The 55709-nt window shown below is 39.7% G+C and overlaps 4 protein-coding genes across 7 annotated transcripts; 2 read left to right on the forward strand and 2 right to left on the reverse strand.

Annotated features, from left to right (window-relative positions):
- Positions 1-4984: 4984 nt before the first annotated feature.
- On the reverse strand, positions 4985-17404 carry LOC145421760 (acyl-coenzyme A thioesterase 1-like). The gene is made up of 4 exons (XM_080292481.1): positions 17232-17404; positions 8001-8462; positions 7005-7189; positions 4985-6651 (listed from the first exon to the last, which is right to left on the reverse strand). The coding sequence occupies exons 2-4, from the start codon at positions 8455-8457 to the stop codon at positions 6043-6045; spliced, it is 1251 nt and encodes a 416-aa protein (XP_080148607.1). The 5' UTR covers positions 8458-8462; positions 17232-17404; the 3' UTR covers positions 4985-6042.
- A 4407-nt stretch (positions 17405-21811) lies between these two features.
- Positions 21812-27308, reverse strand: LOC145421758 (uncharacterized). 3 transcript variants are annotated; one of them, XR_013903127.1, is made up of 13 exons: positions 26894-27256; positions 26424-26584; positions 25500-25525; positions 25328-25360; positions 25142-25231; positions 24659-24730; positions 24462-24550; positions 24247-24349; positions 23912-24014; positions 23780-23832; positions 23593-23671; positions 22506-22699; positions 21812-22397 (listed from the first exon to the last, which is right to left on the reverse strand). XR_013903127.1 is itself a non-coding variant. In XM_080292476.1 (12 exons), the coding sequence occupies exons 1-12, from the start codon at positions 26923-26925 to the stop codon at positions 22836-22838; spliced, it is 1377 nt and encodes a 458-aa protein (XP_080148602.1). In that variant the 5' UTR covers positions 26926-27279; the 3' UTR covers positions 22706-22835. The 3 variants fall into 3 exon arrangements, 2 of the variants coding, with proteins under 2 accessions (XP_080148602.1, XP_080148603.1); XM_080292476.1 differs by lacking the exons at positions 21812-22397; positions 22506-22699 and adding an exon at positions 22706-23371 and having other exon boundaries at positions 26894-27279; XM_080292477.1 differs by lacking the exons at positions 21812-22397; positions 22506-22699; positions 24247-24349; positions 24462-24550 and adding an exon at positions 22706-23371 and having other exon boundaries at positions 26894-27308.
- Positions 27309-27904: 596 nt separating this feature from the next.
- Positions 27905-44024, forward strand: LOC145421762 (acyl-coenzyme A thioesterase 2, mitochondrial-like). Its single transcript, XM_080292483.1, has 4 exons — positions 27905-28057; positions 38750-39205; positions 39577-39764; positions 41410-44024. Exons 2-4 carry the CDS (start codon positions 38755-38757, stop codon positions 42016-42018), a joined length of 1248 nt encoding a protein of 415 aa, XP_080148609.1. The 5' UTR covers positions 27905-28057; positions 38750-38754; the 3' UTR covers positions 42019-44024.
- Positions 44025-47758: 3734 nt separating this feature from the next.
- LOC145421765 (ubiquitin carboxyl-terminal hydrolase 37-like) lies at positions 47759-52086 on the forward strand. 2 transcript variants are annotated; one of them, XM_080292506.1, is made up of 11 exons: positions 47759-48042; positions 48287-48343; positions 48444-48575; positions 48667-48790; positions 48876-49027; positions 49133-49232; positions 49373-49449; positions 49627-49735; positions 50346-50403; positions 50573-50730; positions 50817-52086. In XM_080292506.1, exons 3-11 carry the CDS (start codon positions 48472-48474, stop codon positions 50820-50822), a joined length of 888 nt encoding a protein of 295 aa, XP_080148632.1. In that variant the 5' UTR covers positions 47759-48042; positions 48287-48343; positions 48444-48471; the 3' UTR covers positions 50823-52086. The 2 variants fall into 2 exon arrangements, with proteins under 2 accessions (XP_080148632.1, XP_080148633.1); XM_080292507.1 differs by lacking the exons at positions 47759-48042; positions 48287-48343 and having other exon boundaries at positions 48380-48575.
- The last annotated feature ends 3623 nt before the right edge of the window (positions 52087-55709 follow it).

A 55709-nucleotide genomic window follows, 5' to 3' on the forward strand; every position in this document is an offset into this window, starting at 1 on the left:
GAAATCAGCTTCTGAAACCATCCAGAAGACAAAGTCTCCAACTGGTTTGTGGAAGTCCAGTTTCTCCAAATTAATCAGCGGGTGAAATGTCTCTTCATGGATGGTTTTGATTCTGTTGTTATTCACGAACAAAGCCCTCAAAGCAGCATATGAAAGAAAGTCCTCTTTCATTGTTGTCTCCAGCGTGTTAAAAGAGAGATCGAGCTCAGTGATGAGTTTTGAAGCGGCTGCAGGGACTTCTCGAAGGTTTTGGCTCGAACAGTCGAAGGATGTTGTTCACAGTGGTGACACTGTTGACTGGTGATTGACAAGCACTGAGATACTAGCATGACAAACACAAGAAACATCATGACTTATTCTCCTGAGTGCCTGCAAAACAAACACAAAATCAAACTCAAAGCTTTTCTCTCAGATGCTGGTGTGGCACAATCTAATGATAAAAAAGGTCATGCTAACAGCTTTTGGAGCACAGCTGCACAAAATAACAGCTTTTGGAGCACAAAATGCATTACAGGTAAACCCAGTACCCAAACATGTTAACAAGGATAAAGAAAAAATCTGAAACAAAAGCAGGTAGTGTGGTGATTTATGTTGTGAGGATGCTTTCACTCCCATCAAAGTCACCCAGTGTTGAGAACCCAAATGAGCCCAAAAACCTCAAGTGGCTGCAACCAACAGCGAACGTCAAGAAGTGGATACTTGCATGTTGAGCCAGAAACATGCAGAAAACCCAAAAGAGGCGAGATAGCACATCTTGGTCCCACTCAGGCAGTACGAACACCTGGAAAGAGGAGCCCACAGTTCAGACCCAAGGTCACTGGTAAGGACACCAGCCAGTTATAAGTCTAGTTTTAATTTTCATTTTAGTTAGTGTTATGGCCTTTCTAAGGGTGGCCAGACCATAATATAAGGGTGATCCACCCCTGTCTGACCCCAAGCAGCACATCACACAACCAGTACAATTTTGATGGTGATTTTTTTTCACAGTGATTGAATTCTAACAAAGGAAAGGAGCGAACTATAGCTTCGGGGTGGACCCCAAAACAACAAACAAAAGGGACCGTATCTAAAGGATGTACAAAACTTATTTATGAAAAGAATAAAACCAAATGACAATGTCTTATCTCCCTAACTAAGAAAAACATGAGAAAAGGGTAATCAAATAAAAAGGCAGTCCACCCCTACATGCTCCTGTATAAAGAAACAGGTAACTCAAAGCCTGCCGGTTGAGGTCCATGGCGGTGTCATCTTATATGTTGTCTCCAGGTCATTAGCCAATCTGTATGGGCCGTCCCATGGATGCACCAATCACGGAAAGGCACCTGCACACAGAGGTGTGGACTCGAGTCACATGACTTGGACTCGAGTCAGACTCGAGTCATTAATTTTATGACTTTAGACTTGACTTGAAAAAATGTTCTAAGACTTGTGACTTGACTTGGACTTTTACACCAATGACTTGGGACTTGAATTGGACTTGAACCGGTTTACTTGAAAAGACTTGATATTTTACCCCAAATATAAAATTTAACATGCATATTATATAGAGATTGAAAATGTGACGTCATTCACGGGTAGAACCGCAAAGGATTCTGGGAACTCGTGGCAAGCGGTAGTAGCGCACGCAGGCTTTCAATTAAAATCAGTTACACAGCGATAAAAAGAAACACAAAAATGGCAAGAAGCTGTTGTATCATTAACTGCAATAGCCGGTCGCATGACAGCCACGGGAAGCCGACGGGTAAAGAGATCGGTTGTTATCGGATTACGTCGTTGAAGAGAAATTGTTCGAGCCATGTTTCCGAAGTAACAAAGACGCGACTGGATTGCAGCCATTCAAAGACCAAATATAACGTCCCAGAACACTCCAGCTCACAGGTTAGTCTGCTCCAAGCATTTACACGAAGGTCAGTGTTTTTTAGTAGTTAATACGTCATTTTCATAACATAATTAGTGATATAGGTTACAAGCAAGTCTGGCGCTGAACAGAAATTGTCGCGCTATGCTCCTTTATTTATTGTGCATAAATAGTGAATTGTCCTGACACAATATTGCGTTTCGCTTCTGTTATTATGGTACATTGACAAAAACATATACTTTTATTCACAGGATAAAACAGGTTTGTATCACTAATTGCCCAGTACGATTACAGCATACAATATTATTGTCACTGCTACATTTCTGTGATGCTACCAGAAATTATTTCCACTACTAATTAATTACCGTTGAGCTCAAAGGTCCTATTAATAAACGGTTAAGGAATGTGTATTTATGACGACGATTTGTGAGACTGGTAAACTTACCTTTGTTCGTACGATGGTCTTTCGTTCTACACGGTGCATTTCAAGGTCCTGCACCCATCCGTCGGTAAACTGTACCTGGGCTTGTTGCAGTGACCTGAAGTTACTAAACTTCATGAGTGTATGCACTCACTCCAAGAACCGTATAATTATAAATATGCATATAAATATGCTACGATGAGATAGCTGACTTCATCTAACTAGCAAATGTTGTCCAGGCTACGTTGGTGATACAGTTTTTTTTAATATGTATGATATTTTTGTCATGCGATTTTAAAGCTGGTCCTACAACCGCATCCAAGAATAACATGCAGCTTATCTCAGAACTGTCGGTGAAAATTATTCTTGGAGCTAAGTTTAATTGAGCTGCATTTTAAAGAGGTGCAATTTCACAATTTGTGTATATTTTCTAAGTTCACTATTTTGTATGTGTTGAGAAAAACACAGATTTAAAATTACATGGTCTAATATTTACATTTAGCATATAACTGCAACATTATTTTTTCGTTGTTTTTTTTTTTAAAGACTCGAAAGGACTTGAAATTCAAAGTTTCAGACTTGTGACTTGACTCGGACTTTTACACCAGTGACTTGAGACTCGACTCTGACTTGCCTGACATTACTTGAGACTTGACTTGAGACTTGAGGATAAAGACTTGAGACTTACTTGAGACTTGCAAAACAATGACTTGGTCCCACCTCTGCCTGCACACTCAGATTTACATATGAGACAACATTACGACAACAGTCGTAACATTAACTAAAAATGTTTTTCACCATCTCGTTTTAACTTCTGGTTTAGCTTCAGCTAACTAAAACTAAATGGACCTTGGAAATAATCACATCTTAATAGAGTGAACCATAGACTGTATAAAAGATAGGACCATTGCAACTTTACTGCAGCACTTCACCCTTTCACATAGTCCCAGCTCTTCTCTGTCATGTTTTATGGTGCTGCAAATGTCTTCAGTTGGTGAAAGGTTGGGCTGCTGGTGTCTTGTTGTGCTTGCTATGCATCCCTGACTCGTTTCTTCTTTCTGCATCAAGTAAGGAATGTAGTGAAAGTTCCCAAGAGGTTAAAAGCACCACTGAAAAAATGCCATCAGACCTGAGTTGGGACACTTGGATTATGGAGCTTCTGGACCAAGAGAGTGGATGGGAGCATGTGTTTAACAAGTAAGAGTATAACGTCCCCCAAAATGTCCCTAACTAAGAAAAACATGAGAAAAGGGTAATCAAATAAAAAAGCAGTCCACCCCTACATGCTCCTGTATAAAGAAACAGGTAACACAAAGCCTGCAGGTTGAGGTCCATGGCGGTGTCATCTTATATGTTGTCTCCAGGTCAAGGAGACAACCTTAACCTTAACAACCTTTCGCGTGCCACAGCTGGTTGCCGACCCCTGGACTAGACTATTTAACAATATGTTACAGATTTATGTTACAAAGAAGAAACGCCACAGAGGAGGTTTGTGGATGTAGTGAAGGAGGACATGCAGAGGGTTGGTGTGACAGACGATGCAAACAATTGCCCATTCCCACAAAGCTATGGTAAAAGCTAGCGTGAGATTGGGCTGGGTTCATTGTACTGCTGTATATGACTAGGTATTTATTTGGGAAAGGAAAAAATGAACTGAAAACAGTTATTTTCTTATGAAATGAACAAAAATAAAACCCAATGTTGTAACAATTACTGCATGGTATATAAATTAAGATTTTCAAAATAAAACACCAGGCCTCCTAAGTCCTAACTCTGGTTTCACTCATAAAACCTTATACCTTTAAAGTGGAATGGCTTTCACCTTTGAAATGCCCCAGGGTACAACTAAAACAGTTATTGTCAACTTAAACCACATTTGTACTAGTGGGCCCCCACATAGACACACATTTACTTGTCCATATTAAACCTGAAGCATAGGCCCTTTCTCTTGTTTGTACTTGTGTTCTCGTGTACTCGTGATACGTCATCAGTCGGAGACCAAGTACTGTTCCAATTCAAAGTATGCATCAAGCCGAGAACGCGAAAAAGTCCCGGATGTGTTCTCGCTCCGCCTGTTTTATCGATAAATGAACGTTTTCTTTAAATTATTTGAATATATATGAGTGCCTGTGTATAAATACACAAACAATACACATATGCTTTCAATTGTGTAATTTAAGTGATCTAGGTAGCTCTGTTTTGGAAGTTCAGTTAACGCTAGAAATGTGTTTTGGAGTTTCTACGTCCTTTAGAATTTGTACGTGCTTTTTGGAGTTTGTACGGGCTTTATCTCTAGGGGCCACTGTATATATTTATATATAAACATACATAAATAAAACCACTTTTTTTTTTTTACATTAGTAATTCCTTTTGTGCATAATTTTATATTGTTGTTAATAATAAATTAATTAAAGCAACAAAACAACCTGAAGAGCCGAAAGAGCCGTCTCTTTTTAGTGAGCCGAGCTGAAAGAGCCGGTTCTCTAAAAAGAGCCGGAATTCCCATCACTAATTCTTAGGACTTAGCTTCTGTGTCAGGTCCCACAGGTTCACCTGAACCTTTACCACTTGTCCCGCCCCAAAGCAGAAAAGAGTGTTTTGGACTGGCTTGTTAGTCTAGCAACCAAAGACAATACAGAGTTGAGATGACTGACATTAGATTGGTAAACAAATAAGGTGAACCTATAAAACAGTCATAAATTCAATTATGTTTAATTCTTGAGTTTAATAAACAGATAATGTCTGTTAGCAGTTAATCTGTCATTACAGTTAAATGCTGAAGCAGGAATACATTTGTTTAACACTCACAAATGTAGGACTTAGTCATTTCTACTTTAATTTCTCCATTTTCTACCTATTAAAGGATGACAAAATCGCATTTGGAGTCTGCTGTAGTTGATAGTGGTGCAAATACTTTCACAACCACAAGTCAAAGGTTTTTACACTTAATTTGTCTTGTTTTTCAATACATCAGTATTTTAAAATACATTGTTATTTATCATAAAAAAGAGCAGCATTGATGAGTAATGTGCTAGTTTTCTGTGGTGCCATTTTCATCCTTGTACTACTGTGGTAGTGAAATATACTTTAGAAATGTGCTATAATAATGCAGTTCTTTAACTTGGAGTTGGTCTTGTATGGTTTAACCTTTTTTTCCTGTGTGTTCGCATTTGTATTGTAACATTTATTCTGTAGCGATATCTCCCAGGTGGCGTCTTTGGTCTCCTTCCTTGCTGTTTTCTGGTAGTGACCTCACCCAGATAGCTGTAGGATGGTCACTCACAAGCTGAACACAAATATTTCTTTTAATCTTTGCTGCCATTGTATTAAACTTGATTTATGAATTTATGTATTCAGTCAACACAAATTCCAAGCAGGTAAAAAGCTTTGGAGCTCAGCAGCAGTCAGAAGAGCTTGATGAGGTGAGGAAGAAGTTACTGCCTCTGTCAGTGCGCCCCAGGGTGGCTGTGGCTACAGTGTAGCTTGCCATCACCAGTGTGTGAATGTGTGTGTGAATGGGCGAATGACTGGATGTATAAAGCGCTTTGGGGTCCTTGGGGACTAGAAAAGCGCTATACAAATACAGGCCATTTACTGTTGTCCTGGAGTAACTGTAACCCACATAATTCCCTGAGGAATTATTAAAGTATTCTGATATTAAAATCAAACATGAAATGCATTCAAAGACAGAACAGAAAATATTCACAAGCAAATAAAATAATATATTCAATAGTTGTTTTTTGTTTTATCTTTCAAATCCTGTTTATAAATTGGCTTTAGCCTGTGCAGCATCACAACTCAGGTGAGTTCTAAAGAACTCCTCTATCTTCTTCCACAGGTGGATCTCTGCTGCTGCGTGGGCCCTGGGCTCCCCTCCCCACACCACTGAGAAGCTAAGCATCCCATGGAAAGCAGAGGAACAGAAGGGTCCATAGGGTGGCTCCAGCAAATGTCCAGCTCCAGGATAAAAAACAGTCTCAAAGTTCTCCTTCCCACGACGCTTCAGTCTCTCCACCATCTGGTCCATGTAGGCCTTGCTGTCCCAGTTGAGGTCATCCTCTGCAGCCACAAAGAGAAACTGGCTCTTGGCTCGTTCAATGGGGACGAGGCTTCCTTTGTTCTTCTCTTCCAGGGGATCTTCAGTAGCATACTTGATAAGGTTTGCTCCAGACTTGGTTGTAATCACCTTGCTGAAGTCAAACATTAAGGGTGAGAGGATCTGCTGTTTCTTGTAGTAGAGGGGAGTGCCCACACTGGCACTGGTGCCATTGATCCAAACTAAGGCCTCCACACCGGGCACGAATGCAGCAAGAGAGAGCGCGATATCTGTTCCCTTTGATCTTGATATTATGCCGACTCCTTTACTGCCCGCCTGTGAAATAACACACAGAGCTCAGAAACCGGCAATTCCAAAGTATTAAAAGTTGTGACCTGCTGGGCATTTAAACTGGAACAGTTTAAAGAAAAAAATGGGTGTTCTGGCACATAACTCGTAACTACACATAACTAGGACTCCCTAAAGCAGTGTCTCACTTTTTGCCAAGCAATTCTTCAAACCTGACTGATTTTTAACCAGTTCACTGCATTTCACAGACTACGCATGCAATCATTCCCCCCCCCCAAAAAAAAAACAAAAACATTTGCTTCACATTCGGTCTGAACACACAGTTACATGGGTTCTTGTAAAGTTACGCTGCTAGCTTAAGTGTCACCCACTGGACCCACCTTGGGGTGGTGGCGTAAGAAATCCACGGCTTCTTTAAAGGGGTCCAGATGTATCTCTTTCATATTTTGTCTGTCACTGAACACAGCAATCGTGAGGACCAAAAACCCTTTGTTGGCCAACAAACAGGCTCTTTTCTCAGACATGAAGGTGCCCAGATCCAGCACAGCAGGGAACGGACCTTCTCCTAGAACACAGACAACAAAAGTTTCATGTAAGTAGGTTATAATCATGCATAATGTGCAACTTTAACCTAAAGCCCTACAATAAAAGATCCATATTCAACACTTCATCTATGTTTTCCAGTTTAAATATGAATTAAAATGTTTTTCACTCATGTATCGTGATTTTGGTGTAAGTTTCATCATATAGTTTCATTACAGCCCAATTAGTGCTGTATTTTATGATCTCAGAGGTGTTAAACACATTTTTTTTATATTTAAGGATACTTTTAAATAACTTCCCAAAGTAGTACAATAAGTACTTCTACAAAGGATACAGCTGTGCAAATATGATTACAGCTAATCTGACAAGCCACCCCCTCCTCTGTCCTCCAGATGCATTTTAGGAACTGAGACATCTTTTAAGACATCTGTTATTAATCTCTGTCTCTCTTCCACAACATGTCTTCTATCCTGTCTTCCTTCTCTCACCCCAGATGGCCCCGCCCCTCCCTGAGCCTGGTTCTGCGGGAGGTTTCTTCCTGTTAAAAGGCAGTTTTTCCTTCCCACTGTCGCCAAAGTTCTTGCTCATAGGGGGTCATTTGATTGTTGGGTTATTCTTTGTATGTATTATTGTAGGGTCTGCCTTACAATATAAATACTTTGAGGCGACTGTTGTTGTGATTTGGCGCTATATAAATAAAATTGAATTGAAATTGAATCAAGAAAAGTGATGTACCCTTTGCAGAAAATATACCTTCGCCACCTGTTAAAAAAAAAAAGGGGGCCCACTGTAATGATAGTGAATACTTCTAAGTGGAAAACCACATACTGTACCTGGGGGTGTAAACAAGACTCCTCGTATGTTCCCCTCTTTGACTGGGTCCCGACTGACCCCGTCTCCCATCAAAAACCTCTCGTTTGTCTCTTCTGCCAGTATCCTGCCATCCGCCTCCTGCTCATGCACAGAAAACTTCACCACGTGAGGGTTCAGAGCTTTGTTCTTGAAGAAGTACTTGTGCAAAGTGTCTGCCTTCAGTGACTGCAGCAGACCCATGGGCTGCACTCCAACGTAGCTCCCGTTGAGTGAGGGGTCTCGGTTCAGGTCGACCTCTCCGCCATCATCTGCCCTGTAAGTGGCTGAAGAGCTGAACACCACTTCTCTCTCGTCGGTCGATGTGGCTCTGATTGTGACCACCTGCCTTGACCGCAGCCCGGCCACTTTCAGCTGAACGGGCTCATCAAACAGACACCTGGTGCTCGGCAGCAGCCTCAGCCTGACTTGGGAGGACATCTTTTCTGAAAGATCAAAGACTGAACTCCATGAATGTTCAATATTTGGACAAATGGGTCATTGCAAGGAAAATAAAAAAGAAACATTCTTGGAATGCTTCCCACTCGACACCATCAGAATCAGATCTTTTTTTTTTTAACTTCAATATATTTGAGGACGCAATGCTACATACTATGTAGATTACTGGAGTTACAGACCAGAAAGTATACAGTGTTAGGTCAAAATGTGGCACTTTTTAATGTCCCAGCATTTTTTAAATCTCACAACTTTTTAACCACATGAAATTTTAAAGGCTGAAAATTACATTTCAGCTTTGTTACAAACAGCAACCTATTTAATTTTAATTCAGCTGTCTACTGGGATATATCAAAATTTTCAGTAGTAAAACTTCATAAATTTAATGCCAATGATGCAGAGAAAAAGAAACAAGCAATAATACACTGGGTATTTTTCCTGCTCTGATCAGTCACTGGAGAAAACTCTCACAGGTGCATTTTGATGACCTTTCACATAGTTACTGGATGTGAAAGGTCATTTTTTCCCTACATTCTAGTGTCCAAAGTAATTTTCTAAAGCAGGGATTCCCAAAGTGTGGGCTGGGGCCCTCTGGTGGGCTGTAAAGATACTGCAGGTGGACCACAGTATTAACAGAAATTCGGTTTGGAATTACTCGGAAGTATGTGTAGTTACATGTTCATACAAGTTAATTTACTTATATAAAAAGTGAATTCGAACTGGTAGTACGAGGTGGTTAGTTTGTGATATTATTCATTACTGTGACCTTAATTTTCTGCTCATGTATTTAAATTTGTATCCCTGTGGCAGGCGGGGTCACACACTGGCCTTAACATTATGCATATGATTGGGTAACAATAGCAAATTATAGCCTGAGTTGTTTATGTTTGTTTTGTTTTCAAGGAAACATATACATTTCTTTTGTATTTTAATTAGAGGGAGGATTTCAGATTGGGTGGGCCCCGCTAGGTTTTCTTTTTTTAAGAGAAAACGGAAGTTGTTGTTGGGGACTGAAAGTTAATGACACACTGAAATCCCTAAAGTTTATGGAATTTTGGTTAATTGTATGGATTAAACAAATGACACTAATGGCTCTTGGCTCTGGAGTAATCGCTGAAATTACTCCAGAGATCTAAAGCGTATCTTATATGAATATTTCCCATAATGCTGAAATGCCAAGTGTATCATATTTAATACATTAGTTTTTATGACTTTTTTGAGACTTCCACATTATTAGTGTGAATTTTCCCCCTGAGAAATCTGAAGAAATTGCACAATAAAATTTCAAGCAATAAATTGCACAAAAATGCCAGCTGAAGTAAAAAAAATAAAAAAATAAATTAAATTAAGACTCATACATGCACATTGATATTTAATTTTTTTTATGGGTCTAAAGTTAAAAAAATACCTGTGTCAAAAAGATGAACCATTTTGTAGTTATTTCATGGTTCAGGCTTTACAGGGTTAAAAACGAGTTCAACTGTTGTTTCATTCTTTTATTCTGAAGCACATTTGAATTCATGGGATTAATTTCTTCTTTTCTTATGTATGTGTACTTTTGATATTTGTTTTGTTTTCTGTTCATTATTAATCATACTGTCTGTGTAAAACACCAGCTTCTAATCTAGGCATGGGGATATCTTTAGAGTCCTGCATATGCAAACCATGCATATGTCACAGAGGGACAACACAACAATAAACAAGGGGAGACTGAGACAACATGAAGACAATATAGATACAGTATAATGAGACGGGGGAAGTTAGCTCAACACAAAACACATTACATATCCATTACCAAAATAAAACAGGAAATGTGACACAACATGAATCCATCCATCTTCTTCTGCTTATGTAATCCAGGGTCACAGCGAGAACATAGATCATTTGACAAAATGAGCTCTTAAGACACCGAGACCATGACAGCTGTATATAGATTCAAGGACTCAAGAGATTTTTCAAATTAGCAAAGAAAAAAAATATATCAACATTTTTCTGGAAATGTATGTTTCCATTAAAATAGTAAATGGCCTGTATTTGTATAGCGCTTTACTAGTCCCTAAGGACCCCAAAGCGCTTTACACAACCAGTCATCCACCCATTCACATTCACACACCGGTAATGGCAAACTACATCGTAGCCACAGCCACCCTGGGGCGCACTTCGTAATCCATTTAAAAATTCATCTTAAGTCACTGTCTGCTTATTCAGAAAAGTCCTGTTTAATTTTTTATAGGAGATGTACTCCAGAGAAGCTCCTCACTGTACAGGTGAGACGCTCGTGACTGACTCGCAACACAAAAGCTGCCAAAATAAGTGAAAAGCAAGGATTCTGGTATCTTACTGCCCCTGAGGATTTTTATCCCTTTCCAAATTTATTTAACAACACAAATTCAAAACAGCTGATTATTCAGCTTCATTATATGACATAAACCCTGTATTCTCTCTCCCCTTGAGCTTTTCTCTCTTAACTGTCACCAGATTTTTGTTATCTTGTCCACACAAACAGTTTTATTTGAATGTAGTTTGCAATTTTTCTTGCACAGAATTTATGCAGATAAAGTTATCACATCATTCCACCAAATGTTACAGTTTATGGCAATAAGACATGGAAGAAAAGCACAAAACTGCATAAAAGGTCAACCTAAACCTCCAGACATTTGAACACTTTTACTAATTTGTAATCCATGATCATTTCTGCACTAACATCTGAATGTGAAATAAAGCTTCACTCTGCTGATCTGTTACTTACAATCATCTAAAAGCCTTTATGTCCCATTAATTTATTTTACTTGTGATGTGACAGATGGACGGTGGGAGTATGTAAATAATCATAACAACAGCAAAAATGTACTGACAAGGTGAAAGTGAGGGTCTAGAATCTAGTTATAGTTCAATCACTATATCAAGCTAAATGAAAAGGCTTTAAGCTGAATTCATACTGATGTAGATGTAAACTTTACATAAACTGATTTTTGTGCTCTGAGGCTGAAAAGTATGCCAAAAACTGCCATTCTTTTAACGGGCACCTGAGGCTATATCCAAAGAAGTGAGTAACTCTCAGCAGTAGGAATACACTTGTTTACAGCTTGGACCAAAGCCGTTTTTTGTATCTATGGCTAATTTTCTACTTGTAACAGCTTCATGCAGGGTGGAATTTTATATAACTTACCCATTTAAATTGTGTGCAAGTGGATGTAGCCACATTTAGTGACAGGTGCGTGGAAACTAGGTCAGTACTGTTTTAGTGGGCCTCACCGAAATTGACCTCTCAGCCACGTAACTGGGTAAGTTTTGTATTATTTAAAAATGCAAATCATCAGCTAGTCCAAGAACTTTGTGCTCCAATTCTAGTGTGTGATGTTCAAGTATTTAGTTTGTTACACCAATATATTGTATTGATATAGTTTGCTTACCAAGCTTGGAAGCATTGGGTGATAACTACATCCTCTTGCTAACGCACTGCTTACACCAGGCTGTTTTTCTGTTTGTTTGTTTTTCATTGTTATTTTTAAGTATGAGTGATAGAGTGAAATAACATGTTTTAATTCAAGTTTATTATTTATTACATCAACGCTAAAAAGAGTTTAGTATTGATTGCTTAACTACAAAGGATTGGAAACAAATCTTTCATCCATTCTGTTTGGGAAATCTATCCATTCATTTACTTCCACTTACCTAATTCCGGGTCACAGGGGGCGGGGGGAGCCTATGCCACCTGTCATAGGGAAAGCTGGGTTCCACCATGGACAGGTTGCCAATCTCTCACAGGGCAACACATCCATTCACACTCACATTCACACCTACAGTCAATTTAGCATGACTAATTAACCTAATTGCATGCATGTTTTTGGGCTGTCCAAAGAAGCCAGAAAGGCAAAGAACATGCACACACAAACTGGGTTGAGACTCAGAACCTTGTTGCTTTGATATTCAGTACAAATCACTGGTCCACTCTGCTTGACACTCAGGAAGCTTTAGGTTTTAAATGTGGTGCCTAAAGTTAGATATTTGGGTCACATCATGACTGATCTCTGCAATGATGATGTGCAGCACCACTGCTGCACAGTATATGCACAAGCAAATATGCAAGTCTTTAAATTCTACATGTGTACAGATGATGTTAAAAGCTCCTTTTAGATGGCTTTTTTAATTGTACTCCATCTTAAACCACAATTATGGCACAAAAATAAAAGAAAAAAGCTTTAGGATGTTGCTCAAGCTTGTGCAAGTGCAACACTAAATGTGTATTGTTTTAAGTTTTGATTGAGTAGTGTTAGTTTGTTCTTTTCCTTTGTTTGATGACTTCATTTACTTTTGTTTGAGCAACCAAAAAAAAGTCAAGTGGATTTCATAATGGTTTTGAACACACTAACAATAAAAAGCCCATTTAAGCCTCTCAGAAAATTCCTAATAGAACATCTCAGCTTTTCATTAGTTATCTATTGTTTTACAGAGTTTTTCAAATCCTGCAGGAGGCATTACTCTCAAAACAGAAATAGTAACACCCATGATGTTAACCTATTGCTCCCTCTTGATGCAGTGTAACCACTGCACTGTTAAGCCAGGGGGCTTTTTTTTTTTAAATCTACATAAATATACACGGTACGGTATCATATACCAAACATTAAATGTATTTTTTTTCCTAAAAACTATGAAAATACAGATTTCCATGCAGTAGTGTTGCAACACAGAATCTGACATGATGTCTATGCCTATTCAGGCCTCACTGGGAACAATGTAAAGCACAAAATGTGTGGGATAAACATGTAATTGTTATACTTTTACCAGAAACGTGGAAATCTTTGATCATCTGTTTTCAAAAGCAGGCCAACACGTTCGCTGTCTGCATGTTGGCAAGAGCCCGAGGACCACTGCCAAACACAAGGGCCGCAGAGGGATTTGAATAAATGTTTCTACAATCACTGTTTCCTCGTGTCCTTTTTAGATGAATTAAAAGGAGATGATATGGTGGCTCTGCTTGTTTTGGATGCACTGTGCAAGGAATGAGACAAAGACTAAAGAAAAGCGCTCTTGCGTAAATCAAAAGTTGTTTGACTTTGGAGACCAACTTTTTCCTTTGTGTGTTGATAAAATCAAGAACTACACAAAAAGTGTACAAGAACTAAGGAATTTTCTACACCAGTCATTGCAGTTAATCAAATCGCAATCACTATTGCTAGGATTTAGTTTCCCGTGAAAGCTCCAAGAGCAAGGCAGCTCTCAGATTGTGGTTTTTGATTGTTTTGCCAGTTTCATAAAAAAATTATAGTATGAGACATGTGCTACAGATATATATATATAAAAAAATTATTTACTGACCTCTTACAGCTACAATCAATAAGATTTATTAATAACATAATGTAGGGTGCGATCGTGGCTCAAGAGTTCGTCTTGTAATCGGAAGGTTGCCGGTTTGAGCCCCGGCTCCGACAGTCTTGGTCGTTGTGTCCTTGGGAAGACACTTCACCCGTTGCCTACTGGTGGTGGTCAGAGGGCCCGGTGGCGCCTGTGTCCGGCAGCCTCGCCTCTGTCAGTGCGCCCCAGGGCAGCTGTGGCTACAATGTAGCTTGCCATCACCAGTGTGTGAATGTGTGTGTGAATGGGTGAATGACTGAATGTAGTGTAAAGTGCTTTGGGGTCCATAGGGACTAAGTAAAGCACTATACAAATACAGACCATTTACCATTATGTTTAGAAACAGAGTGGACCTTTCAAATTATTTCACACATTTCCTCTAGGTTCAAATTTGTAGCTCTTTCTCAAAAAATTTGAGTGATTTCATTATTGTAAACCCAGTAAATGTGCTTTTAAAGTGCACAATAAAACACTGGATAATATCTCATTATGGCTTCCAGATGGACTAAATAAATAAAAAGAAGCTTGCAGCTAGCAGCATGAAATAGTGAAGAAAGGGGAGCCGATATCATGTGATGCATTATTGAGCAAAGTGTAAGAATAGTCTAAGAAGAATTTTGGCTTTCAAGTTTTCTTCAACTGACTTTAAAACAGTCTTTGTCTCTGTCCTTTGTTACTAAAGTCCTAAAGATACAACACAGTCTTAAAAATAAATACATCTGCACCACATGGGACAGAGATCTTGGCTCCTCTTGTCAGCAGCCTGCTAAGATAATTACACGGTGCAGACTACATGAACATGGCCTAATAATACACAGTGCAGACATGGCAGGCTTGTAATGTTCACCAGATCAGCAGCTTGGCCCAAAACCATTCTCGTTCTTACTGTTTTTTAATCAGTTGGAAGAAAAAGGTGAACACCTGAAACAGACAGTATTATTTGTAATTGTTACTGTACGGGGGACTTCTTGAAGAAAGAAATCAGCTGCTAATCTGACCGAAAGCTTGTTTGTGTCAATGAAACTTTGAACTTTATAAGCTGATCTTTTAAACTATTCACTGAATTCTCAGCGTCACAAATTACCAACATGATGTTAACAACAATCCAAGGGAGAGCAGCAGCTCCAGTCCTTCATTAAATACCACAAGCGATTAGATGATGAGAGAGAAACTACAGGAAAAGGAAACTCCATCCACAGGTGGACCCACAAGGAAGCGTCACAGAAGAATGAAAGGGACAGAAGGACTGAGAGAGAGTGAGTGAGAGGGAAAAAAAACAGGGAAAATCCCAAAAAGTTATTGTTAGAGGCCAAAAACCAGGGGTATTAATATCCAGGTAAAATACCCCAGCTTGCTCCAGATCCTTTAAATCACCTTCAATTAATTCAGTGAGATTTTTTAGGTGTAACTGATTTTGCAGAAATGGAAATGTTTTCCAAATTCAATGTTTTTTAATGTGACATAAACAAAAGTACAAATGTTGGACTAGAGTAGGATTAACCTCTTCAAATCTTATGTTATTTAGTTCCATTTAGTTTGATTAAATCTTCTTTAAATAGCACCAAAACAATACAATTATTCAGCAAAGAATTCAACCCCAGCAGTTTTTATGGGTTGTTTTGAGTTAACTCTAGTATTCAGTGAGGTTTCACGGAGTCCTGAAAACTTCACCCCTGATAAAGTCTTTTGGAGCATCATGACCTGCCTCCTGTCTGTTTTGGCTCCACAATGGGCCACAACAAACAGCTCACCATTAACAACAGCAAGTTAATGTCAAGTGGACATTGGATAGTGTTCAGAACCCAGCCTTAACTTCTCTGATCACCTATTCTGCTTGTCTCTAAAGCCTGTATGTTTTATACCTTGTACTTGTGAAATACTTTTAACATCTCAGTTACAGTTCTGGTATCTGCTGGTATCTGCATGCAGTTTAAATTTGAATGGCTATACACAAATGAATTAATCATCATTTACTCATAAACACAGAAGCATAAAGTCAATCTCAAGTTCCCACAGAACATACATCCCTTAGTGCAGGTATAATGCCTTTCAAAGGCCAGAAGCTGACGTGAGCTCCACTGAGCTGAAATGACAGAAAGGGAGCAGTCAGATACAGAAACACAAAGAACAGGAGAGATAGAGAAGGAGCTTTTCAACAATGCTGCTTAATAAATCAAACAGGCAGATGAAGGTTCTGCAGTCTTCATGAACTCCCTGCACTGTAGCAAGCATGTTATCTCCCATCTCAGAGGTGAAAAATGAGGTTGAGGTAGTTACTAGTACGTCAGGTTTTGTTCCCCGCTTCCCATTTCTTGTTTAAATTCCTCTTCCGCTCTGCCAAAGTTGCTTTGAGGTGATTAGTTTGGTTGAGTTTTATGGTGAGTTATTATATTTTTTCAAGACTTTAGTGTAATGTTTCCCAAAACTCTGTTCACTTAACAGTAATCTCCAACACTCGGTCTTCCTCCCACAGTCCAGCACCATGCAGGTTGGGATAGATGGTGCTCTAAATTCGTTGTAGATGTGATTCTGTTTCTTTCTGTGTGGGAGCACTAGCCAGAGCACGACTGTTTATTTAGAGGCTTATACTGCCATCTTGTGGCAGTAGTGAAGACTGTGTGCAGAGAAGACTGTGTGCAGAGAGCCACGACAAACTCGAGCGCTTATCAAAACAGGAAGTTATCACTAATCCCTTCACAATAAGAGCCTGAACTGCAAACAAACGCAGAGCTGCTCGGTACCGATTATAGCCCCCCAACCCCCCTTCCCCTCTCTCTCTTCCTCTCCACTGCATGGCTTTGGAAAATGTGAATGCGTGCACAAAATTCAGACTTTTAATTGTATTTTCTTAAGTTCTAAAGCTTTATCTGCAATCATACTACATCAAAGTAATTAAGTAATAGAAAAACAACTAAATTAAAACTGAACAGTTAAACAAAAAATTCAATGTTTTTCATTGTCTACAGTACCTTAGAAATTTCAGTATGTGTTTTTTTATGTAGAAAAAAGGAAACTGCTTGAAGATAATAATAATAATGATGGATTGGATTTATGTAGCGCTTTTCAAGGCACCCAATGCCACTATTCATTCACTCTCGCATTCTCACTGGTGGAGGCAAGCTACGGTTGTAGCCAGCCACAGCTGCCCTGGGGCAGACTGACAGAAGCGAGGCCGCCTACTGGTGTTGGCCCCTCTGGCCAACACCACAGATACGCTTCCCAACCCCCTGAGCCACGGTCGCCGTAATAACAACCTTTTGTTTAATAAATGCTGAAAAGCCTGGGAAATCGCACATTGACTACAATGAGACTACAATATGACTACAATAAGATTATAACACAGTATCCAACATCAGGATTTAAGGGCAGAACCAGAAATAGAAGAAAATTTTAGAAGTACTTACAAGAAGCATTAACAGAAGCTTGCCGGAAAATAAACAAAAAGTTGTTGGAGAGTCCAGGGCTTTTTCCAGAAACCACGTTAACAAAAGATGCGGAATTTGTTAATCGTGAGATGAGGGAAATTCCACGTTTTGTGTTATACATAGAGGGCTACCTAAATGGCTGGCAGGTTTTCTTCAACACACCTTAAGTTTTTGTTTGACTCCTCCCCTCATGCTGCATCTGTCTGAAACTGTTCCTCATTTCCACATTTATGTAATCATCAAAGCACATAGTGATTTGAAAATTGCAGCTTTTCTGGTATTAAGAGATGACCACCTTACTACTTAGTAACATATTCAATAGAACATGTTGGATTTGTTGGAGGTAGTTACCAGTATGTCAGGTTTTGTTCCCGGCTTCCTGTTTAATTCGTCTTCTTGCCAAAGTTACTTTGAGGTGACTAGCTTTGTTGAGTTTTATGGTCAGTTATAATATTTTTATATATATATATATTTTTTTTATAAAACAGGCCCTGGGACAAAGGGGGTAAGGTCAAGAACTGGTCCAGGATCACACAACAAACACTCAATAATAGATCACAGATAAAAGACCACCCCCACAGGACTACTGGTAGTGGCCATGTCCTTTCCCCAACATATATATTCATTTCACCTAGTAATAACCTCCAACAGGTGCTCTCCAGGTACTCTATCTTCCTCCCACAGCGAAGCAACATGAAGTTTGGGATAGATGGTGCTCTAAATTGGTTGTAGATGTGATTCTGTGTCTTTTTGTGCTTTAATATCAGGAATTATTTTGTCTAATTAAATATTGACTGGCAGCTTTTCTGGGGTGTACCCTGCCTCTCTCTAAATGTCGGACAGGATAGGCTCCAGCCCCCTTAATTATTGGGTAAGTGTTAAGTGAATTGGATAAGTGGTTAAGAAAAATTTAGGGATATTTTGGCTGGGGATCGTAAGCATATTTATAAACTGAAGGAGTACGTTTAATATTAATAATATAAATGTACTACATTTGACAGATGTACAGATAAGAGCTAGAAGCTCCATTAACAGAAAAAGAATTAACCATGTAATATTTCTTATACCAAACAATATAGTGCCAGGGCTGGATGGCTTCCCGGCTGAGTTCTATAAGCTTTTCTGGGATATGCTCAGCCCAATATATTTAAAATGTATCCAAGGAATAAAACAAACTGGTATTATTCCCTGTGATTTAAACACAGCTGCTATCACAGTTCTTCTTAAACCTTGCAGGGATCCCACTGTCACATGTAGTTATTGATCACTCTCACTAATTAATACAGATATGAAAATTATAACCAAGGCAGTAACAATCAGAATTGAGAAAGTCATCTCATCCATAATTCACCTGGATCAAACTGGTTTTATCAAACACAGACACTCCCCAAACAATACACCTAGACTTTTGGATTTAACGGCTTCAACAGGAAGCCGTTAGGAAAAGCTTTGTAAAGACATTTGTGCAGAGAGCCATGACAGACTGGAGTGCTTACCAAATCAAAAAGTTACCACTGATCCCTTTGGAATAAGAACCTGAGTTGCAAACAAATGCAGAGCTGCTGGATATGTTTTTTTAATAATCTCTCTTTTGAATTTAACCTTTTGGATTTAATGTCAACTTAAATACAGTTTCAGTCAGTGGCAGACCTGTAATATTTGACCTGTACTAAATGAGTATAATAGTATTTGCCAGTGTGGCAAGCACGTCCCATTTTACTTAGAGGTTAACTCTAATGGAGCCAATGTTGCTATGTGAACTTTGCTCCAGATACCATTCCTGCTATCCAGAAAGTACATCATGAAAAGCTATTCGTGTACACGCAGAACACCCAAAACAACGCTTAACAACAGTGCAATCCTCTATGCCAGGGGTCTCAAACTCGCGGCCCGCAGGACGATAGTTTTTGGCCCCCACCTTAATATGAAAATTTAATGTTAGTGCGACCCGCGAGTTTGATAATGTATTTTAATGTATGACGTATGGAGTGTTTCTTTCTTTTCTGTACCTGGCTGGCTTCCTCCTTTGGGCAAACGCGGACATTCGCCCCAGCGCGCTGCGTTCACAACACTTCAAAAAAAGTTTTTTTTTTTCAAGTTGCTGCCCAGCGGGACATTATACGTATATAGATTTATACACACGTCAGTGGGATTTTTAGTTATTTTTTCACAGAGAGAGATCTCATATTAACTCTCAAAGTGATGCGTAGGCGGCGGGATAAAAGAAAAGTAATGAACTCAATGCAGCCCAATTTAGTCTGCAGTCACATAGCGACACCTGTTCATCGGCAATAACAGTCCCCGGTAACCCGGACTAATTATAGAGTCGCACCGTAATTTGTCGGTCGATGTTTTTTATTTGCATCACTCCGTTTGCATTGCAGCATACATGAACATTACATATATTTCAATATAACTGTACATATGGCTTACGAGGACTTCTTTGCAAGCATCTAGTGTTACTTGCAAAATTAGCAGAGGCTGACAATGACATCTATCCAAACATGGAAACAGACATTTCTACCTTGGCAAGAATTGCAGTGAAAGAAAGGCATTACTTTGTACACTGTGAGGACTTGAAAGTGATAAAAATGCCAAGTTTGTTTGGAAATCTGTGTTTTTTTGCATCGGCTGAAACACTTCAGTGCACTTGTTGTACGTTCTCTCACTATAACACATGTGCTTGCCTGAAGGTGGCTTGTAGCCATTTTAAAAAAATGAAAAACCCTCTGAAAAGTCCTCTATCAACTTTGAATGACACTCCTGTAGTTGAAAGCACAGACAAAAAATGCACAGAAGATGCAGTTGGAAAACTAAATGCTGTTTTAGACACAGTTAAACAGTGGGCATTCATTCCAGAGGGTATTACTCCAATGATAGATGAACTGCATACAAATGTCTTAAAAACAAAACAAGTAGGCAAAAGTATATGCCAGTACGAAATAAAGACGACAGAGAATGCACGCAAAATTAGGCCATTGTATTCTAGCAAGAAACGTTCGGCCAGCATCGACATTCCAACAGTCTGTGAAAATGAATGTGAACAGTCGATAACCACTGAAAGAGAGACATCCTCTGGAGAAAATGAAAACCTTTTGGAATACAAAACAAAAAAGAGAAGAGTTAAAGCTAAGTATATGCATAAGTAGACTTTTGTGTGACATTTCAAAGGGACTGCATCCATTACTTCTGTTTATTGAAACCTAAAGCTGAATAGCTGTCTTAACTTTCTGCCAAGGAACAGTTGAAAAGAAATTGTTTGGTCTCTCAAGCAGTTGTTATTTATGTGTGTTATTCATTACTTTGGCTTGGTTGCTGTTTTTGATACAAATTCATCTGTGCCCATTGTAATATTTTCATATGTTACTATTTTTATATTGCTATGCATTATAAATAAAGGATTACTTATTACTATTAAAGGTCTGCATTTGTAATTGTTGGTATTATTTATAAAATATGCGCTCTTAAGTTTTTTGCTCCATAAAACGATACCTGTCACTTTTTGGACATAGAGTATCAGCTGTTGAGAATCCTGGCTCATACAAAATAGAAGTAAAAGGTTTCAACATCCAGCCTTTTTATGATTAAATACAAAGTGTAATAACAGAGTTATTGGGGTGTGATTTTGTTAATAGTTAGTCTTAAGTATAAGTTTAATAGTAATGAGTAAGAAAATATAGCCAGAATAATGGAATGAGACTAACACCTGACCTCACACTGAGATTTGGTATGAAGTGGCATGTTTGTGCTAATGCTGACATTGGGGCTCAGAGTTCCTCTGTGTGTATATATTTGTGAACGTTAACTTGGCTAATGTCCAAGGGTTTGACTGCTTTCCTGTTGGATTGTATCACAAAGAACAGGGATAAGAGCACCAGTGGCCGTGCACACCCTCATCTCTCTCCTTCACCCGATCATTAGTGTTGGAAACCGGCATTAGCTCAGAGTAGATTAGACTTCAGTATATGCAAGTGATTTGATTTTATGATTATTTGATTCAGTTTTTTCTGTGTTCAAGCTCAATTACTTTAATAAAATATGTTGAATTCAAACAAATAAATAAACAAATAAACTGTGGACATTACCCTTTTAAACCTTTCTGAAACAAGACAGGTAAAAACCAGTGTATAAAAGTTTACATAGGTATAAATAGCTCTAACACTTTACTCCAGCCTGGCGTCCACACATGTGGACATCACATTTTGGGTTATTTAGACCAAAATACTAAATCTTGATCAACAAGTGCCTGATATACAGTTACGAGGACATTATACTGCAACTGTTCTATCGAAATTTCAAATTAATGTCCTCATATGTGGCTCTCATTTTTCTCAGAAACAAAAATTAGGTAAAAAAAACAAAACCTGGTAATTCTTTCTTTTTACATTCATCGGGTTCCAATCGGCCCAAATATCAAAGAGAAATTAAAAATGCATGCCATGGAAGATTTCGGGTCTTAGGGGGTTAAAATGACCAGACCCCTCCGGCCTGTTTTCCAGGCCACTAAATTAAACCCAGTCAATTACCAATTGAACAGAATAAAAACCTACGAGGTCCACTAATAGTCCAAAAGTCCAAATCTTTAATAGAAAAGACAGGCAGAACTCAAACAAACAATAATCCAAACGAGGAGCATATATACACACTGGAAAGTAAATAATTATAAGTTATTAAATCAGACTAATTAAATACAGTAAAACTAATAAGGGAAGACGAACACACGGGAAATAAAAATAACAGTGTAAACATACCAAAACTCAAAATAAAACAGGAAAGTTACTACAAACCGAGTGTGACACAATTACATTCATATTGAAACATATGTGATAATTTTCTTTCTTTGTAGCATTTTTAAGATATGTGTTAGAACAGTCATTATGCTGTTTGGATTAGGAACCAATCATTTTTGCCAAATAGTTAACACAAACTTAGAACAACAATGAACAATTTTCAAGATTCTGATTTACAGAACAAACAAAAGTCACAAAAGGTTTCATTATTTAAGAGACAAGATCAAGTTTTTCACACAGGAATGAAATGACAGAATCCAGTGCAGCGGGGCCAAAGGTGTGTGTCAGCAAACTGAAGGTTGAGGAATCAGTCAGCTCATGTTTAAGATTGTGTTGGATTTTGAGAAGAGTCTGTCTGTTATTAGAAAGTAAGATTAACAATGTTACACCAATAACCCAAATACGGGGAAATGACAAATAATACCAAAAAAGATACAACTTTCATATTGTTTTACTAACTTACTTTGTCATATCAGCACTTGAATGGTCGATGCCTTTACAGACCATGTCTGTTGTGACATCGCAGGCCAATCTTCCGGCAAACCCGAGGGCTAGCTCCCCAGCCTCCTCTTCACTCAGAACACTAAACACCGTTACTTTAGTTTTGGCCTTCTTAGGCCTGTCAAGAATCATTGCGGGCAGTTTGGCTTTACGGCCCTAAAAAAGAAAAAGTGCAAACACCAAAAGAGCAGAGAGAGACACACACATGCGCACAAAGTTAAATGCTTTTGTTTACATGGTGTAATTGTGTATATGTTGCAGCAAATGCACAATTTCCAGCCACATTGTCACTTCATTGATACGAGTAACCCGGATTTATTTCAGGTGACATCAAAATCACGAAATGTATACCTACCCCAATCAAACCTCTGAAAACATGAACTGACATGTTCTCTGCGTTGATTCTGCGCTTGATCTCGTCTTCTGTTATTGTGTAGGTTTTCTTTTTTGAGCTTGGTACAGATAAGCGACCATGCACTCTGTAAACTGTACTAGTTCCTTCTGAATCAGTTTGGAATTCTGTATCTGCATCGATCCTGTCAACATCATCAGCAGCAGCATTATCTGTACTCAGACTTGTGCCGTATACTTCTGTTTCTTTTTCTTTGTCTTCAGTCTGTGTACCTTCATCTCTGACTGTCAGTCTTCCTATCTCACTGTTACTTGTCGATTTGCTGCAGATGTTCTCTCCCTTAGGAACTTTTCCTTTGTCATTCGCTGCCTGATGCTTTCCCTGATGACATTCTTCACTGGCTACTTCTATTGCTCCTCCTGTATAGCCACCCACTATGCTGCACAACTCCTTTCCCTCTGCTGTGCTGCACTGTGCTGTTACATAAAGAAGAATGATATAAACAGCACTATATCAATTTAATTGTGAAGAGAAATCCCCACAATACGACACAGTTATGTCTAAAATAGTTTTGTGTAAAAACTGGATCTTGAAACGTCCACTTTAATTACACAGTCCTGGTGTGCAAAGGCAAAATTACGAAAAAAAAATTCACTTTAAACATTTTTGGACATTGTTTAGTTATATTGTGACTTACTCTCACAGAAGATACAGATGCCACAAACAGACTTTGAACAACGCATGTGCTTGTATGCACCACATTTCTGGCACTGCACCTGTGAATTAAAAAAAAAAAAAAGAAGAAGAAATAAACAAACAAAAAACAAATGAACAAAGTCCATTAAATAAACAATCTATATGGCTAAGGACATGTCATAGTGTACCCGGTCTTTGGCTGCAATCACACACCAGCACTGACTGCACTTCCTAGTTCGATCTGCAAAATATAATTTGTTTAAGTACAAGTTACATTTTCCAATGTTAGAGAAAAAGAAGGCAGCTAATTTTATCTTTACCTATTGAGGAAAATAAGTAGTGGCAAAGTCGGGACCTGAGCTTTGTGATTTCAGTGTTGTACTCCTCCACTTGTGTTTTACCGTCAATGAGAGATTGGGCAAACTAATAATTGACGAAGAAAAAAAAAAAACAAAAAAAAAACAAAAAGAATTAGATTAACCCCCCCCGAGAAAAAAAAAAAAAAACAGAGCAACCAAAGCAAAGCATTACTGCTGAAATGGTTCAATCTACAAAAAAAATTGAGACTTTACCATCCTGCCTCTAAGGCTTTAAAAACTGAATAGGCAAAAATGTAAACATTACTTATATAGGTTAAAGCTATAGTTTTCAGTACCATTATGACATGCACTCCACATGAGTTCCCATCCTGTTGATGTGGGTGGCTCACATGTGACAAGGTCCACTCTCCAGTGCAGCCTCTTGCTGAAGCAAATGAGCTGAGAGATCGCAGTTATTACAAATAAAAAGCATATAGAGAAATCAATAACCACGTTTGGTAATGATTTCAATTAAATTAAATATGTTATGTTAAATATGTTAATTAATTACCTCCAGTTTTTCAACACCGCACTTTTTCTGACCTCCGACTCGCCAAATGAATTCATATAGACTATGGTCCTCTTGGGTATGTCACAAAACTGTTTTGTAAAAAGATGGATATGGTAGGCTTGGGCCTTGAGCTTTCCTAATGAGGGACACCGAAAAGTGTCATGCACTAGAGAGAGTGCAAAATCTGTGCAACTTACAAACAAGGTCCAGTGGCTGCCGTTTTCCAGACAGGCTCCAATCAATTTCTCATACATCTGAAAGATGTTTTTCTGGAAATAAAAATAATGTGACAAGTATGTTTTTCTGTCAAGAATGACACTGCAAAACTGCAAAAGCTTGTCAGGTGAGACTTGTAATTAATTCTGCAGATACACAAACATATAGAAAGTGTCATTTTTGGTTTACATTAATTAATTTCTATAGTGTGTACAAAACAAATCAAGACCACAGACTCAACACGCACCACTCAATTTTTGGTGTTCTTTATCAGTTGGCCAAGACAGAAATGTTTTAATCTGTGTGCATTGCTTTTGAACAAGTCTTTACACAGAAAAGGTTTCAGAAAGGTATTTTTCAGGTTCTTCTGACAAGGCTTCAATTTTGGAAAATGCTGTTTGTTTATAGTGGCAACTTATAAACCCTTTGTGATAAGAACATAGTTACCACAGTCCAAGTCATACCTTCAAAAAGTATGCACTTTGTGCTCTTGTGGACCCATCCAAAATTTTTCCAGTGATTTGGCTTGGTATTGGATAAATGTGAGGGAAATTCTATAAAAATAACATAAATACACCTATGTTTTCAAATACATTACAAAAAACGTAAACATGCTATGTCATTATGATCAAACAAGCTTTTCAACATACCTCACACTGCAAATAGATTAGGCCATCTATTACCTTATAAAACAAATAAATAAATACATATAAATAAAAACAGAACTAAGGAACACGATTCATTAAGTAAATTGTACAATAACATTGCATGTGATAATAAAAGGCTTGATTGGTTGATTATTCAACATGAGTTGACATTTACCTGACATTGTGAAGGAGTCACAGTTTCTGTAAGGGTGTAAGAACATAACATGTGGATTTGTTACACTTCTTTTTCACAAGTTAATAACAATCAATAATTTTCATTCCATTATTTACAAGCTATCACACGATGTCCCAGGGACAACATTTACGCGATGTCCCAGGGACAACATTTACGCGATGTCCCAGGGACAACATTTACGCGATGTCCCAGGGACAACATTTACGCGATGTCCCAGGGACAACATTTACGCGATGTCCCAGGGACAACATTTACGCGATGTCCCAGGGACAACATTTACGCGATGTCCCAGGGACAACATTTACGCGATGTCCCAGGGACAACATTTACGCGATGTCCCAGGGACAACATTTACGCGATGTCCCAGGGACAACATTTACGCGATGTCCCAGGGACAACATCTACACGATGTCCCAGGGACAACATTTACACGATGTCCCAGGGACAACATTTACACGATGTCCCAGGGACAACATTTACACGATGTCCCAGGGACAACATTTACACAATGTCCCAGGGACAACATTTACGCGATGTCCCTGGGACAACATTTACGCGATGTACCAGGACAAATTTGTAAATTTCTGGATTACTGTTAATCTCCATAGAATCAAGAACTCATGTCCAGTTTCACAGCTATGGACCAGTTAATTATGTTTCCAGGTGATAGTTTGATTCATAGATTCAGCACACAACCATAAGTCTAGGCCTTTTAGTCCAGATTCTCTTCACTTATGTTTGTAAAATGATCAGGGAAGCTACTGCAATTTTGCCTGACCCAACCCCCGGGCCACGAAACACCCAAAAAGTTGGGGAACACTGGTTAGCTAATGCTGTCGTCAAGTAGCCTATCGCTAGCAAACAAACAGCAAGCCAAGTGAGGAACATATGTATAATGCTTACCGTTTATTAAAGGAAAGTATCCTAAATTGACTTCAAATTCGGCGGACAGGCGGCGGTTTTTCGCTTCTTCACTTGTATTTCGAAATACTCGAAGGCGGGTATTTCGAAGTCGCAAAGGAATGACGTCACAAGAAGGTGATTGGTCACTTGCAATGTTGAACCTGGAACAACATTAATTATGATGATGTGGGAACAATGCTGACACGAGGAAATCAGATCGTCCAGGAAAGGACATCGTCCGTAAAATAAGCACAACATCCTCTGCAAGAATAAAAGAAAAGCCAGAAAAAGCTCTGTAACACACATACAGTTTCTAGGTCTGACCAACAATCTCCATCACCAACCAGTGTTGCCTTCTACTTTTAAATATCCTATGAACCTCAAGTAAAGCAGCAATCTGAGAGCGAAATATACCGGCTCCATTCTTTTAGTACAGGTAAGCAGTAATATTCTATAATAACTTCTCACACCTTCTATTCGAGCGCCCTCTGTCAGACATCATTTACAGTTTCAATAAAGCTGCATTCACAAACACTGCAACCCAGTTTTACTGTTAAGCGACAATTACAGTTCACCGTTTTGAGTTGTTTGTATCCACTTATCAGGAACCCGACTATAGTTTGAAAGTCCAGGGCATGCAAAGTTCATTCTTGCACAATGCTCGACTTTAAAGGGACCATCAGTGTGAAGCACTCTGGAAAGACTGGAGCAAACGGTGGACTGACTTCTTAACAAATCAGTTGTTAAGAACTTCAGTGTGGTGACTGATTAGTCAATGACTGAACAATCAACAGACTTGTAACCTTTCAGTAACATGTGTGTGCTGTATGAACTATAATATTAAAAAATATTATGTTACTCTTGTACATGTATTCAAGGATCATGCTGCTAACTCAACAAAAACAATCAGGTCAGATGTTAAAATGACCTGTTTTCTGCATTCTAAAATAATCTACAAACTTACCTACAGACCGTTTGTTTTGAAAACAGCTGAAATATAATATGATCATTTCTGGAGCTGATTTGACATCGGCTTTCAGGATATCCAGGAACAGATCGACATGTTACATACTACCCTAAAACTCAGTGTAGAAGCGCACGAACGTTTAAGCGGTTAACAAGCGGCGGCTGGCTCGACTGTGGTGGGTAAAAACACCGATGTCAACACATTAAAGTGAAATAAAATCAGACACTTTTTGCAGGCTGACTTTAAACTCTGCAAAACCGATTTTCTCAAGAATAAACCACTGCAGAAAAGCAAACGTCACCCATTATATATATATATAATATATCCTAAAAAATTATATATCTTGTGCTTAACTTTTGCAAATAGGTAATATTTTGATAATTTGGCCGGATATTTAATGTTGCTACATTCTCGCCGAAATCGTCGCACTATTTTATGCACTAGAAACAGTGCTTTTTCAGAACTTTACTTCCAGTTCTGAATTTCGTTTGAAATGCATTCTGGGATACTTGGCTAAGGCAAAGTCCAAACAAGTCGTCACCAGAAGCGTACTTTGAGCGCATTTTGAATTTAAAACATATTTGGGCTGCGACTCAAGTCTGTCTTAAGTCCGCGTGATCACGGGTACTTCGAGAAACAAAACCAACCACCAGACTCATTCGCTTCGGTGAGTTTTGGTTTTAAGAAAAAAAAAAAACATCCTTGTAAAACTCTCGGCTGTTGCACATATATGGAGATACATTTGTCTCGAAAGGTTGAAAATAATCTACGATATACAAATGTGCGGACTGAGTTAATTTTGAGTGCTCACAAATCCGTGCTCCAGTCCACATAGATACACAGCAATGTAAACATATGGAAAACTATTTTGCAAGTACTGTACATGTTACAGTACAGTGATAATTTACATATTGAGGTATATATATATATATATATATATATATATTATTTTATTTTATTTTATTTATTTATTTATTTGTTTTTGCCTGTCCCGTTTGGATTTTTAGCCATCAGAATTGTTGTCTGAAGGCCAAGAAAGATGCCAAGTGGATTTACTTTACCAAGTGGATCATCGTGGCTTTGCCATATTGGTCCATTTAACTGACCTTTATTATAATTATGTATTTATTTTATTTTCATTTTTTAAAGATGGGACAGACATGACTGGGGGATAGGACAGGGTTAAAGAAAGAGAGGGTGAGAAAGAAAGAAAAATAGAGGGGAGAAGAGATGGTGAGAAAGGGGGGAAGAAAAAAAACCAAAGAGCAACATAATAAATCCAGGCTGGAGAAATCCAGGCTCATCCAGGCTGGAGAAACTGATCAGGAGGGCCCTGTTTCAGGAAGCCGGTTTAGAAAACTCAGAATGAAAAACGACACTCACGGTTGAGTAACCCCGAACTGTCCAACTCGGAATATTCGGTTTCAGAAAGGCTGATAACAATTAGTTCAATCAACGCGGAGTTGCGTCAACCCCAAGTGAAGCGCGCGGACGAGGATACATAAAGCCCTGATAAGCGGAGCACAGATTAAGCGAGTCACCATGGAGACGGAGGGAAAGAAGGCGCGGTCAATGTATTTCACAGCGCTTGAGGCCGAAATTCTGATGGCAGCATATGCCGATAACATGCAAATTCCGCGGAAAAAAGTAACACAGCCACAGCTGCAAAAGAAAGAGAGCATGCATGGCAAAACATAGCCGACAGAGTCAATGCGTGAGTGTTAATTTAAACATTGATCTAGGGATTTCCACCCATTTAACACGTTATTTTATCATATGTTATTTTATTTGTTATTTTATACATTTTATTTTGTGATGTGATGTGAGCGCAGGTGCAACCCAACAGGCCCCAAACGTGCCTGGCAGCAAGTAAAAATGAAATATAAAAATTAGAGATGGACCGATCCGATATTACGTATCGGTATCGGTCCGATACTGACCTAAATGACTGGATCGGATATCGGAGAAAAATAAAAAATGTAATCCGATCCATTAAATATCACGAAAGCACCTCACAAAACTTGCAACACGCCGTAACTCACCTCAGAACGTTAGCATGTCGGAGCAGTATGCATCACGTGATAGAGCGGCTGTGGCATGCGGGACCTGTCGGTGGTCTGGATAGCATTTGGAGCTTCGCTAGCAACCCGGCATTTCATCTCCGACAAAGTTATCCCCGAGAGAAGTAAAGCAAGTGTGTAAGTCCATCTCTGAATGTTTGTAAAGCATTCCTGCGTTAAGCTTAACGAGCGACTGCCTCTCGCTCTCCGGCTGCTACTTCAATCGTGAAACTGCTTAAATGATCAGCTGATCGGCTTTTCTGTCGCGAGTCCGTCTTTGTTTTTGGCCCACTTTGCACCAGAAAGAGGAAACCAGCGGCTGAACAACAGCAGCACGTTTAAGCTTGATAAGCTGTTGTTAGAATTTATTTAATATTACTTTCTACACCAGGATCTTTTTCTACGTAGCTGACGCTGGTAACTGTACAGGGGCGGATCTAGCAAAGTTTATCCAGGGGGGCCGATAGGGCATTAACTGGGAAAAGGGGGCACAAAGACATACTTTTCTTTCTTATTCTCATTTAAAATGTCTAGCTTTTAATAAATAATTATCTGACACACAAAGTTTTAATTTGATGTAAAATGAATAGAAGTCAATTACTGTATATAGTAACTATTAAGTCTAATATACCCTAGTAAGCTATAGTACTTTTTCCTTTGGGAAGGTACCATCTGTGCAGTCTGCAATTTTGTTGAAGAAAGATGTTGAATCTATTTAATATTTCTTGAAAAATAATTGATTTCTGTGCATTTTTTTTCACACTGCATCAAATTAAGGTTGATTACGTCGATTAAGCATCATGAGGTGGCGCGTGAGGGGTGGTTCCCTATTTTTTATTTATTTATTTTTGTTGTTGCTGGGAGTTGGAACCCTATTAGTTAGGTTGCTTAATATTTACGCTAAGTACTCTTTAAAATACCAGAATAGGGAGGATGGTGTAGGTCTAAGTTTATTAGATTGATCAGTATTGCTGAACTATTAAATATTTTTTTTGTACACAGGTATAACAGAATAGCTTTAGTGTAGTTGTTGTTTTAAACTTGAGTATGAACTTGCAGACTTGCAAAATGCAGCAAGATATTTTAAAAAACAGTTTTGTTGATTAAAAAAAACACTATATCGGATTCATATCGGTATCGGCAGATATCCAAATTTATGATATCGGTATCGGTATCGGACATAAAAAAGTGGTATCGTGCCATCTCTAATAAAAATATAGTCCAAACAGGTAAGGTGTAATTGTATTATGAGCCATAGTGCTTGGTCTGTTTGTCCGATGTAAATCAATTGCAGTTAGAGGCTACATTAATTTTCTTTCTGTAAGCACTTATTGAAATTATCTGAGCACATTACAAGTACATATTTGCTTACTCTGTATGCTCAAATGTGACCCGTTATAGCCAACAGAAAAAAAGTGGAGGCCCGAAAAACAGGTGGGGGTCCTCCACCACCACCACTCACAGAGGCTGAGCAGTTGGCCCTCAGCCAAAACAGTGGGCGCCCTGTGGCCGAAGGCATCTCTGCGGGGACATCCTCTGAGTCAATAACCCCGCAAGACACAAGTGCCTATGTAACACTGATGTAGCACAGTTTCTTCTCCAGTATTGGCAAACTGGGCATTAGTGGTGGCTTTCTGTTTTGTCGGTCCCTGTCTTTGCTGCCTCTCTGTCCTCTTCAGTTCGAAGGAGTAATAGAAGCTCAGTAAATTTGGGGGGGTTGTGCTTCTTTTGCTTAAGTTGGAGTTCCGATATTAGATTGTTATCCCAACATCCCCTGCAGAATTGATTCAACAGTCGGTTGTCTATGTCTTTCTCTAAAACACCCCCTCTTTTTGCTGCATGCTGTAATACCACCTGCAGACGTTGCAAATAGGCCGAAGGCTTTTCTCCGCTGTCCTGGAAGGTGTCCATGAACTTGGCGTATAACTCATCTCCATCTTGCACAGTGCCATAGGCTGAGTCAAGTTGTTTCATATAGACCTCTGGTGGTGTGTCAAGGCTGAGATGCTTTACCATATTACAGGCAGGAGGCAGTAGACTGTCACGAATCAGTCTGGTGCGCTGCAGATCAGATATAGATGGATCTTTCAGGGCTAATTCGACCCCTGACCGCCATATATCATAATCTGTCTCTTGGATTGGCCTGGGCACTTTACCAGAAAACGCTCTCAGTCGATGGAATGCATGCAGCAAGCTGTCCCCACTCCGAACAACGTGTTCCACAACATAGCGTTGTACTTCAGGAGGGTTGAGATCAGCCGCTGGAATGGAGGCAGAATGCCTCTCTCCGCCGTGCGCTTCAGCACTACTGGTAACAGAAGGGGACTTAGATGGAAGAGGGGCTGGTAGTGAAGAAGGAAAGACTGAATCGGGAGGGTTTGAATCTTCTAGTTCTGGTTTTGCAACCACTGGAGTCTCTGGGTTGAGCTCTGCAAGGGACCGGCGTATCTGGGTCATCCCCTCACTGAGGACTTCTGCATAATCCCTCCCAGATAATTTGGCTATTCTTTTTAAGTCTGCCAAGTAAGTATTTGTCTTGGAACCACTAACTCTTGATGCATAAACTTCAGATAGACTTTCAATATAGAGTTTGTCACCTGAATCTGACATAGATGTGTGCGGTAGCAACTGAGACAACCGCGTTAAAGATAAACCCGAAGCGTACTCAGCGACAAGCATGTCATTAAATTCAGATTCTGGTGAATCTATAGTAACCTTGCGAGCTATGTCACCATACTGTTCAAGGAAAAGTACAACTTCATTAACTGAGTGCTCAGTTACTCCGTCAACTAAAACCGCATTTGGGATCTTAATGGCAAGTGTCTCAAAAACTTCCATTATGGGGAAAAATGAATTGGTGAGTTTGAATATATATTAATTACTAACCAAATCAGCTCCTGGCTGGCTTGCCAAGAAATGTAACACTGATGTAGCGCTAATGAGTTAATACGGGCTAGGGATTGAGTGTGATTTTGTGGTTATTATTAATCAGAAGATTTAGGAATGCTACTGGAGCTGATGGGCAGTAATTAAATACACACAACACAAAATGCTTTTGCAGGTACCATGTATTTAACCAAAAGCAAAGAAAATTAAGAAAAGAAAATGAAAGCTTAAATAATCATTCCTGCTGTAGCTATTTAATTAATAGAAAAACCTAGTGGGGGTGCACAAAAACAACTAAGCAAATTCTTCTGGCTTATACCAAGCAATATAGATTCTCAAAAAAAGTTCCCCATAAATAACACATGTTAACATCGAAAACACTGATCCACACTGAAGTCCATGAGTTTTATCTGAATATCCATGAGAGATGTCCAAGCGCTATTGTCCATAAACGGGGGAACTGGTGTGTATGATTGTGGAAATCAGTGTATTCGGAAATTACGGGACAGAGCGTCGTCTTTGATAGCTTCCTACCAGTCCAGTGGAAGCTTCAATGCAGAATGAGTCCTGCTCCTAGCCGTTCATTGGCTCGCCATCCTTTTTCATACCCAAAAAAGGTTCACCTGGCCTGCATTAAATAAACAAGGCCAATAAGAAATCACAAGAATAACATACAAAAATGTCAGCCAATTAAGCTAAATACATTAAGTTATTCTTGTTCCTGTGTACACAATTTATAAAAATAAACAAACAATATATTGGTTAAATATAATATTTCTAACCAATAAGGATTTAACTGAAAACATTTCAACTGCTACATACATACATACATACTATGTAGCTCCACAACATTTGTTATTCAACAACTATCAGTCAAATCAAAATCAAATTGTTTGGACCGGCAGCAGCCGATTAGGGTCAGCTGGTAGCAATACAAACAGTCAATTAAAAGTTCAAACTCACCAATTCCGTTCTGTTCAGTGCACAACAACATTATGGCTCTGGCTCACAGTAATCAGCATCTAAGTTGCATAAGTTAGTTGGTGTTAAAAAAAATGCATTAAAACGGGAAAAGCAAATGTTTGCCAATACACACCTGCAACAGCTCTGTCACCTGGCTTGCCTCCACGCATCTGACGGGAGGAAGCCGGGACAGGCTTACTATGGCCTACATGCCATTCGATTGGCTGAGCAAAGTCATGTGGTTGGAGTCATGCATTTGTGATGCGTTCAATGGCAGGAAATAAGTGCAGGAAATTACTCTGGGCTACACCTACATAGGGGGTAAATTCAAAATAATACATGATGTGCATACATCCTTTCTTCACAGTCACCTTTGCAGTGCTGCTCATTCATTTGATAAACTCTTTACCATAATGGATTATTTTGTAGTGAAGTTATTTTCCTACTGATTTTGCCTTCCCTCAGTCTTGGTTGTCTTTGAGAGCATAATGACAATGAAGTGTAAGGTGATTGGTATGTTTGTTAATTGCCATTTGGTCCCTTGTAAGTTATAAGTGACCTGTATAAACCTCATATTCTATCAGTTGATGGTGTACTGCATCTGGTGCAGCCTCCTGTTGAGCCAGACCAACATGCAGTTGTGAGTAATACTCCACAGATTATATGAATTTACAGTAGAACAGCAATGTTGTTTATTTCTTTACTACAGGAAAATAATGAAGAAACATTGACAGCTGTTACAGAGGAGGAAGCAACAGAGACACTTTATGAGGTTTACATCTTTTAATACTTTGTGTACAGGAAATACAGGCGACCAATAAAGCCAGTTGAACAAAAAATCTGTTTATTCTTCTTTCAACATGTTGAGGTGATGGGTCAAAAGAAATGATTGTGACATATGGTGTCTCTGACTGCGCTTCCATCTTGTATGTCCGTGGGAGGGTCAGGATGTTCATGGTTTGGATCACTGCTGTTTGGTTCAGAAGGACAGTGTTCTCCTCTAATTGTGGCAATGTTGTGAAGAATCACACATGCCACAATAATGTCACATGCCCTTTCTGGGGTGACCCTGAGTCTTTGCAGGCACTGGAACCGGGCCTTAAGCATTCCGATAGTCATTTCAACTCTGGCTCTTGTCCTGCAATTAGCCAGATTATATCGCTGCTGTGGGCCCGGTTCAGGGTCAGAGTAAGGGGTAAGCAAATAGGGTAAACATGGATACCCCCTATCACCAAGCAAGTAGCCAGTGAACTCTCCTAAGACAGAAGGATACACTTCAGTTCAAATGTCCCTGAAGCAATTGGTCTTTATATATTTTAAAGTATTTTCAACTCACCATGTCCAAATTTTGTGCTCAGTGTACATTCACGGAATATTTGTGAGTCATGGACAGAGCCTGGCCACTTGGCTTCCACATTTGTGATAATGTTGGCAGCATCATATATGATCTTCACAGTGCAGAGAACACAAATTAGCATCCATTACTATAATGAAATAATTTGTTAGTTTGACATGCTACAGGGAACTATGTACCTGTACATTAATGCTGTGGAAAGACTTCCTGTTCACATAGTCTCCTTCATTTACTGAAGGAGCAATGATTGGAATGTGAGTGCCATCTGTACAGCCAATCACGCCTGGGAACCCTGAAAATAAATGTAAAATTTAAGTAGTAGTTCAAGTATCACCACATCATAAATTAAGTTTTGGTCATCCTGATACCTGCAATTTTGTGGCATCCCTCTTTGATGAATCTTGTGGGTCTATGACCGGGGAACACCACAAACGAGTACAGGAGACGTTTCAGTGCAACTGTAACATTCCTGACTGCCCGACAGACGGTAGCCTTGGAAACGTGCTCAGCGTCACCAATATTATACAGAAAGCTCCCGTTTGCAAAAAACCGAAGTGCAATACAAATAATATGTACAGAACTGAGAGCATGTCCGCGATGTGTCACATGCGTAATATATGGCCTGAGGATGTTATCCAAATAAATTATAGATTGTGCTGAAAAACGGTAACGTTCACACAGAAAATCATCAGGAAATGATAAAATGTCCAAACGCGCTCTAATCACTCTCTCCCGGCGGAGAGCTCTGCGGAGAATTTGGGCTTCACGATCTACTGGCTCTTCAAGGAAGGGACACGCCATGTCTGACACTTCCTACTGTCAGGTTTCCGACAAAGGGGCGGAGACAGTCAGGGTTAGTTGTAGTAAACCTGCTAGGGGGCAGGTTAGCTTCACGGCGTGTGTCGTCATAGTGACTCACTCAGGCTGCAGCTGAACTCGCTTTGTGAAACCGAAAACCCAGAGTTTTCGTTAACTCAGGGTATACTTACTCAGTTTTTCCACTAAACCGGCTTCCTGAAACAGGGCCGAGGGCTAGCTCTGTGGTCGGCATGAAGCTGGACACTCTGGTGACAGTGGCAGAGAAAAGGACATTAAAGAAACTGATGGACATTATGGACAATGCCAGGCATCCTCTGCACACGGCCATTAACAACCAGAAGAGTCTGTTCAGTGACAGGTTGCTTCTCCCCAAGACAAGAACTAACAGACTTAAAAACTCCTTTGTCCCACACGCCATCAAACTGTTTAACTCCTCTCTGGAGGGGAGAGGGAGGGGAAACAGGAGGACAAAGGAGGGGGGAACAACTAAGCTGTAGTGCCTCTGCACCTCACTGTACAATACCTTTTGTGCAATACTTTTGTAAATAGTCAACAGTGCAATAGACCTCAATACTTGAAATGTGCAATTCACTTGTATTTTTATTTTTTATTCCTATTTATTCTATTTATCCCCTTCGTATATTTTATTTATATTGTCTCTGTATTTATATATGTGTGTGTGTGTGTGTGTGTGTGTGTGTGTGTGTGTGTGTGTGTGTGTATATATATATATAATATTCTGTAACTCTGTAACTTCTGTCGGTGCTGTGCTTTTTTGGAAATCGAATTTCCCAGAGGAACCCACCCGAGGGATTAATAAAGTTCTAATCTAATCTAATCTAATCTAATCTAAAAACAACACCCTCACAATAAACTAGCTAACAATAGATAACAGTAGATACTTTTTTTAAATTTCACCTGTTGGGAATGAAAAAAGAAAACAAGCAGAAGAAAACGAGAGCAATAGAATAAACAACATCACGATGATCTATGGGAATATAACGGTAAATACTAAATATTAAACATTATTGTGCAGCACGTAAGATCAACAGCGCACAGTGTGCTTTGAGGTAGGAGCCAAAAAGGGTGTAGTTTGTGTGTGTGAGCACCCGTGTGTACACCTGTAAGCATGAACGCGCTTGTTTTTAAAAGGTTCCTTCATGTAATGATCTGCTAGAGCAGCGGTCCCCAACCTTTTTTGCCCCACGAACCGGTTTATGCCCAAAAACATTTTCACAGACCTTTAAGGTGTTGCGGATAAATACAACATAATAAAACTAGTACCGGTACCGAAAAAAAGAAGATTTATTCATAACACACGTGAAAAGACCCAGGAAAACCGAGTTAACGATAAAAACGATAAAAACGATAACAAAATAACGCTGAAAAACGATAAAAACCCTGAAAACCATACATTTCACACCTGAGCCTCAACTCTCGCGGCCCGGTACCAAACGACTCACGGACCGGTACCGGTCCGGGGATTGGGGACCGCTGTGCTAGAGGGTGTGGGGAGCCACAGCCCCATCCACCAGGGCATGAAGCAGGTATGGAGGAGATCAAAACTCCAAACATCCAGAGGCCCCCAGAACACAAGAGACCAAGGAAGACCAACAGAGGGGCAGCCGCGCCACTATCCCAGAAAGAGCTGACGAGAGTCCCAGATGAGGGGTCACTCAGCAGCCGCGGAGCAGAAGCCGGGGGGGTTGCAGTGACGTGCCCGTGAGCTCCGCTGGCAGCCAGCTGTGCCTGAGTGACCGAGCCCCAGGCCGAGAGGCTGAGGGCACCCCACCCCCGAAGTGGTCCGAGCGAGCCCCAGGCTCCAGGCCCCGACAAGCAGCCACCAAGGAGTGAGTCGGTGTGTACCTGGGCGCCCATCCCCGGACACAAAGAACCACCAACGCACCGATGTCTGAGGGCGTCTGTCACTGGCAGGGGAAGTGGTGGGGGGAGATAGGCCTCCATACCTTGGAGGGCCCGAGATGCCCCCAGAGAGGTGGCGTCTGATACCCGACCAGATACAAACATCCATTCCCACCCTCATGCTCTCATATGTAATTACTCAACACTCACCCAACTGGAGATATATTCCTCTTGTTAAAAGACCCATATTCACAAGGCGGTCTTGTGAATACCCTCAAAGCTGCAGGACTGCTTTGAGGGTATAGAGAATGTAATTTGTGAACAACATTGAGAAATCAATAACAGTTTAACCCAGGGGTAGGCAACTCCAGGCCTCAAGTGCCGGTGTCCTGCAGGTTTTAGCTCATTCAAATTGCTAAATTATCTCCTAAACGTGTCTTGACATTCTCCAGAAGACTGGTAATGAACTAATCATTTGATTCAGGTGCGAGACCCAGGGTGAGATCTAAACCCTGCAGGACACTGGCACTCGAGGCCTGGAGTTGCCTATCCCTGGTTTAACTGATTGCATGACAGAATATATATCAAATTCTGTGAACACATCATCCTGCCAGGCAGGACTGTATCACTGGATCACTTTTTCCTGATTATCCTGGACTCTTTGTGCCTCTGTTATTTCCAGTCAGCTTGTGTTACCACCTTGCAAGTCTTATTAACTTTTAATTAATTGTGACTATGCATTGATGGCATGGATTTGGGACCTTTTGTCCTAATCAACATCTATTCAAATTTTTTGTTTTTAAAAGTTTAATTGTAAACAATGGAAGAGAAATATCACTTTGAAGTTGGTGTTTACCTTTTGAAGTGGCTGTGTGATCATGAAAACGGGAATCAAAACTGCCTGAAGTTCAACGAGTGACTGAATAATTGTACTGAACATAAAAAAAACCTTTAATGGAAATCCATGCAAACCATTTACTTAACTAGAAAGAAGTCTTTACTGATGGGTGCATGGGAGGGTATCTGGTGCAAAGGTATCACACTAACAGTGGCTGTGCAAGAGCTGTTAAATATTAACAAAAAATAGTCAGAGTTTCTGTCTCGCTCTGGAAGATCCTGCTGTGCTGATTTGCTGCCCAGTGTAAAATATTACTGCCACTGTCTGAAATGGGCACTTGTAATGTGGTTGCTTGCTAATGATACATATTTAAACTGGCACATTTTTTGAGTGGAGTTTGGATTTGGGTTTCCTGCACTCAGAGACCAAACTGGGACAGTGGGTTGTTGGTGTAATTAATAAACATAATGTAATGTAATATGGATCGATCTGTCTCTGAAATTTCTTACAAAAAGTATTGTGTAAGGGGACTTTTTATCTTACATTCATAAAGTCCAATCTTTTTCTCTTTTTCAGAAAAGATGTCCTCTCAAGTGAGACTGAAGCTGCTGCCAAGCATCAAATGTATGTTTGATGAGCCCATTCAGGTGAAGGTGGCCGGGCTGAGGCCAAGGCAGGTTGTCAACATGAGAGCCAAATTAACTGATGACAAGGGAGTGGTGTTCAGCTCCTCGGCCACCTACAGGGCTGATGGCAGTGGGGAGGTCGACCTGAAAAGAGACCCCTCGCTAGGTGGGAGCTACGTTGGAGTAGAACCCATGGGTCTGCTGTGTTCCATGAGGCCACATACCATGCACAAAATATATCTAAAGACAAATGCCATAAACCCCCAGGTGGTGAAGTTTTCTGTGCATGAGGAGGAGGGCAGATTACTGGCAGAGATGATGAATGAGAGGCTTCTGATGAGAGATGGGGTCACCAGGGTTCCCGTCAATGAAGGGAACATCCGTGGAGTCCTTTTCACTCCTCCAGGTACTGGAGGTGGTTCCTAGGTTTCTATGTTCATTTTAGTTCATTTAACATTAACCAGCTTTTAAATCAACATTGTTGAAATTAAACTTTAACTGTCATTCAGTCATCTGAAACTTCTAGTTCAAATTTTAATTTTCTCCCACCTTGCTTACTGTAGTTCACATTTCAGGTGCGTTTCTCAGTCCTCCACAACTCATGTCCAGTTAGTACAGAATGCAGCAAGACCTTTGTTTGAAAGACTGCTAACAAAAAATAGCTGACTGTCACATATTACACCTATTCTTGCGTCCCTTCACTGGCTTCCAGAGAAATTAAGAATAAAATTTAAAATATGACTTGCTGCTGATTAGAATCTTTTTTCTTTCTTCCAGGAAAAGGTCCTTTTCCTGCTGTGTTGGATTTGCCCACCTCAGTATCTGAGGCAAGACCCAGTCTACTGGCTAACAAAGGCTTTGTGGTTCTCTCAGTGGCGGTGTACAATAAGAAGGGTGACAATATCACAGAGACACATCTGGACCACTTTGAAGAAGCAATGAATTTCTTAAAACAGCAACCAAAGGTGAGTTGCTCTAGTGCGCACAGACAGCAGAAAGATGTTTCATACTGAAGGAAAGTTTATGTTTCTATACTCTGTGCATTCTCAGAGAGGAGAGTAAATTTGTAGATCCCAGGTGGAATATCTGCTGTATTCCTGTAGCTAATGGGGATCTTAATTAGCTTAAGTGGAGTTTCAGAAATACTCTCATTTACATTCATTCAGATAATTGAATAAATTTCAGAGAGCATAAAGCCTCAGCTTTACGACATATTTTTTGTAATCGCACAAATCTTCTTGAGAAAACATGAATTGTTTCTATTATCACACAATAACATAATAATTTCTAACATATAATAATTTTCAAGATCAACATTATCAGCCCCCTGAAAAATTGACCTTTTTATTGATAGTAGAAGCCACTGCTGTGCAATGTTTGAGCTGTCACTTGAGAACGCATCACCCCAAAAACAGAAGAAATCCTTTTATAATTTTATAGAATAAGAAATGTTGAAGATCTCCAAGCAAGAAATAGATATACAAAGTTATCACAGCATTTCCAAGTTTCAATATGCAAAGTTAAGAAATTCAGCCAAGAGAGTCACACAGTACAGAACAAGCTTGGCAGGGTAGGAAGCAAAAGATTTCAAACACTCTAGAAAGAAAACTAGTGATAGATGTGTCTAAAGACCCCAGTACTACTGCCAAGACACTAGAATCTAGAATTGTAGTCTCAAAAAGGACAATCACGAGAACAAACAAAAATTTGCAGTGTGAAGTGAACCAAGGTCCATGCTAGAAGCCAATAAAATCTGGAGGAGCTTGAGAGATTTGCCAAAAGAGGAATAGACTGTAGAATGTAACAGCGGCTCTGCGTAGCGTGATAACGTGGTCATGGGGCCAAGTGGGGGAAATTGGGCTTGAAGGGGTAACTGTAGCATGGCTTGGTACATAGAGCGATCACACTGAGGAGCGTGGAGTTAGAACTGTGGTAAAAGGGGAGTACTAGAAAAGGTGAGCATGGCTATATGTCTTGCTTACTTGCAGGTGGAGTGAAAGATGCTTGGAGGGAGAGGGGGCGTGAGTTAGACGGTGTGAGATGGCTGACCTGAGTTCCGTAGGTTCCGAAGGAGTGTGATGGCAGGAGGGCAGGCAGGTGAAGCACGGAGAGATTTCCAGAGAAGAGCTGGGTTATCCGAGGTTCAAGAGATTAGCTTAATTTGGGGGTAAGGGTTTTGGAGGTTCCGGGAAAAGCTAGGGCACAAGAGAACAAGGTAAGAAAAGCACTTGGCAAATAACATGGAGCATTAGAGCCAGCTACCAACATGAAGTAGTTGACAAACTGTTGGAGAGGGAATATCAGTGTAAGGCTTAAATCTCTTTAGCCTGATTGCCTCAACTCAGCTCCAGGTGAGTGAAGCTGTTGGAGATATGACGGCCCTGCCCAGGGCCAGATACCAAGGAGACTCAAGACCCTGGTAGAAGTTTCCAGCCACTCACCCGGATCATGATAGCTTCACTGTGCATATATGAATGTGTTTATTTATTTAGTAATGGTAATATGCATATGTAGTCCACAAAAATGAAAATAATGACAGGTAGAGTCAGCCCTGCGCTCCAAATGTTTTATAGATTTGCATCGCCTTTTAATTTCTGTGTTATTTCACAGGTGGGCAGTAAAGGAGTTGGCATAATGTCAAGATGCAAGGGAGCAAATATCGGACTGGCACTCGCTGCTTTTGTGCCAGGTGTCGAGGCCATAGTGTGCATGAATGCCTGTAACGCCAATGTGGTCACGCCTCTCTACTACAAGAAACGGCAGATCCTGTCATCAATACTGTTTGACGAAAGCAAGTTTATTCCCACCGAGTCAGGTGCAATCATCATAAAGGATGCTCTTGAAGATCCCCTGGCAGAGAAGAATAAGGGCAGCTTGATCCCCATTGAACGAGCCAAGAGCCATTTTCTTTTTGCGGTTGTAGGAGACGACCTCAACTGGGACAGCGAAGCCTACATGGATGAAATGGTAGTGAGACTTAAGCATCATGGGAAGGAGAACTTTGAGACTGTTTTTTACCCTGGAGCTGGACACATGTTGGAGCCACCTTATGCACCCCACTGCCCCTCCAGCTTCAATGCAGGTGTAGGCAAACGAGTGCTGTGGGGAGGTGAGCCCAAGGCCCACATAGCAGCTGAGATCCACCTGTGGAAGAAGATCCAGGATTTCTTCAAAACTCACCTGAGTTGTGATGCAGCACAGACTAAAGCCAAGTTATAGATTCAAACAGGATGATTAGAAAGCTTGAGTTACAGAAACATAAATCATGACAGCAAATTGACTGTATGAAAATCACATTTTATAATTAATATAATAGTTGTTAATATGACAGTTTGAAATTTTAGGTGAAATTATGATTCGCACATGTCTTCCCCTCCTGTATCTCCTGAGCCCTGTATACATGTTTCTTTTTTCATTTTTCTTTATAATTTTTTGGGATTGTCACTTGATCTTCTGTCTGCTTATCCTGGACTCTACAGTCAGCTATGGTTTATTTCCAGTCAGCCTTTCTTAATGTTTCATTGAAATTACTTTTTATTTGTTTTGGCTATTTGTTCCATCATCACAGTGCCAAAAACATTATATGATGAGTGTAGATACATGTTTTTAATTTTTGCGTAACGCTGATTTTGTTATTTGATCCCACATTACTGTACTTATCTTTTGTAAATTGATCTTTATGTTGTAATTAAAAACAACAACAAAAAACAATTGTGTTAAAACTATTAAAGCCTAAAAAAAAACGCAACAAAGAATAATGAGCTGACAAATAGACTTCAGTTTAAAGTTTAATTTACACAGTTTCCTTTCTGAGAGACCAGCAAATTAAAAAGATGACCCATGAAACATAACATATTAAAAATATTCAAATATATATAATATGTAAATGGGAAACTAAAAATGGCTTTATTGATATGGTCCAACCCACAGATTAATTTCTTAACTTTAGGTGGAAGCAGTTTGTTATTATGTGAGAAGAAAAAACAAAACAAGGTGAGACAATGTAGCTACTCCTGTTTAATGGTTTACTCGTATTTTAAGGTAGTAAGTAAGGTACTAAGTCCACACAAGTCGTCACTAGAAATAAGGTATTCACTTGCTTTGAGCATATTTTGTATTGAACCATATTTGGTCTGCGACTCAAGTCCGTCATAAGTCCACAAGATCACGGGTACATCAAGAAACAGCACGGACTAGTGACTCATTTTCTTCAGTGAGTTTTGGTTTTAAGAAAAAAACATGCATGTAAAACTCTCTTTGGGCTGTTGCATATTTTATGGAAATAATACATCTCAAAATGATCTAAAAAAAAGATTTTACAAATGTGTGCACTGTGTGAATTTTGAGTGCTCACAAATCCCTGCTCCACACAAACACACAGAAATGTAAACATACAGAAAGCTATTTACAAGTGCATATTTCAAAATCATAATGAACATATAAAAACACATTTTGAAGCTAAACTTCACAAATCTGCTCATTTGTGCAGTTAAAAGCTCCTTGAGCATAATACACTCGCACACACCAATCACAGTTGACAGTGTATAGGAATTTCTTTTACTTATGTATTAATCACATTATTTTATTGTATAATGCCTTGGTGCCACTGGATTTTAACATGTTTCACACTCATACTATAAGACAAATGGTGGGGGTGTAGTAAGGAAGTTGAGGGAAGCAGACAGCTCCACAGGAAGAAACTTTTGTCTCTTTGAGGACTCTGGTAGGTAGCAAGGGAGTGTGAACCTTAACCTCGTAAGACCCTAACTCTTCCACAGCATGTATTTTTAATTTCTCTTTGATATTTGGGCATATTGGGGCCCAATGAATGTAAAAACAAAGAATTACCAGATTTTTTTTTACCTTATTTTTGTTTTTATGAAAAATCAGAGCCACATATAAGGATATTCGTTTAAAATTTTGATAGAACAGTAGCAGTATAATGTCCTCATCAGTGGATATCAGGCCCTTGTAGAGCAAAATTGAGTATTTTAGTCTAAATAACCCAAAATGGGAAGTCCACATATGTGGACGCCAGGTCCTAGGAGGTTAAGGTGTGAAACAGCTGTGTACTGCCTTTTGTTCCTGGAGAAGGTATTTAACTGAGAGCCATGTTAGACTCAGGGGAGACTCTGCTGACCTGCCCCACGGTCATGTAGGCTCTCCACCAAGCCTGGTTGTCTGTTCTTTGTGTGTTTTGATTAAAGACTGTTAGCTACCGCTCACCGCTCGTCTGCAGGCTTTATTTAAATGGAAAACTTCCACAACAACAGTTAACCACATCACACATTGCTCAAGCCTTTAATTTAGTTGTGATTTTCTTGGTATTATAATTTAAAATAATTCAAATATCCAGCTGTAGTTCTGTTGTTTTTCTAAACTCATCAAAAGTGTTTTGGGGGTTTCTTTTTGTATTTTACTTTTAGAGATATGCAGTTCTAAGAGTATTTTAATCTAAATTTCTAAACCGAAGAGACTTCAGGAAAGTCTGGCGGCAGAAGCTTGATAAATCCATCCATCCATTCGCTTCTGCTTATCCTTTCCAGGGTCGCAGGGAGCTTAATAAATCTGCTCTATAATTTGACAAAAGCACACTTAAGTCGTACTGAAACTGTAAACTGTAGATTCCATCACATAAATCTTATTCACAATATTTTTCTACTCTGATATCCTGAGCGGCCCGGGAAAGAGCCAATACCTTGTGATTTCCTTTTTGGCTGCTACAATCAGAATTTTTAAAAGATATTAAAGAAATTATCAGAATTTTTTAAGAATATGGAAGAAATTTGTAAAGGTATTTTATTTACCTTGAGCTTTGTGGAACTCAAGCCGTAACGTTTTAATTTTCCAGCAGTCCCACCTTCCAGGCCTCACATAACCTCCAACGGTTGAGTGTTCTCATGTCAAATATCCCTTTTTAACTACAGAAATTTTTATCAGTGGTTTATTGTCCTGTAAGGAGTACAGAAAGGTGTATCTGAGTACTTCATACTTTAGAAAAGAAGTCTTTACTGATGGGTGCATGGGAGGGTATCTGGTGCAAAGGTATCACATTAACAGTGGCTGTGCAAGAGCTATTAAAAATTAACAAAAAATAGGACACAGAGTTTCTGTCTCACTCTGAAAGATCCTGCTGTGCTGATTTGCTGCCCAGTGTAAAATATTACTGCCACTGTCTGAAATGGATCTAATATTAACAGCTTGTTGAATTAACAGTGGGCACTTATAGTGTGGTTGCTTGCTTGCTAATGATACGTATTTAAATTGGCAAATTTTTTGAGTGGAGTTTGGTGTAAAGCATTTCATGCACACTGAGCACAAACTGGGACAGTGGATTATTTTAAACACTGCATGGTAGCAATGGCACCCTTCAGTGACAATTTTACATAAATAAGCAGTGTGTTATACTGTTATCAGATGTGGAGTCTCACTAACCACTTTAATAGTGACTTGTGTCCCAAATACTGTTTATTTGTCTTAGTTACAGATAGTGAAATAAAAATGGAAAATGATTGTTTCATAATTGTATACTCAGCTTGGTCAAGACAATAATTCGAGAACGAGAAGCGTAGGATTTTGAATTGATACCATTGGTGCATCTACTAAAGTTCTGGGGTCAGTTTGAATATCAGTGACCTTGACCTTGAGTTCAAGTTTTCTGAAAATCTTGTGAATGCTACAACTCTGTGACGAGAAGTAAGTCTCCTAGGTCTTTAAATTTGTATATAGGACTAGGAAGCTGAAGGGTTGCACTGCGGGCCATCTGTAGAGGTGTAGAGTCAACAACCTGTCTCTGAACGTGGACAAAACAAAAGAGATTGTTGACTTCAGGAGAGCACAGTGGGATCACTGCCCACTTAACATGAATGGATCCTCTGTGGAGGTCGTCAAGAGCACCAGATTTCTTGGTGTACACCTGGCGGAGAACCTCTCCTGCTCCCTCAACACCAGCTCCATAACCAAGAAGGCCCAGCAGCATCTCTACTTCAAGCAGAAGCTGAGGAAAGCCCATCTCCCACCATCCATTCTCACCACCTTTTACAGTGGGACTAACAAGAGCATCCTAAGTAGCTGCATCACTGTCTGGTATGGTAACTGCAGCGCATTAGATCGCAGTACTCTATAACGGATTGTGAGAGCAGCTGAGAAGATTATTGGAGTCCCTCTCCCCTCCTTATAACACCCGCTCGCTGGAGGACCCCACACAGCCTTCAAACACACTCTTCACCCTGCTGCCTTCTGGAAAGAGGTCCCAGAACATCCGGGCCCTCACTACCAAACTACGGAAAAGTTTCTTCCCACAAGCCGTCAGACCCCTGAACACTCAGTGACTGCACTGGCACACGCACACCTTCACACACGTTAGTTACTTTTGCACAATACTCAGCATTTTGCACATTTCCATTGTCTTGTGTCTGTATCGTCCTGTTCTGTCTAGTTTTGCACTGTTTTGTCTTGTTTATTTTTGCAATTTATGCACACTGCACTTTATGTAGTCCTGGGTTTGTCCGTATATGTCATATATAGCACCAGGGTCTCGGAGGAACGCTGTCTCATTTCACTCTGTACAGTACCTCTGCACGTGGTTAAAATGACAATAAAAGCCACTTGACTTGACCTGTATTTTGTAGCAGTTGCTTGGAGACGAGCACCATACAGTTCAAATGAGCATACATTCCAAAATATGCAAATTAGCCCCATACATCATAATGATGATGTTTGCTGTTCAGGGTATGAACATTCTATGCTGAAAGTTTATAAATATACAACCTCTGACTGCTTGTTTTCAGTTGAACTTTTGCAAAGCTGAGGAGATTTTGGCTGCGATCACATCAAGTCCAAAGATGTTTAAACTTCTTTTTCACAGAAAGGTAAGTTTGAAGAGACTCGCAGCACATTTCTCTGAATGTTTTCTTATGGTAAATAAGCATTTTTGAAACTTTTAAGGAAGCTTCTTGGATGATTTCTGTAAAAACTGAATTTTGAATCCAAATGAAGGATATTGTATTTTCTTACCATATACTTTGTTTTATGCCATTACTGATGTTGGTTTTCTTGTTTCTAAACAGAAATCACACAAACAAAACGTGGCAGAGACGGAAAGTCCTTCTACGTCTCATCAGAGGTAAAGAAATGTGTCACTCTTTAATGCTGCTGGAGATATTTATAGCAGTGGTTTAGTTGGAGCTGTTTTATTTCCCTTTTATTGGTGTTTTGTATTTACATCTTTTACTACTTCTAGTCTTGTCTATAATTTATATTGATTCAGAGATTAGCGTTTGAAAATGTAGAGTGTAAATGTACAAAATACATGATTTTGTTCCATTACAGTTATTAATTTTTATCTGCAATCTCCAGCATGTACTCCTTGTTAAAATTTTCCACTTTGAAAAATAACATTTACACTTTTGTCCTCATCAGCATCCCGGATGCTTCTGTTGCTGAAAATGGTCAAAAGAAGAAGAGAAAATGGAGACACTTCTGCTGTTCCTCGGTTTGCTTTTACTCAAAACATATGAAATGCACTTTCTCTTTAAATTGCACTTGTTAATTTAAAGTGACTTTACTTTTTTAATAAACTTATGTTTGTTCGTCCTCTGCAGCAAACTGACAGCGATGCAGAGGCAGAGAGCAGCACTGTGAAGACACAAAAGAAGTGTCGCTGGTTTCTTTTTAAATTCTGGAAGGTATGTTTTATGGAAAGAGTCCCTGTCATCAAGCATTTACTCATCACAGTTAAATGAGAAGAATTAAGAGCAATTTAGCACATCTATGTCCTCAAATTAAGTTCAAAGATGTTTAAACGGTTTTTTTTCACAGAAAGGTAAGTTTGAAGGGACTTGCAGGATGTTTCTCTAAATATTTTTTATGGTAAATAAGCATTTTTGAATCTTTTAATGAAGCTTCATGGATGATTTCTGTAAAAACTGAATTTTGATCACAACCAAATGAAGGATTTTGTATTTCATAGGACAAACTTTAAAACTCAATTTAAAGCATGAATAAATTGTTTTTATTTTATTTAAAGATATTCCTATATATCTGCTTCATGAGCTGACAGCTCACTAAAGTGATAAATAATATGAAATAATACCAAATTTTCTAACTGGACACTTTTCATGGAGAGACTCCCTTGGTATGTTTGTTTTATGCCATTACTGATGTTGGTTTTCTTGTTTCTAAACAGAAATTACACAAACAAAACGTGGCAGAGAAGGAAATTCCTTCTACGTCTCATCAGAGGTAAAGAAATGCGCCGCTCTTTAATGCTGCTGGAGATATTTATAGCAGTGGTTTAGTTGGAGCTGTTTTATTTCCCTTTTATTGGCATTTGTCTTCCACCTTGTGTATTTACATCTTTTTTACTACTTTTGGACGTCCTCCAAAATGTTTCAGCGTCAAAGCTCATGCATACATGCACATACACTGCTCAGAATCTTGACATCTTTCCTAATTTTGTGTTTGTGTTTTTACCTTTTTGGAGCAGTGTAGCACGCGGTGGGAAAAAAATAAAAAGTCAAACTGGGACTATAGACCGCTTCGGGTGAGTACACGTGGTGCACAAAGATCAAAGGTCACTTTGTCAAAGTGGAGAAAATGAATTATTTTACACTGATACTGTAAACGTTGCGCGTGTGTGTCAGGTTTCCAAACATCGGAAACACCTGCTACATGAACTCCTGCCTGCAGAGCCTCCTCAACATTGAGGAGTTCATAAGAGACATCAGGCGTCAGGGGGTTTTGTGGAGCACAGATCCAGAAGCTCAGCTCTTAAGGTGCGCTACGTCAACCTTCTACTTTCTTCAAACACCTGAAGAACAAAGAGATCTAACAGCAGAAATGTCTGTTTACCCTTCCTTTCTACAGAAGGCTTATTGATGTCAGGGACTGTCATGAGTCGACAGATTATGGCCTTAAAGATCACCACCTAAGAGCTTTTAAGAAGGCATTCAGCAATCAAGCTGCCGAATACACCGGCAGTGCACAGAAAGTGCGTCAGCTATTTGGACATTTCGTTTTTTGCTTTACCTTCTGATTTTGATGTACTGTTTTAAATCTCTCTGCTTTTCTTTCAGGACGCTCATGAATTCCTAACATTGTTCCTCAATGAGGTCAAAAGGCTCACACCTCGCCTGGAGAGGAACGCAGCTCTCCTGGGCCAAAGTTATACCTGCCCAGTAGAAGACCATCACATTTTTAAAATGGAGAACATAAGGACATGCAAGAGGTAAGCCTGTCTTTCAGAAACGCAGAGCTGGTTGCAATATTTTCATATACCTCTTTTCCACGTACCTGATCTTTACTTTAACTACGTTACTCCTGAAATGTGTAGCTGCGGTCACCACTCATCACAGCAAGAGGAATTCACCAGTTTGTCTCTTGACCTGGTTCCAGAGGGGTCTGTGATAAACATGTTAGAGACATACTTGAAGGTAAGATCACAAATTCCAATAGAGTTGTCGTATCAGCGATCTTAACACACCTTTTTTGTTAGTGTTTGTGTGCATGTGTGTGTGCATATGTTGAGATTTCTTTCTACCATAAAGCCTGTTTTCTCTGTGCTGTTGTTCAGGAAGAAGAAATAGAATATCGCTGTGATTGTGGAGGGACGGCCTCAGAACTGAAGTCGTCTTTTGATACACTGCCAAGGTGAGTAAGGTCACATCAGAATTGATCGACTGACCAGGTTTCCAAACTGTGGCGCATCAAATATCAGAGTTTTTCGAGACAATATTTGAGCAGTCGTTTTCTCCCATCTTCTGTTTGTGTTTGACACTCATTCTTCTTATTTTCTGCCTTGTTTGTGTTTTTTTTCTTTTCTGCCAGAGTTCTGATCTTGCATCTGAAGAGGTTTGGCTTTACACAAACCTACAAGATTCAGAAGGTGGATGACCCCGTCAGGCTGCAGAGGGACTTGGTGGTGCCATCCAATCAGGTAAAAACAGACTGCAGAACGTCTCAGGCTACGTCCACACTAGCCCGGATAGATTTGAAAACTCCGTGTCCACACTAGCGTTTTCAGTCATTTTCAAATAGTTGTGCGTCTGCATTGAAACGGCCGAAAACGCCTATGTTCCAGTCCTGCGCATGCGCAAAAGTGAGTGAGAATTACAGAATTTGAAGAAAAGCTATCCGGAGCATGTACAAACTGATATTAATCGTTTTTAGGGCTGTCAAAGTTGAGAGCAATCAAAACAACTGCTGTATAATGCACTCGGCTTATCTTTGTTTAATTGCTCACATGACTGCATCACATGACTAAAATGCGTCATCGTTTTAGAAAGTCTGCGTTTTCGAGTGTCCACACTGCGACGGGACAACTCCGTTTTGAAATGTATGCGTTTTCGAGAGCGTTTTCAAGATGCTGTGTTTTTCCTTGAGGAAAACGCCGTCTCAGTGTGGACGGGAGGTCAAAGCGGAGAGAAAACGATGTGTTTTCAAACGAAAACGCATTAGTGTGGACGTAGCCTCAGCAAATCAGCTTAATTGTGGCACTGATGTGAGACTTTATGAAACTAACACTCTTTGGATTTGTTCCTTCTCAGGGTGGTGGCTGTTATAGTATTGTCAGCATCATCAGTCATTATGGAGGCACAGAGTCAGGTAAAACAACAGACTTGTGACAAACAGAAAATGAAAACTTGCTACTTTTCAGTGAAGGACTCACACACAAAAGCTTTTGATGTTCTAAGAAGCACTAAGTCAAAATCACTGTTTGCTTGAATCAGTTGACTTCCAGAAGTTGGATTCATTTGTCTTAATGTGATTTCAGGACACTACATCTGTAGTTCTGTCCATCCTGAGGAGAGTCAGCACTCTACATCAGATCGCTGGCTCACCTATAATGACGCACAGGTGCTCCACACAACCGGATCGGCAGTTTGTGAGGAACAGCAGCACTCGGCCTACATCCTGTTTTACAAGAGAAACGTAAGAAGACACAGCATCTCATCCTGAAGTGAGAGAATTTTTAAATGTCCTGTTACCTTGTTAACCAGTTTTGTCTTCATTCTCAGTTCTGAAACAGGAAGTGGAAGGAAGGAAGGAAGTTAAGGTCATCGTCATGCTGAGAAGGAAAAGCAGTCGTCCCAGCCCACCATCGCACACTGGAGGACAAGTATAGGTAAGTATTGCCCTCAGGAGGAAGGGTCCTCCCAGAGAGCCTGGTCCTCCCAAGATTTCTTCCTCCAGGAGGGAGTTTTTTCTTGCCACCGTCGCCCCACATTCACTGGTCTCATCAGCAGGGACATTTTTAACCTCCTAAGACCTGAACTTTCATGGCATGCATTTTTAATTTCTCTGTGCCATTTGGGTTGATTGGGACCTGATGAATGTAAAAACAAAGACATCAGATTCGGACTATCTTTTTTTTGTTTCTCAAAAGAATGAGATCCACATATGAGGACATTCATTTTAAATTTCGATTGAACAGTGGCAGTGTAATGTCCTCCCTCATAAGTGGATATCAGGTTTTTGAAGAGCAAAATTTTGTATTTTGGTCTAGACAACCCAAAATGTTATGTCTACATATGTGGACACCAGGTCCTAGGAGGCTAAAACAAAATCTACTAGAGATCGTCCTTTTCTGGACCAGTGTTTGGCTTGCTCTCTGGAAACAACAAATTAGTGCTGTCAGCGTTAACGTCATTTTACCTAATGACGTTTACGCTGACAGCACTAATTTTATTGTTGTTATTAATATTATTATTAATTTATTTGTAAAATAAATTAAATTAAAAAAAAACAAAGAAATGATTTAATTCTTTATTTTATTTTGTTTTATTAAAATCAAAATAACAACAAAAACAAAAATAACTAATAAAAAAATATTAAAAGTATTCAGCAGTGTTTTGTGAAATTTGTAATGAGCCTTAGTTAAGTTGATGTCACAGAAGTTTCTGAATCATTTAGATTGTTCAACAAACTGATTCACTCAGGTAAAGATGGTAAGCTGGAGCAATGGTACCCTTGGAGTTCAGTTTAAGTTTTCAGACAAATATTCCCTCGATCAGTTGCAGCTTCTGCTTTTAAATAAATGATTTAGCTGCAAATGTTTAGCTGCAGGTAGCAAAGTCCAAAAGTGACAACATTTCCACTGCAGTCTCTCCAGAAATGGCTTATAAAATTTTTACCAAATTAGACATTTATCCTTGGATCATTGACAACCCTGTAGGGTGAAAATCTTTCATTGTACCTTTTATAACATTTTAACAAGTTGCTGTCTCCTGCTGCAAGTTTCCTGTTTTGGCTGAACTTCATCAGCTCAAAAAAACTCACCGTGCTGTGGTGTACTAAATGACCTCATGTACAGGACACACTGAAGGCAGGTTTGCAGTGTTTAATTAACAAAGTCAAGATCAGTTAACAACAGCTGAACTAAAGACTTTCTTTTTCTCATCGATAAAATGAGGTCCATGCCAATGCGCTCAAATGGGACCTCCATTAATGGTGAGGGGCATAAAGGTGCTTTTTGAATGACCAGCTGGTTCACCAGCTGACACCATTGGACGCACACCATCGGCGCATATCCAAACATGCAAGAAATGCAAGATGGTGGTGCGCACAGATACAGCGGCTCTATGCTCTCCACTTACCCAATTTCACTGTGCAAGAAACTGCACAATGACAATAAAAAGCTCTAAGTCTAAAACAGTTTCCTGGCCAGTAAAATCGGGCAATTATTCGCTCCAGAGTTTTATGCTATTCCAGGTGACCAGCCATCGACTTGTAATGAGCCAGCTAAAACAATAATTTCTCAGTGGCTCTTCTGGCACCAACAAGTGGGTGTGTTCTTCCATCGTGCAAGTGTCACGACACACTGAACATGGTCTGAACATGGATTTTCCCTCGATATTTCTTTTCCACCAGTACTATGGGGTATTTGTGAATATCCATGACTGACCCGGCCAGGTGGCCAGCTGGTCTTTGGACAGGGTCACGGCAGTTTCAAGGTTCAACAAAATCCCTTTCACTGACAGACTGAAGGAAAGCTCCTCAAAAATAGAGGGTCTTCAAGCTCCTCAGTGGCACGAAAAGGTTTCCCGGACTCAGTGTTGTATATTTTTTTCCCAAAAGATTGAAATAGTGGAGAGAAATCAGCTTCTGAAACCATCCAGAAGACAAAGTCTCCAACTGGTTTGTGGAAGTCCAGTTTCTCCAAATTAATCAGCGGGTGAAATGTCTCTTCATGGATGGTTTTGATTCTGTTGTTATTCACGAACAAAGCCCTCAAAGCAGCATATGAAAGAAAGTCCTCTTTCATTGTTGTCTCCAGCGTGTTAAAAGAGAGATCGAGCTCAGTGATGAGTTTTGAAGCGGCTGCAGGGACTTCTCGAAGGTTTTGGCTCGAACAGTCGAAGGATGTTGTTCACAGTGGTGACACTGTTGACTGGTGATTGACAAGCACTGAGATACTAGCATGACAAACACAAGAAACATCATGACTTATTCTCCTGAGTGCCTGCAAAACAAACACAAAATCAAACTCAAAGCTTTTCTCTCAGATGCTGGTGTGGCACAATCTAATGATAAAAAAGGTCATGCTAACAGCTTTTGGAGCACAGCTGCACAAAATAACAGCTTTTGGAGCACAAAATGCATTACAGGTAAACCCAGTACCCAAACATGTTAACAAGGATAAAGAAAAAATCTGAAACAAAAGCAGGTAGTGTGGTGATTTATGTTGTGAGGATGCTTTCACTCCCATCAAAGTCACCCAGTGTTGAGAACCCAAATGAGCCCAAAAACCTCAAGTGGCTGCAACCAACAGCGAACGTCAAGAAGTGGATACTTGCATGTTGAGCCAGAAACATGCAGAAAACCCAAAAGAGGCGAGATAGCACATCTTGGTCCCACTCAGGCAGTACGAACACCTGGAAAGAGGAGCCCACAGTTCAGACCCAAGGTCACTGGTAAGGACACCAGCCAGTTATAAGTCTAGTTTTAATTTTCATTTTAGTTAGTGTTATGGCCTTTCTAAGGGTGGCCAGACCATAATATAAGGGTGATCCACCCCTGTCTGACCCCAAGCAGCACATCACACAACCAGTACAATTTTGATGGTGATTTTTTTTCACAGTGATTGAATTCTAACAAAGGAAAGGAGCGAACTATAGCTTCGGGGTGGACCCCAAAACAACAAACAAAAGGGACCGTATCTAAAGGATGTACAAAACTTATTTATGAAAAGAATAAAACCAAATGACAATGTCTTATCTCCCTAACTAAGAAAAACATGAGAAAAGGGTAATCAAATAAAAAGGCAGTCCACCCCTACATGCTCCTGTATAAAGAAACAGGTAACTCAAAGCCTGCCGGTTGAGGTCCATGGCGGTGTCATCTTATATGTTGTCTCCAGGTCATTAGCCAATCTGTATGGGCCGTCCCATGGATGCACCAATCACGGAAAGGCACCTGCACACTCAGATTTACATATGAGACAACATTACGACAACAGTCGTAACATTAACTAAAAATGTTTTTCACCATCTCGTTTTAACTTCTGGTTTAGCTTCAGCTAACTAAAACTAAATGGACCTTGGAAATAATCACATCTTAATAGAGTGAACCATAGACTGTATAAAAGATAGGACCATTGCAACTTTACTGCAGCACTTCACCCTTTCACATAGTCCCAGCTCTTCTCTGTCATGTTTTATGGTGCTGCAAATGTCTTCAGTTGGTGAAAGGTTGGGCTGCTGGTGTCTTGTTGTGCTTGCTATGCATCCCTGACTCGTTTCTTCTTTCTGCATCAAGTAAGGAATGTAGTGAAAGTTCCCAAGAGGTTAAAAGCACCACTGAAAAAATGCCATCAGACCTGAGTTGGGACACTTGGATTATGGAGCTTCTGGACCAAGAGAGTGGATGGGAGCATGTGTTTAACAAGTAAGAGTATAACGTCCCCCAAAATGTCCCTAACTAAGAAAAACATGAGAAAAGGGTAATCAAATAAAAAAGCAGTCCACCCCTACATGCTCCTGTATAAAGAAACAGGTAACACAAAGCCTGCAGGTTGAGGTCCATGGCGGTGTCATCTTATATGTTGTCTCCAGGTCAAGGAGACAACCTTAACCTTAACAACCTTTCGCGTGCCACAGCTGGTTGCCGACCCCTGGACTAGACTATTTAACAATATGTTACAGATTTATGTTACAAAGAAGAAACGCCACAGAGGAGGTTTGTGGATGTAGTGAAGGAGGACATGCAGAGGGTTGGTGTGACAGACGATGCAAACAATTGCCCATTCCCACAAAGCTATGGTAAAAGCTAGCGTGAGATTGGGCTGGGTTCATTGTACTGCTGTATATGACTAGGTATTTATTTGGGAAAGGAAAAAATGAACTGAAAACAGTTATTTTCTTATGAAATGAACAAAAATAAAACCCAATGTTGTAACAATTACTGCATGGTATATAAATTAAGATTTTCAAAATAAAACACCAGGCCTCCTAAGTCCTAACTCTGGTTTCACTCATAAAACCTTATACCTTTAAAGTGGAATGGCTTTCACCTTTGAAATGCCCCAGGGTACAACTAAAACAGTTATTGTCAACTTAAACCACATTTGTACTAGTGGGCCCCCACATAGACACACATTTACTTGTCCATATTAAACCTGAAGCATAGGCCCTTTCTCTTGTTTGTACTTGTGTTCTCGTGTACTCGTGATACGTCATCAGTCGGAGACCAAGTACTGTTCCAATTCAAAGTATGCATCAAGCCGAGAACGCGAAAAAGTCCCGGATGTGTTCTCGCTCCGCCTGTTTTATCGATAAATGAACGTTTTCTTTAAATTATTTGAATATATATGAGTGCCTGTGTATAAATACACAAACAATACACATATGCTTTCAATTGTGTAATTTAAGTGATCTAGGTAGCTCTGTTTTGGAAGTTCAGTTAACGCTAGA

The sequence above is a fragment of the Astatotilapia calliptera genome, chromosome 18 (assembly GCF_964374335.1).
Source record: "Astatotilapia calliptera chromosome 18, fAstCal68.1, whole genome shotgun sequence".
Taxonomy (NCBI): domain Eukaryota; kingdom Metazoa; phylum Chordata; class Actinopteri; order Cichliformes; family Cichlidae; genus Astatotilapia; species Astatotilapia calliptera.

What these genes read in the sequence shown, in the direction of transcription:
- LOC145421760 (XM_080292481.1), bottom strand. Translation starts at nt 8,457, where the DNA reads ATGTCCTCCCAAGTCAGGCTGAGGCTGCTGCCGAGCACCAGGTGTCTG. An exon ending in AGTCTTGTTTACACCCCCAG is followed by an intron (nt 7,190 to 8,000) that starts GTACAGTATGTG and finishes TCTGTGTTCTAG; the next exon opens with GAGAAGGTCCGTTCCCTGCT. An exon ending in TCTTACGCCACCACCCCAAG is followed by an intron (nt 6,652 to 7,004) that starts GTGGGTCCAGTG and finishes GTTATTTCACAG; the next exon opens with GCGGGCAGTAAAGGAGTCGG.
- LOC145421758 (XM_080292476.1), bottom strand. Translation starts at nt 26,925, where the DNA reads ATGATGTCTGACAGAGGGCGCTCGAATAGAAG. An exon ending in TAATCTATTTGCAGTGTGAG is followed by an intron (nt 25,232 to 25,327) that starts GTATGTTGAAAA and finishes TTATTTTTATAG; the next exon opens with AATTTCCCTCACATTTATCC. An exon ending in GCAGCCACTGGACCTTGTTT is followed by an intron (nt 24,551 to 24,658) that starts GTAAGTTGCACA and finishes TTTACAAAACAG; the next exon opens with TTTTGTGACATACCCAAGAG.
- LOC145421762 (XM_080292483.1), top strand. Translation starts at nt 38,755, where the DNA reads ATGTCCTCTCAAGTGAGACTGAAGCTGCTGCCAAGCATCAAATGTATG. An exon ending in AGTCCTTTTCACTCCTCCAG is followed by an intron (nt 39,206 to 39,576) that starts GTACTGGAGGTG and finishes TCTTTCTTCCAG; the next exon opens with GAAAAGGTCCTTTTCCTGCT. An exon ending in TCTTAAAACAGCAACCAAAG is followed by an intron (nt 39,765 to 41,409) that starts GTGAGTTGCTCT and finishes GTTATTTCACAG; the next exon opens with GTGGGCAGTAAAGGAGTTGG.
- LOC145421765 (XM_080292506.1), top strand. Translation starts at nt 48,472, where the DNA reads ATGAACTCCTGCCTGCAGAGCCTCCTCAACATTGAGGAGTTCATAAGA. An exon ending in CCAGAAGCTCAGCTCTTAAG is followed by an intron (nt 48,576 to 48,666) that starts GTGCGCTACGTC and finishes TCCTTTCTACAG; the next exon opens with AAGGCTTATTGATGTCAGGG. An exon ending in ACACCGGCAGTGCACAGAAA is followed by an intron (nt 48,791 to 48,875) that starts GTGCGTCAGCTA and finishes CTTTTCTTTCAG; the next exon opens with GACGCTCATGAATTCCTAAC.